This window comes from Canis lupus, chromosome 30 (genome assembly GCF_003254725.2).
Source record: "Canis lupus dingo isolate Sandy chromosome 30, ASM325472v2, whole genome shotgun sequence".
Lineage (NCBI taxonomy): Eukaryota > Metazoa > Chordata > Mammalia > Carnivora > Canidae > Canis > Canis lupus.
The window spans coordinates 38,096,796-38,154,175 of record NC_064272.1 but is presented as its reverse complement, the minus strand read 5'-3'; the positions used below and the strand labels follow the sequence as shown (position 1 = coordinate 38,154,175).

At 59.5% G+C, this 57,380-nt stretch overlaps 3 protein-coding genes across 12 annotated transcripts; all 3 read right to left on the bottom strand.

Moving 5' to 3' along the window:
* Positions 1-656: 656 nt before the first annotated feature.
* Positions 657-5,719, bottom strand: CPLX3 (complexin 3). Its single transcript, XM_025472161.3, has 3 exons — positions 4,781-5,719; positions 3,398-3,485; positions 657-1,762 (listed from the first exon to the last, which is right to left on the bottom strand). Exons 1-3 carry the CDS (start codon positions 4,942-4,944, stop codon positions 1,538-1,540), a joined length of 477 nt encoding a protein of 158 aa, XP_025327946.1. The 5' UTR covers positions 4,945-5,719; the 3' UTR covers positions 657-1,537.
* Positions 5,720-5,866: 147 nt separating this feature from the next.
* LMAN1L (lectin, mannose binding 1 like) lies at positions 5,867-18,344 on the bottom strand. Of its 8 annotated transcripts, none has more exons than XM_035708990.2 (13): positions 17,906-18,323; positions 14,403-14,557; positions 14,178-14,285; positions 14,031-14,089; positions 12,691-12,790; positions 12,179-12,299; positions 11,308-11,363; positions 10,547-10,679; positions 10,074-10,225; positions 8,906-8,961; positions 7,924-8,047; positions 7,175-7,302; positions 5,867-6,136 (listed from the first exon to the last, which is right to left on the bottom strand). In XM_035708990.2, exons 1-13 carry the CDS (start codon positions 18,084-18,086, stop codon positions 6,001-6,003), a joined length of 1,509 nt encoding a protein of 502 aa, XP_035564883.2. In that variant the 5' UTR covers positions 18,087-18,323; the 3' UTR covers positions 5,867-6,000. The 8 variants fall into 8 exon arrangements, with proteins under 8 accessions (XP_035564883.2, XP_025327939.3, XP_025327938.3 ...); XM_025472154.3 differs by having other exon boundaries at positions 8,906-8,973; positions 14,031-14,086; positions 17,906-18,307; XM_025472153.3 differs by having other exon boundaries at positions 8,906-8,973; positions 17,906-18,297.
* Positions 18,345-23,395: 5,051 nt separating this feature from the next.
* On the bottom strand, positions 23,396-41,978 carry CSK (C-terminal Src kinase). Of its 3 annotated transcripts, none has more exons than XM_025472162.3 (13): positions 41,845-41,978; positions 28,126-28,205; positions 27,667-27,780; positions 27,428-27,540; positions 26,907-27,126; positions 26,056-26,149; positions 25,832-25,897; positions 25,640-25,739; positions 25,458-25,548; positions 24,980-25,053; positions 24,699-24,894; positions 24,490-24,576; positions 23,396-24,274 (listed from the first exon to the last, which is right to left on the bottom strand). In XM_025472162.3, the coding sequence occupies exons 2-13, from the start codon at positions 28,138-28,140 to the stop codon at positions 24,092-24,094; spliced, it is 1,353 nt and encodes a 450-aa protein (XP_025327947.1). In that variant the 5' UTR covers positions 28,141-28,205; positions 41,845-41,978; the 3' UTR covers positions 23,396-24,091. The 3 variants fall into 3 exon arrangements, with proteins under 3 accessions (XP_025327947.1, XP_025327948.1, XP_025327949.1); XM_025472163.3 differs by lacking the exon at positions 41,845-41,978 and adding an exon at positions 40,909-41,201; XM_025472164.3 differs by lacking the exon at positions 41,845-41,978 and adding an exon at positions 36,754-36,822.
* Positions 41,979-57,380: the final 15,402 nt, after the last annotated feature.

The following is a 57,380-nucleotide window of genomic DNA, read 5'->3' as shown; positions in this document are numbered from 1 at the left end:
GGAGCCTGATGTGGGATTCGATCCCGGGTCTCCAGGATCACGCCCTGGGCCAAAGGCAGGCGCCAAACCGCTGCGCCACCCAGGGATCCCTGGTTTTGTTTGTTTTAAGGAGTCAGTTGTCATTTATTGATGGTTTACCATGTGCCAAAGGCTTTCCGAGCTGTCATCCTTTGAAACATTATTATTTAGGGAGGGGGTAGTTCTTCATTTCACAGCAGGAAAAAGAGGCTCTGAGAGGGAAAAGGAGCTGCTCAAAGTCACACAGCAGTGCCAGGACCCAAAGGTGCTTGCCTTGCCTTCTGTTTGTTATACCTCCCATCTCCAAGGTGAGAAGGGGACAGGTGCAGGTGCCACAGGCAGCTGTGATTGGCCAGAGACCCTCCTGGGGTTCCAAGGAATGGCCGGGAGGCCCAGCCTTCTCCACGTGCACCCCCACCCAGCTGGCTGCCACACCCTCCTCAAAGCCCAGACCTGTTCCATCCCGCCCCAGGCTGCACCTGGTACTTGGTCAGTGCCGGGACCCGCCCTTGCCCAGGGCCCCAAGAGGGTTGAGCTTGAGCATTTTATAGAGGCTGGCGTTGCTATGAAGCTATAGGTGAGGAGGGTGGTGAACCCCACAGTTCCTGGAGGTTTATAAGAAGTGGGAGGACGGTACATCATTTCAAATTTTTATTTTTCACGAAGCTCACAGAGGAGATCCAGCTATGGAATCCAGAGAGAGTTCTACGGGAACAGAACAGAAATTGCCTGGGCCTGGGTCCAGAGAAGGCCTGGAGCCACTTCAGTGCCAGCTTCATCCTTGGCACTCGGCCCCTCACACAGCACCGCTCAGCTCCCGCGAGCCAGAGCCCACGGCACAATGGCAGCCGCTGGTGGCTACGGCTGCAGCTGTTGTCGTGCCCAAGGAGGAGTGGGGGGTTGGCTCCAAGGGCCCAGAGGCCAAGCCAGAGTCTTAGAAATTAGCTAGTCCATTCCCATTTTTTAGAGATGATGCAGTGAAACCCAGAAAGAGCAGAGGCTTTCAAGGAGAGTGAATGTGGAGCCTCAGATCTGGGCCTCTTGTCTACTGAGGGTGTCTGCCTAAGGACCTCTCTAAGCATATCTGAGTGTTGGTGTCTAGAGGGGCTGGCCTGTGTGCGTGTGTCTGTGTGTGCCAGGATTCATCTGTGGCGCATGCTTCTGCACATGCTATGGTTTCCATGTCTGTGTCTCTCGATGGGTGTTCCTGTGTGCACCAACTTGGGGCCATGGGCAGAGGGAAAGGGGCCTATTCCTACAATCTTAGGAGGCCTCTCCAGGCTGAGTAGAGAGATTGGTTCCTGAGGGAAAGGGTGAGGAATGGGGACTTTGGCCCCAGTGGAAGGGATAGACCAGAAGGCAGGCTTGGGCCATGGAAGAGAAGGGTCCCAAGCTAGCAGGGGACAGGGGGAAATAAAACTGAGATGGGGTATGGGTCCCTGGACATTGAAACATGTTCTCAGCCCTCATGTGGGCCCAGCCCTGTGGTCACCCCAATGGGCAACCCCCAGGGAAGTAGTCACATGACGTGGCACTTCTCAGCTGATTGCTTGAGGTCTCCCAATGTGGTCTGGGCCTTGTCCTTGAGTGAGCTGATGTCCAAGCCAGGGAGACTGGCCAACTGCCCAAGGACGGAGGCCCTCTCCTCCTCCTCCTCTGTGTCCTCCTCAATCATCTTGGCCAGCTCCCGCGGCAGCTCCACGTCTCCACCTGCCATCTGAATCTGGCTCTCATCTGTCTCATTCTGAAGGGAAGAGGGGAAGAGGTGGAGTGGGGCTGGAGGTCCAGGAAGACCCAGAGTTGAAGGGACAGGGAGGAGGCCTGGACTGGGCTCCAGACCCCAGGATTCTTGAGCCACATGTTCCAGTGAGTTCAGTCCCCACCCCCACATCCCAGGGTCAAGCTTTTGACACTGGGACATGGACACCTTGCACTTTTATACTGCTTAACTTCACTCTAAGATACTGAAGACACTAGCATAGTGAATAAAGCAAAATGAAAATGCTTAGGAGTCAAACTGTCCCAGTCAGCTAAGTCATAGGGTATCATTACCTACACTGGAGGGTGTACTGGTCATAGTGATGGGTACCGTTTATCAAGTGCCTATCGTATGGCTGACATTCAAAATAACCCTGTGAGGTAGGTATTGTTATCGATTTTACAAACAAGGAAACTGAGGCCTTTTCCACTCATGCACTTTCTCTCTCAAATAAATAAAATCTTAAAAAAACAAAACAAAACAAAAAACCCTACATCATGGATTCCAATATCTGTGCTCTCTGCCCAACACCTACTGGTTGCCACTGCACTTCTCTATCCCTTTGGGGACCCTGGCACTTTCCACTTTATATCCTACTCAGTTACAGCCATGTCTTCCCTCTTCTATTAGACTCAGTTTCCTGATGGCAGGAGTTGTGTCTTTTAATATGCTCGGTGCAGGCATTTGAGCAATGCCTCCATTCCTAGCTGAGTTTTAACTCAGTAGCTTTCCAGGCTCTCTGGACTGTTTTTTGTTTTTTTCCCTCTCTGAGAGATTTTCAGAAGACTGGTGCCCTGTGGCGAGTCAGAGGCAGCCAGGGGATCAGGAAACACCTGCTGAATGAGTGAATGTGATGTTCAAATGTCTGGTCTTGCAATTCAGGTGGAAGCTTCTGGGCACTGGGAATAGCCTGTGCCTCAGTTTCCTCCTTAGGCAACACTTACATGCCCATCTAGTGCTGCACTGCCTATGGAAGATAGCCTCCTGGCTGCCTGGCCAACCAAGGGGCATCCTCCTCTCCGCAGACAGACTCCATGCCCTGGAAGGCAGCCACGGGTCCTGCAGTTAACTGAGGTTCAGCACTCACAAGCTTGAGCTCTGACCCCAGCTCCAACCCTAGCTGGCTGTGTGGTCTTTCCAGTCCCTTAATCTCTCTGAGCCTCAGTCTCCTGATTTGTAGTGTGAGCAACGGCTACCTGGAAGCGCTACTGAGGGGTTACACAAAGGCACGAAGGCCGAGTGCCTGGCACACAGAGGGTGCCGCAGTCTCTACGCCACCCCCCTCCCTGGGTATTCAGGAGCTTCGACTGTACTCACCCTTGTGGTAAAATCTACTGCCTTCCACTTCTGCCTGGGCCTGACTAGGGGTTGGGGGAGGGACACATGGGGGAGAGAAGGAGCGTGAACCAGCTCCAGAAACACAAACTGACCAGTCTTGGGAAGCCTGGGCTTCCCCCCTCAGCACCAAGCCCCAGCCTCTGGATCAGGGAAGGAAAGGTCCAACCAAGAACTCTGTGAGTTTCAGGAGCTGAGAGTTGTGGTGCCCAGAGTGGGGAGAAAGAGTGGGGAGCCCCATGCTCACGGTCCCCATGTGCCTACCAGCCCAGCTCCTAAGCTTACCTTGGGCAGCCGATATTTATCTCGGAAGTGGCTCCGCAGCGTGGCCCGCTCAGCCTTCCTCTGCGTGAACTGCGCGTCCCGCTCCATCCTGCGGGGGAGAGGGGGGGCACCGGGGCGCAGTCATCTCAAGGGCCTGGAGAATGGGTGGGGTCTGTGAGGGAAGGGACGCAGGGGTCTCTGCACACCCCGAGGTGGACCTCGGTTAGGCTTTGCTGCCTCTCCCCCCATCATCGCGGCCCTTTGTTATCTCTGCACCTGCCACACTGGGCTATGGGGGCGGGAGTGTCAGCCAGTGTGGCTCGCTCTGCAGACCCTAATATGTGTCCCTCGAGGCCTCCAACCCCGTCTGTCTTTTCCCTTCCTGACAGATTGTGTTGTGTGAGGGCAAGTACTCGGGACACGCTTGGGTTTGCGTCCTGGCTGCACTACCACTTTTGATATATCACTTATTTTCCTCCTTTGCCACTCACAAAACTATTATCAGGGGGATCTCTGGGTGGCTCAACGGTTTAGCGCCTGCCTTTGGCCCAGGTCGTGATCCTGGAGTCCCAGGATCAAGTCCCACATCAGGCTTCCTGCATGGAGCCTGCTTCTCCCTCTGCTTGTGTCTCTGCCTCTGTGTGTGTCTCTCATGAATAAATAAATAAAATCTTTTAAAAAAAACTATTATCAGGATTAAGCAAAATAATAGCTAATATTTAATGGTTTACCATGTGCCAGGCACTGTGCTATGTGGTTTATATGCGTTAAATAATTTAATCTTAAAAAATATATAGGGCATGTTTTATGGTTGCCATCCCCGTGTTACAGAGGAGGAAACTGAGGCACAGAAAGGTTTAGTTTAAGTAACTGGTCAAAAGTCACCCAGCTAAACAGAACAAAACAAAGCAAAACTGGATCTGAACTAAGCAGCCTCAAATGCCTCTCGGCCCCAGCACTGCCTGCACACAGTCGACGTTGAGTCTCAATATCTATGAGCGCCCCATCTCAAGACCTGTCTCCTTAACTCTGAGCCGCCTCAGCTGCATCGCTTTTCTCAGAATCTCAGACTCAGAGGAGCTCCAGTTGGAAGACGCAGACGGCTAGGACCAGATCGGATTAAGGGATTACTCGTTTCGTCAGAAATGCACGTGCCCCCACCCCATCCCAGGTCCCTACTGCCCCTGCCCCCATTCCCTCTGCCCAGAGTGCGAGGCTGGGACGGGGTCCCGGGTTTAAGATAGGGCAGCTGTGGGGACAGCCTAGAAAGCGCATCCCAGCCTCTTACCGCATCTAGAAAAGTAGGGTAAGGGGATTTGGTGTCTGAAACCGCCCTAGAGGTGGGTCAAGTGGCTGGAGGGGGTTCGGGGAAGGTCGTCGGTGCCAGGAAGGGATCCCACTCACTTCTCTTCCACCAGTTGCTTCTGATACTCCTCATACTCTTCTCGACTCATGCCCTGCGCTTCGGCGGCCGATTTGTCCCCGTCCCCCTTGTCCTCGCCGCCCCCCAGGCTCCCGGTGAGGTTCTTCAGCTGGCCGCCCACCATAGTCTTCACCATGAACGCCATGGTCCCCGCTGGCCCTGGCACGGGCGCCGGGAGCCGGGCACGTCCGCACCGACTTCAGCACTAGGGCTCGCGGACAGCTCCTGCCGCCGGCCCGGCGGGGCCCCGCGCTCCAGCCTCCAGCCCCCGCCTCCCCAAACCCCTCCTCACGGGGGGCGGGGGGCATGCACGGGGCTGAGGAGGCTGCACCACGTGCCCGCTCCGCACTCCCGCCTCCCCCACGTGCCTCCTTCCACGCCAAGCTCCGCCTGGGCATCGCTGACAGCGGATTAGGGCCGCGGGGGTGGGGTCTCCCGGGGACGGGGGCGCACCGAGGCGCACGGAGCTCTGCTCCCCTCTCTCCCCTCACTTCCCCCTCTGAGTCCCTGATAGCCAGGATCTCAGCTGGCTGATCCAAGTGGCAGCAAGGGGCAAAGATCCAGCCCTGGGCTCTGCCCCATTGTCCCCAACCTGCTGCCCCAGCAGCTGCCCAGAGAGGTGGACGCCGGGAAAGGGAGGGAGACCAGAGAGGGGGGAATCCCAATTATATCTCCATGGGTTGCCTCATTTTAGTGTGTGCTGCCAAAGCGAGTACCATGGGTTGCCTCCTTCCCATGCCAGCCCCGCTGACCCCTAGAGCTGCAGGAGGTGGCAGGCAGAAGGTTGTTCATGATGATGCTGGCTTGGCTAAGCCAGGAAGGACACCTGGAGGTACCACTCTTTGTGCTGGGTGAATTTGGGGATAGAATTATACCCGGTTGTGATTTCCTCTCCCCCCATTGTCCAGGGTTCAAGGCTCCTGGGGTATCTTGGTCTTTTGGCAATGAAGCCATTCCTTGACCTCCTTACCTGCTTGGAGCTCACTGTCCAGGTACCTGTCTGGAGAAAGTGGAAGCCTTCAGAAAGTAAGGTGAAGCCAGAAGGTCAATGAGCATGTCAAAGCATGGAGAGATGTAAATCACTTTTAATAAGATTAGAGCTCCCCCAAAGCTAAGGTGTGAGCAGGAGCTGGGCACCCAGAAGGAGAGGGTACTGGCCAAGTTGTCTCCCCCTAGACACCATCCACCTCCTTCTGGGCTTTCAGGTGAGTCGTGCACGCATACTGGGGGAGAGAGGCTCCCTCCTCAGAACCCCCAGGGCCCCAGGGACGTGTGGTGCAGGACACTGATGGCTGCCTGTGGACAAACAGTCCTGAAGGCTCTTGTCCAGCTCCCACCTATTGTCAAGGAAAAAAGAAGATTACTTGGATTTCTGCCTTTGGGGTTCTTGAGACCAGGCTCCAAACTCACCTCTCTAGCATCTCTCCACCCCTGTTCTAGGACCTTCCGTGGCTCCCTTGGCCTGCCCCATCAGGACCACATTCTTCCCCTGGCATTCAAGTTCTGTCCAGGTGGCTCCAGCCTTATGGCCACCATTATAAGCCTACCTAATGCATAAGGTTGTCATCATTTCCACTTTGTACCTTTGCTGTTCTCACCTGGAGGCTGTCTCTTCTCTGCTTTTTAAAGCTCAGCACACTTCACTTTTCCTCCAGGACCACCCCCAGACCACCCTGATTCTTCTTGTCTTGACATTCCATCAATAAGGACTGTCAGTCCCACTTCTGAGCACCTTAGCACCTTCTCCATCTCTAAATGTGTCATTCCTTCAACAAACACCCACCAAGCAGAATTAGTGACTTCCCCCCACCTTTTAAATCCTGTTCACTTGGCTTCACAAACTGGTCCCACCCTGCTTTGACAGTACTGAGCGAGTCACTTTTCCTCCAGGATATTGTGCTTTCTTTTTCATGCTTCCATGCTCTTCTCATGCTGTTCCTCTGCACTGATGCCTTTACTTATCTTGACAGGCTGGAAACCTTCTAGTCACCTTGACGACCCATATCCAACATCCCTTCCAGGTCAATTCCTCTATCTGCCCAAGCTGGGTCAAGGGCTTTATTCCTGTACTGTCATAGCCCCGAGCTTCCTGCCATCATGGCACCGACCACATAACTACCAGTTACTCATCAGTTTCTCACACCAGCAAGTGACTTCTGTGAGGGCGGGACTTAGATGGGGCCAGCAGTTGGGCAGGTGACCAGTAGAGCCTATCAGAAAAATGGGTCTTGGCCCAGGTGCTGCTCCTTGGCAGTTGTCAGGCCAGGCACATTCCCCCTGGGCCCCAGTGCCCCACCTCTCAAATCAGGTGGCTCTGACCCAGAATTAAGAGGTGCCAGGTAGGTGTAGGATGTCTTACCCGTAGGAAGACCCACCTGAAGTACTCGTAACAGAAGAAGCCTAGAGTCTGAATGAGGAGGAAGAGCAGAAAGATGCCAGGCTGCAGGCACGAGGAGGCCCCTGGGGCTTGGCGAGGTGAGCAGGGGGGCTTGGCTGCTGCTTTCTGAAAGGGGACATTTTAAAGTCCTGTATCAGCTTCTTACCCAAAAGGAAAGAGGGGACCTGGAATCTGGGCCATCTGTGTGGGCTCTACTTCCTTTCCCAGGCATGGGACACCCTGGCTGTCATCTCCAGAGAATTTGGAGAGGGTCAGGGTACAAAGCAGCTTCCCCCACCCAAGTTCCCATGGCCCATCTGTGGGAACAGCTGGGAAGGCCTAGGGCCTGGGATCATCGGGGCTCTGAAAGGCTCTAGAGATGAGAAAGAAGTAGAGAGCGAAAGACAGACGGTGAGGGCAAATGTAAAAGCAAGACAGGGCAGGGGCACCAGGAAGAGAGGGCTTCACCACCAAGCTCTGAGCACTCCCATTTCGCTTCTGGTCACTGAGGGGGTTGGACCAAATGGTCTCCAGGGTTCTGCTGGCATCAAGAGTCTCTGGAACCCTCCAGAGAGCAGAGAGGGCAGAGAGAAGGTAAGATCTCCATCACAGACACAGACAGACCCCAACACAGATGTGCTTGCCAGCAGTCCTAGGACGGGAGCACAAAGGCAGGAGGACCTGGGGATGCACAGGGGCTGGGCCACAAGGGCGGGGGCCTCATGGTATCCCTACATTCCCCCTCACCAGTGGGCCTTGAACGTCCTTCTGCAGGAGGCTCAGGATCTGGGCCAGCTCTAAGAAATGATGCTTGGTGCCCACGGGCAGATAGAAGAGCTGGGCTCTTGAGGCCACGCGGGCAGCTGCATCCCTGGGGAGGCGGGACCAGGGGAGGTGACTCATTATCCCTTCTGGTTGTACCCAAACCTCCTAACCCTTCCTCCCTGATTCCTCCCTAATCCCTGATTGCAGCACCTGGTGGGGAACAGGCACCATCTATAGGGCCCCTTCTCAGGGGCTGGTGTTCTTCCCCCAAACATTCCTGTGTCCTCAGACAGTTCTAGCTCCGAGAAAGTTCTCGGTAAAGTTGCCTCTCTCTAGGCTCCCTGGGCTCTGCTTTCCATCCCCAGCCCCCAGGGGACTTAGTTCCTCTCCCCTTTCCCATCCTCCCACCCTCAAGCGTCTAGATGTGAGTAAGGGACCCAGAATCCAGCATCCAGCCTGAAGCTTTCCTCCTCCGTGGCATCAAGGTGACCTCCCTGTCCACAGAGCTCTCTGGGGAGCCCTTGAGGCTTGGCCCAAAGTGGGATGTTGGGGGGCTGGTGGAGGCACAAAGAACACAGGGACTGCCCCCTCCTGCTGGGCCTGATCTTGGTTGTGGTTGCTCCAAGCATGTCATCAAAGCACGGCCTCCTTCCAGGCGCTGTCACTGAAGGAGGGCTCAGATTCAACCCTCCCTGGGGAGGTGGGGTGTCTGATAGGGGCTCTCATGAGGGCCCCTCCCAGGGAGAATTACTTTTAAACTAGGAATTTCAAGACTTTAAACTTGAGTCAATTAAGTTCAAGTCAACTCAACAAACCTAACGGTGCCCCAGCCCCTCCCTGTGCACCAGACTTTGTGCTGGGTGCTCAGGAAGTGAGGAGAGGACTAGGGAACCCGTGGAGGAACTTGAGGCTGAGCACGTGGGTGGAGCGGGACTTCTCTGCCCCTCCTCGCAGATGCCCTTACCTTATCTCTTGCAGGTCCTGGAGCAGAGTCCTCTGTCTGTGGAGCAGGGCGCAGACCTTGGCAGAGTCCTGCAGGAGTGCCACCCTGTTCTCTGGGGCCCAGGGCTCAGCCCCTCTCTCCTCAGAATCCCTCTTCCCCAGGGACACTGAAGCCCTCTTCCTTCTGGAAGGCCTTACCAGCTTTCCTGGCCCCTGCTCACTTTGGACATTATCTGACATACTGAGTTTATCCCCCGTCCGGCTGGGCTTCTGGACTTCCCTCCTCTCAAACCGCTTATCCCTGAGGGTCATAGGCTCTCTGCCCTCTGCAGAAGTGGTTCTGCCCCTGGAGGCAGCAAAGGCCCAGTCGAGTCCTCTCCTACCTACTCCCACTCGGGGCCCAGTCCAAGATGGGGCCAGTGCCCAACAGCCCTCAGTGCCTGCGCCTCTGTCTCGCTGAGAGGCCTGGAGAAGTGACCGCCCCTCTCCGGGGTGGGTAGAACCTGGCAGGAGGAGTTCTGGGCCTGGAAGTAGGGTCAGAGAGCGGCCTGGCCTTGGAGTGTGGCCCCGTCGCCACCCCGCCGCTCCAGCAGCCCAGCCTCAGCCGCTCTGGCCCGAGGACACAGATGAGAGCCCCGAGCTGTCAGAGCCCAGCAAAGCTCGCAGGAGCCCCTGGCCTCCCTGCCTGGCATCGAGCATCCAGCTCTCCGGCCCAGGCTGGGCATGCCACGGGGCATGACTGTTCCGAGGAGAAGCCAGGAGGGCAGTGGCGATGAAGCGAGGCTTCGGGTGCATCTGAGCACTAAGCCAGCCATCCGTACGTGACCCAAGTCACATGTGGAGCTACATGCAAATTAGCACCCGGTCTCTTTCTGGCACTTGTCCAGGGCCCCGGGTACCCGGCAGTGCCTCTCCCAGCCCCAGCCACGTGGATCCGGGGGCACCTGCTCACACAGGGCTAGCCCCCTGCATGCTCCCCGGCCTCGCAGATCCAGCCCATCCTGCCACCTGCGGCACTGCACCCCCCTCTCCTTTCCCCCCAGGCCTTGGGGGAGACTAGTTCCCAAGTACAGTGGTTGCTCCTCCTCCTGGACAGAGGGAGCCCCCCGGTGCCAGGGGCCCAGTGCCTGAGGGAGCTCACTCTTCCAGGCCTGCAGGCAGGGCCTTGGGTGCCCAAGGGGGCCACTCACCCAGGCTCCGACAGGCCTGGCATGGCCCAGGGACCCCAGCTGCATCTTCCATTGCCTCTCAGCCTGGGCCAACCGTTTGGATAGACCCTGGAGGGCCTGCAGGATCTGGCGATATCTGCCCAGCGTCTCCTCCAGGCCAAAGCGTCGCTCCCCTGGAGAATGGGGCAGAGCTGGGACAGGCAGCCGGCGGCACCGCGGTAGGAGGTCCTATCTTTGGGGGGCTTCTTGGAGAGGGTGGGCAGAAAGTCAGGCTTCTGCCTCCAAGACTCTCCCCTGAAAAGATGTGAACCCGTGGAGGAACCCCACCCGTGGGGTGGGAATAGGACCGAGTCCCAGGACCCGGGGTCTGCTAGATGGGGCCTCCTCAGGCCCTCCTCTCCCCACTACTTAAAGGACTCCTGGTTTGAAGGGAAGAGGGTCCTGTGATGCTCCAATGGGCCCCTGCCCCACCTGCCTGCTCCCTGGGTCCCTACCCTCTTCCTGGACTTTGGAGCTCAGCTTTGGCATCGCGTCCTCCCTGGTGCCAAGGGCCAGCCTCGCCCGAAGCCCTTCCAGCTGCCTTGCCAGCCGGCGCTCCTCCATCTCCAGAAGGGGCTGGCGGGGAGGCTGGACAAAGAAGAGAGAAGTCAGGCCTGAAACCCGTGGGAGGCCTGCGGTGAGGGGAGCTTTCCCCCAGGGCCCCAGCCCCCATCCTGGTGGACCAAACATCCATCCCAGCCAGGGAAGAAGCGCCCCAGCTGGGTCTCCCTCACTGGGCCACGAGGCCCTACAATTGCAGCCCGGCTCTGTGGCTGCCCCATCCCCACCCCTTCCCTCCTGCTGCCGCCTGACACCCCAGCAGCTCTCTCGGGACTCGGACTTTTGTCCGGGCGGCTCCCCACTCAGCCACCTCTCTCTGCTCTTCAAGCTCCTGTCTTCCAGGTGGCCTTCCCTGCTCCCCTTAGCTGGTCAGGACCCCTCTTTCATGTTCCCACAGTCCCCAGCCAGCTTGGGAGATGCTCCAGGACAGGGCCTGGTGCCAGGTCACCTCTGGCCCCCAGCACGGCCCGGAATAAAGCCTGGCCTGGGCAGAGCTGCAGAGCTCAGAGACACAGACAGCTCTCAGTAGAGATAAAGGCTGGAATGATGGTACGGAACACCGTGACGTGAGCAGAAGCTTCTGCGACGGGGAGGGGTCCCCGGGCTGTCTCTCCCCTAGCTCTCCCCTGAAGTGCCGGCCCAGGGCTGGCATCACCTTAGGACCCGGCTCACTCAGACTGAAGGTCAGGAAGGACAGGATGTCATGGTCATCTGGAAGGGGGGAGAGAAGGGAAGGTAAGACGCCCCCCTCGGCCCAGTGGCCTGTGTGCTCAGCCCTCACCCCCAGGCCCCATTACATTCTGGGCAGGCAGGAGATCTGGGCAGCTCTATCCTTCGTCTTGCTCACTTCATAGGAAACGTGTGGGGGGCAGACAAGCAGGGGGGTGGACAGTGAGGGTGGACCCACACACAGAGCCAAAGGTGGGTGCCCCACAGTGAGTGGGTAAACTGGACAGTCCTGGGTGAGAGCCAGGGCAGCAGACTGACACCCTCAGGCCCCAGAGCGTGGCCTCTACTGGCAGAAGCAAGCACGCAGCGGCCACCCCCTCAGCAGGGCTCTGATCATTTCACTCTCCTCCTCAGAAACCTTCCATGGCTCCCTAGGGCCTAGAGCCTAAAGACCAAAGTCCTGGCCTTCAAGAACTCCCACTCTCGGGTTCTATTCTGCTTTCCAGCTGTGGGTCTCTCTGTGGACTCTCCATGACATTACATCCTTTTGCTCCGGTTCCCTAAATGTCCCTCGTGGCTGCCCTCTTCTGCTTGCCCCACAGTCCCCAGCTGGGGGCACGTATGAGACCATCACCGGAATAAAGGCTTCTGGTGCTTATCCTATTCGAGACTCAGCAGCCCTGCAAGGCAGACGTGACCTCCCCCGGTGGCAGCAGAGGCCCAGAGACGGCTTGTGCATGACTTCCCAGGCCACATAGAGAGGAAGTGGCTAGCCCCACGCCCAGAGCCGTTTAGAAGGTGTGCGCAGGATGAGTCATTAGGTACCACTCTGCCCTCACTTGCCCAGAAGGCCTCACCTGCCAGGGTGCTGGTGGCTGCCGAGACCCCAAAGAAACCTCCAGGAGCCAAAAGCAGGGGCCCGGTGTCAACACAAACCTCATCTAGGTCACTGGGTGTGAGGCCACTGCTCAGGGACACCTGAGGGGTACAGAGGAGTGAGCCCCTTGCAGATAGAACCCTCTCCTCTCCCCTGACCCCAGCTGTGGGGCACTGTCCCCATCTCTGATTCACCAGCTCCCCTGGTTCTAAAGTAGAGCTTGCAGGTGGCTGCAGGGCTTGGCATCAGAATGGCACGGGGGTGGGGGGACACACGCTCACCTGGTCTCACTCCAGCCCACGTAAGTATGTGCTCTGGGAGTTAGCAGTGTGTGCAGGGAGGAGGAGCCCGCATGTGCCAGGAACCCCGTGCAGCGGCACGGGCACGACTCTGTTGGGGTCACGGGGCTCGCACAGCAGCTCTGTAGCTCTGGGCCCTCCAGCCCTCCAGCCCCCACCCAGAGAAGCTGCAGAAGCAGGAGGGGCCACTCACACGCAGCCTGTGCCCCCAGTACGTGATCCGTGCCGTGAAGGGTCGTGGCAGGTTGCGGAAGTCCCAGCGGCAGGAGCCCAGCTCGCCGCCGGCTCCGTCCCTGTGGGCGCAGGACCCAAGGTCTGGTCGCGGGGGTGGTCCCGGGGGCTGCTCTGCGCAGGCGTCCTGGGGACCCGGGACGGGACAGGTCCCCGTGGCCTAGCCGAGTCTGCTTCTCTAGCAGGAGGAGAGGCGCAGGAAAGCAGGCCTCGCCTGGCGGAGCTGGGAGTTGGAGTTTACAGAAAAGGCCAAGGCCTCCCTGTGCCCCGTCCCTGGGGGACAGAGCCTGACGGGCGTGGGTCCTGCCCTCAGGTCCCCGGGCCCTCCCTTGACCTCCACATCCGCCTGCGCCTGCGGGTAAGGCTTCTCCTCCCTCTCCTTTCTCCCGGCCTGACTCAGCAGGACTGAGTCGGGACAGTGGCACAGACAAGTTCTGGGGGCCCGAGGGGGCCGAGGCTCTGTGGGGCGGAGGCGCACAGCAGGTGCTCCCCAGCCGGGCGCAGGGCGGGGAGGGAGGCCAGCTCCGGGGGCAGCCTGCGTCACCTTGGCCGTGTGACCAGCCCTCCCAAACCTGAATTTCCTCACCTTCCAAATGAGGATAATAATTGGAACTACCTCATAACATTGTTATGAGGGTTTAACCAAGACCATGAATGTAAAGCGCTCGGCCCGGCGCCAGGCGCACAGGTAGTCTCTGCTCCATAAACATGAGCAATTACTCTAATTGTTATGAGCTGAGGGGTATTTGCTGAGCGACACTGACGGGCTGGCCCTGCTCCCGGTGGGACGGGAAGCCACGTCAGCTGGAAGGAGGGGTGGCGCAGGGCAGGGCACAGGCCACATGGCCTCCAATCTCGGCCCTGCGCACAGCCCTGTGACCTTGGGCAAGTCGCTCCACCTCTCTGGGCCTCCCCGGCCAGCCTGTGATTGGGGACTAAGACTCCCTCGCCGCCAGGGTGCTGCTGCTCAGAGGCGGTGTTGTGAGTGACCACACTCGGCACATGCTCCCCCTTGTGTCCTTTGACACCCCCCACCAGGGTGGGGGCGCTAGGCATTGAGGACTCAGTGGGGCCGTTCCTGGGAAGCCCGAACAAACTCGGGTCCCTGCCCTGGAGGAGGCCCCGCGGGGACCAAGGAGACAGGAGTTCCAGGGCAGCAGCTCAGATAAGAGGCCAGCGAGGAGGGCACAGCCGGGCAGTGTTGGGGGGGCGCCTCAGGACCCAGGCCGGGGCTCGGGTAGGCAGTGAGGGTACCGCGGAGGCCCCGGGAGTGGGCTGGGGTCAGTCCCGACAGGGGCTTACCCATGCGACTCGAGGCGAGTGTGCCCATCACTGGCCAGCACGCGGATGACAGGACTCTGCTGCGGGGGGGACAAGCGGCCTGAGCCATGGGTGCGGGCTGGAGTGCGACGGTGTGGACAGGAGGACGGCCCGGAGATCACCACTCACCTGGGTGTCCTCGGCCGAGGAGTCGAAGAGGATCCCGATGCCGTCCCACGAGGTCGGCCCCCCCGGGGCCAAGCCCACCTGGCCCTTGTCCCGGGTGTACCACACGGCCTGCGGGGCCCCAGCTGCTCAGCCCGGGGACCTCGGGACACCAGAGCCTCGGGATCGCCACCCGCCTCCCCGGCTCACCCCCCGTGCTCCCGCCGGGCCTCAACTGGGGCCACTCACCATGCCCTGGGCTCCCAGGCGCCCCGGCCCCGTCACCCTCATCTGCACCTCCACCTCCCAGGCCGAGAAGAGGACGGGAGCCCTGCTCCACACGGCACCACTGAGGCTCTGCGTGGACGGGGCCAGGCGCACTTCTTCCGGACCCAGTACAGCACCTGCGGACCGGGACAGCTCAGAGCCGGGGGCCCCCCCGTCCCCTGCCCTCCGTCATTCTCTGTCTGGCCTGGGCCGCGCTCTGGGGGAGCAAGGAGGTGACATCAGGGCCTGCCAGTAAATAACAGGCCAGCTGTCGCATGCGGGAACCCACCGGAGACGTGGGTGCTGGAGCCCAGCACAGAGCTGGAGCCCCCCACAGCTGGGGCGCCTCACCGGGTGGGGGCAACAGATGTCAGACCCACGGGGGGCGCTTCACCTGATTTCTCAAGGAAGCCTCACCACAAGTTTGTACAGCCTGCTTTTAAAAGACCCCATTAAAAAAAATAAAAATGAAAATAAAAATAAAAATAAAAATAAAAAAAATAAATAAATAAAAATAAAAATAAATAAGAGACCCCATTTTACACACGAGGCTCAGACAAGCTAAGGAACTAAGTGGATTGGAACTCAGCTCATCCGATTCCAAAGTATGGCTGACCCTCCAACAACACGGCTTTGGGCTGCGTGGGTCCATTTATATGCGCGTGATTGTTTTCATAAATGCCATATGATACTGTAAATGCGGTTTCCTGATGATTCTCTTTTTTCTTAAAAGTTATTTATTTTAGGGGGACCTGGGTGGCTCAGCGGTTGAGCGTCTGCCTTTGGCTCAGGGCGTGACCCCGGGGTCCTGGGATCGAGTCCTGCATCGGGTTCCCTGCATGGAGCCTGCTTCTCCCTCTGCCTGTGTCTCTGCCTCTGTGTGTCTCTCATGAATAAATAAATAAAACATTTTTTCTTTTTTTTTCTTAGATTTTATTTACTTATTCATGAGAGACACAGGCAGAGGGAGAAGCAGGCTCCATGCAGGGAGCCTGATGCAGGACTCGATCCCGGGTCTCCAGGATCAGGCCCCGGGCTGTAGGCGGCGCTAAACCGCTGAGCCACCTGGGCTGCCCTAAATAAAATATTTTTAAAGAATTTATTTATTTTAAGGAACGAGAATGAGTGTGAGCAGGGGGAGGAGCAGCGAGGAAGGAGGGGTTGGAGAAAGACTCTCCAGCAGACTCCGCACTGAGCCTGGAGCCTAGGCTCACGACCCTGAGACCACGACCTGAGCCAAAACCAAGAGTCGGAGGCTTAACGGACTGAGCCTCCCAGGCGCCCTCTTCCTTACGATTTTCTTAACACTTCCTTCTCTCTGGCTTACCTTATTGTAAGAATACGATATATAATACGTACAACGTACAAAACTGTGTTACTTGCCTCTGTGCATATTGGTAAGGCTTGGGGTCAAGCTATTAACAGTTAAGTCTTGGGGGCATCACAAGTGACATCCTGATTTTCCACACGTGTGGGGCCGGCGTCCCTAACCCCTGAGCTGTTCAAGTGTCAACCGTTCAAGCATCAGCCTTTTGCCCCGACAAGACAGATTTGTGCCTCTCTGAGTGTCAGGTGAGGAAACAGGACCCACGGAGGAAAAGGATGCGCGGGGGGCCCCGGGACACAGCAGAGTGCTTTGTGAGAACAACCACGTTGGGGTTCAGGATCCAGACTGCGGAAGCACGGAGAGACGGAGAGACGCCCCGTGTGGCCAAACGAGGCCCGGGGGCTTCCTGGTGGGGGCACCTGGGGGCATTCCAAGGTGAGGAAAGCATTTGAAAGCCAAAGTGGGACCTGGCTGGCAAGGCAGGTGGTGAGGAAAGGGTGGGGGATGGAGTGAGTGTGTGTGTGTGTGTGTGTGTGTGTGTGTGAATTCTCAGTGGCTGTGGCTAGGGGGAGACCTATCTGGGAGGAGGAGGGAAAGGGGAGAGAAACTGAGGCAGGCTCGGCAGGAATCGAGGGGAGGGTGATCAGAGGCCTCACCCAGCTGGCTCCCCACCCCTCTGGCCTGCCAGCCTGGAACCTGGCCCAAGGCCCAGGCCTTGCCAGGACTTTCCGGAGGCTACTAATCCCGGCTGTTTGCTCAGCAAGGCCAGGGCTGGGGGTGGGGAGGCTCAGAGGCTGCAAGGCCAGATCCTGGGGGCCCTTAGAAGCCACCACTGCCTCTGAAGTGGCTTGTAGGAGGCAAGGATTGTCCACTGAATACTACACGTGTGCAGTCAGCCTTAGGTGGGTTGTGCGTGAGACCTCACCCCAAACTGCCGGCTCCCCGAGTCCGACTCGGCCCTGCGTCTCTGGGCTCGGCACAGAGGGGCAGTGGTGGTGGCAGGTGAGTGAATGAATGAAGGGACAGGCCGCATCTGGCTGTGTGACCTCGGCAAAGCCTCTGCCCCTCTACTGGGTCTGAGCCACTCCGGGCCTGATGGGGCTCAGGGGCAGGGGGCGCCGCGCTCGGGCCTGAGGCAGGGCCTGGCTTGGTGCCGCGAGAACCGGCCCCTTCCTTTGTTTACCTCCGGTGCCTCCGTGAGGGAAGATTGACGGGGCCTGTCATGGTAAAGGGACACCTGTTCTGGCCTCAGTCAGGAATCACGCGCCGCTCAGAGCTTCCACCTCACACACACAGAAATACGTGATGGATCTGCTTTCTCTCTTTGCCCTGCCTGTTAGGGGGCTCTGAGCCAGCTCCATGGCCAAGTAGGGGGGCAGGCCACGCAGCACGCGCTGGTGACAAGCCGTGTTCCTAGACTCACCTCCTGCCTCAGCCTTACCCCCTAGTCTTGATCCTCTCGTTCATTTCTAACCTAAGCTCGTCTGTACTGCGTGGGTTTTCGTCAGTCCTCGGGGAGCCTTTCCTCGGGTGCCTGTCTGGGTTGAGCATCTGACCCCTGATTTCAGCTCGGGTCATGACCTCAGGGTTGTGGGACTGAGCCCCACAGTGGGGAGAAAGTTCCGTCTTCAACAAGAGCAAGTAGAAAGGAGACTCCGGAGGCCTGGTTGGGCAGTTCCCGAAGCTACTGTGCTCGTGCCCCCCGCCCCCAGCACACACAGGGCAGAGCTGCTGCTCCAGCTGCCAGGCAGCCCCCAGTTCTCCCGGACAGCCCGGCCCGTCGGGGAGCAGGGAGCGGGGAGGCTGGCGCGGCCCAAGCTGCCTTGGGCGGTGGGTCTGGGCCTCAGCAGGCGGGCGAGCGTGTGTACTTACAGGCGGGAGAAGCAGAGGAAGGAGAGGGTCCAGGAGAGGCAGAGGGAGAGAGAGAAGCCCTAGGCGGAGACAGAGGAAGGCAGGGAGAGAAACTGAGGCCGGGGGCGGGGTGGGCCGTGGTGGGCGGAGGAGGAGGTGGGTGACAGGGGCCCTGGGCCCTGGGCCCGCCAGCACCGAGTCACAGCTGCCTGGAGCTGGCCAGCCCCCCCCCCCACGCGGCTGATCCACCCCCCCTCATTGCTCCCCTCGGCCGATCCCCGCCCGTCCCCCCCTCCGGCCCGCTCACCTCCGTGATGACTCCAGAAGGGTATTGCAGCCCCGGGCGCCGCCAGCCTTGGTCCTTTGAAGCTGAGCTTATACTCAAACCTCCTCTGAAGAGAACTGGCCCCCTCAGGGCCGGGGGCGCCCAGGAGCAGGAGGAGGGCGAGGGCGAGGCGGAGCAGGGGCTCCCCGCTGGCCACCAGCATTGCAGCCGCAGGGGGAGGCCAGGGCGGGCGCCAGGGCGGCCGGGCGGGGAGGAGCTGCTGTCGCCGTCCTCTCCCTGTCCCCACAGAGGCCGGTTCCCCGGGGCGACCTCCTCGCCAGCCTGACCCCGACCTCTCGCGCACCTCGGGCCATCACCCGCCGTCCCTCGGGCGGCCTCTCCCCTGGCTCAGGATGGGCCCCGCCCCGCCTCCTGCCCGCAGATCAATGTCCCGGGCCACCCCCGTCCCGCCTTCTCTGTCCCAGGCGCTCCTCCCGCGTCCCCGGACACTCAGGCCTCCGAGCGCCTGTTTCCTCAACACAGAAGTTTCCTGCAGAGAAAGGGGGTCTCAACAGCAAATGAACGCCACGTGTGGCCTTGTCTGGAGCCTCGTTTTAACTAACCGACTGGGGGGAAACGAGACTATTGGGGGAAATCTGAACAATGAATACTTGATTTAAATAAGGAATTGCTGTTAAAGATTTTAAGAGTAATAATGGTACTGTGGTCACATTATTTTTTAAAAAAGTGTTGTCTTGGGTGCCTGGGGGGCTCAGCCGTTGAGCATCTGCCTTGGGCTCAGGGCCTGATCCTGGAGACCCAGGATCGAGTCCCGCGTCGGGCTCCCTGCATGGAGCCTGCTTCTCCCTCTGCCTGTGCCTCTGCCTCTCTCTCTCTCTCTCTCTGTCTTTCATGAATGAATAAATAAAATCTTTTTAAAAAATGTGTTTTGTCTTTTAGAGAAATGTAGGAAAGCTCTACCAATAAATTGATCAAATGCTTAGGATCTGCTTCCAAGTGTCCGGGAGCTCAGAGCTCAGAGGTGGGGGTGCTGGGCACAGGATTAGTCTGGAACTGCTGTTCACGCTGGATGGTGAGGATGTGGGTGTTTGTGACTTCTCTCTCCTGCATATGGTTATAGGATTATTTCCATTCTACAAACGTTTTAAAAAAAGAAATCCTATATTTCAAATATTTTCACTCAAATGCTCATTTTCCAGAGTGGCTCACTTGCCAAGAATCTGGCTAGCTGAAGTTTTACTGTACTTTCTAAGTTCCCAATGGGATTAAGTTACCGAAACCCTACAAATTAATTAAAATCAAGGCTGTAAATGGAAAAGCTTAGGACACGCTAAAAGGAAACCTTCATTTCTCAACAGTAAGTGCTCAGCCACCTGCACCCCGCTGTCCCCACCTCCACGGCCACGCTGTGCAACAGCAGGCCCCAGTGTGGCCCTGCTCCCTCACCTGCCACTCAGTTCTCACTCCTGCCCCTACTGCCCCATCACAACCGCTCCAGGGGCGCCTGGGTGGCTCAGTTGGTTAAGCGTCTGCCTTCGGCTCAGGTCACGATCCCAGAATCCTGGGATCCAACCCCAGATGGGGCTCCCTGCTCTGCGGGGAGTCTGCTTCTCCCTCTCCCTCTGCCCCTCCCCCCACTCATGCTTTCTCTCTCAAATAAATAAATAAAATCTTAAAAAAAAAAAAAAGGAAAGGAAACCACTCTGGGAGGGCCTGACAATGACCCCTGTCCTTTGCTTCCAGGGGACACTTGTCAACCGGTCTCTGCAGGGTGGACTGCCATGAGCATCCACTTCCTCGCCCCCTCCCCTACACTCTGAGAAGCCTTCTGGCTCCCCTGCAGGGCCCCCCTCATCCCCGCCCCTGCCGGCCTCCTCTGTGCGCCTTTGCCACCCACTGCCCTCCCTCCCGGCACCTCTGGGGTTCCTTGTGCTGGGGCCTGTCCTCGCTTTCCCTGAGTTCCCTGGCCAAGTTCACCCAAGCCCACGGCTTCCAGCACCATTGCGGTGCTCATGATCCCCAAAACTCTACTGTTAATGGGCTATGGGCCTGAATGTCTAACTCTGTGGTGACATCTCTACTTGGAGGTCCCCAGAGAACACGTCCACCTCAAACTGCTGTTGTCCAACGTCTGGCCTGCCCTTGTCAAGGCTAGGGGCTCGTGAATGGCAACCCCCACCCCTGCCCTGTCAAACCGGAGCAAGCTCTTCAATTTGCTCTCGCTACTCATAGGCCACCTTACCTGATCCTCTAACCTCCAAGCCTGTTTATCTGTAGGATGAGGTACTCACAGCACGTATCTTCAAGAGCTGACTGAGGGGTACGTGAGATGACACATCTCGTGTGTTGACAATAGGGCGTGGCACGTAGTGAGCACTCCGCTCAGTAAAGTGTCAGCTGTGCTCACCTTCCTCTGCACCTCCGATGGCCTCCGCAGCCCAGGCCACCGGCAGTCACCTCCTGGCTGGCCGCTGCAGCCTCCCCACTGTCTCTCTGTCTCCACTCTGGACACTCCCACCCCCAGGGCCAGATTGTAACCAGAATTATTCTCAAATGCAGATCTGACCACATGGCTCCTTGGTCCTAAACCCTTCAATTGCTCCTGGTCATTTGTAGCAAGTTAAACCCGTGGGATCTGCAGAGCCAGGTGGGGTCTGGGCCCTGCTTCCTCTCCAGCCTTGCTTGCTCCCAAAAGACCCCCACTGGCACCTGGGGCCCAGCCACACTTCAGGACCTCATCAGGCTGTGGCATCTCAGCACTTTGCCCAGGCAGTGCCCTTCCTTTGCCAGAAACGCCTCATTCTCTGTCCCTGTCCGAACTCCAGGTGTCTGAGAGGCCACCTAGCGTCTCCTGCCCCCTCCACTTCACCAGATTTCTGGGCACCAAGTTGAGATTGAGTGGGCTCTCTATGAGGGTGACATGCTCGTCTCCGCTAGGCCAGCGGCCAGCACAGGAACAAAACAGCCATAAGTCAAGTGAGAGACTGGAAGGAAGAACAGGGCGGACTCACATGTCAGCAGGTGGAAGGACTGGGAGCATCCAGCTCTCTGGGCCTGCATGCCCTGGCCCCAGCCCTTCTCTCCGGATCCCGTGGCCACGCACCAGTGCAGGTGTCTGAACCCGAGCCAGTTCTCAAAACTCCCCGGCCACCTGTGCCTTCAGCGAAGTCAGGTTGGTGGCTTGACACTGGCCATGGCGCGTACACCGTGGACGCCAGCAAGCTCCAGATCTGAGCCCCCTCCACGCCTCGGGGTCTGTTCCCAGCGACGGCGCGGCCCGCGGTTCCCTCCGAGTGCGGGCTCCATCGCGGCACACCTCGCGCTTGGCGGGTGTCCAGCCACCCCTCCTGCTCTAAGGAAGCCTCCCCCTTGGGTCACTACCATTCCCGCCTCTACCTTTTCCGCCCCCTCAGCGCGTGGATGCAGCCTGAAGGCAAACGTCCCTCCCTTTGGCATCAGATTTGCTCCCCCTCTGCTGCCTTCAAATCCCGTCACCCTCTCCTCTTCTTACAGCTGAATCTCCCAAGCCGGGGACCTTCCCGCAGGGCTCACCCCCCTCCCCCCAGCCAGGCCTAGAATCTGCACCCCCACGAACTCCGGTTTCACTAGAGGCCCAGCGGCCTCCTGGCTGACGCCAGTGGCAGGCTCTGCTCTTCTGGGAAGAAGGGACCTGCCGGCTTGTCCCCTGCCTCTGCCACAGGGCGGTCTGCTACCTCCCTCTCCATACCCTGCCTGGCCAGCCTCCTCTCCTTGACCTTTGAATGTCAAGAACTCCCCCAGGCATGGTCCCGGGCTCCTTCTGCACGTCCTCCCAAAGTGACCTCCTCCCTGGACGTGGCTTCAGATCCAAGCCGCACTCTGACCTCTCCGATTCCCTGCTCCAGCCTCTGGGCTCCAACAACTTGCTCAAGGCCTCTTGGCAGTCAAAGGCACACCTAAAACTCACCATGCCCTTACTAGAACGCCGGGTGCCTTCTCCTGGACAGGAGCCTCCTGGTGGCCGCCCCCTCACCCCGGCCACTCTGCCCACCCTGCACCTGCAGGAGGACTCCGCTGGCAAGTCCCCTGGGCTTCATCTCACATCCCTCTGGAGGTCGTCCCCTCCCGGCCCCTTCTCTTACACTCATCAGCCCCCCTCTGCTGCCTGGGGGGACTCCTCCACCAGCAGCCACAGTGTTTGTATCAACACCTTCCTGTTCAGAGCCTGTCACTGGCTCCCCGTGGCTTTCAGTGTGACAAAGGCCAACCTTTGCTCTGGCCTCCCCCCTCTGCCTCAAGGCTCGCCTGCCCTCTCTCCAGTCCAGGCTTCTCTTCCTGGGATGCTGCGGCCCACTCCTCACACCTCCTGGTCATCCTCATCTAGCTTGCCGTGCTGCCTCTTACGGGAAGTCCTCCCTGACCCACAGACAAGATCCGATCCCGTTACACATGGTTTTTGCCGTAGCACTTAGCAGCTTGTAGTCGTTGGTGTGATGGCCTCCCTAACTCCACGGCTCTGTCTTGCTCGTTGCCGAGCCCCAGTCCTAGCACAAAGCAGGTTTTCACATGTCTGTCGTTGAATGAACCAAGGGTCTGGCCTTGGAGAAATGAGCCTGTCATTGGTAGGGGAGGCGAGGAAGCTGCTGCTCCGGGCTGGAGGGCAGACGCTGGCGGCCGGGCTGCCGGGGGCTGAGACACAGGCACGAGACACACGGCCAAGTCCGAACCCCCTGGATTTCAGGTCCTGCTAGCTGGGCCGGGGTCAGCGTCGCCCCCGGACAAGGGAAACCACCCCCCACCCAGCGAGGTGCCCATCTCAATGATGAAAGGAGCCTCCCCCAATCTTTACAGCTTCTGCACTGACCACCACACCCGGGCAACCTGAGGGAGGGGGGACCATGCCCTGGTGGGTCCTCATCCTCTATCTGGGGCCCCCGAGGCAGAGTGGGGAAGGCCCCCCACCTTCATCCTCAGGCACGCGGCTGGGCACACGTGGGACAGGCCAGCGCCGTGTCATCTTGGGTCAACAGTGAGAACCACCAGTGGCTCAGAGGCTCCTCCTCCCTCACCCTCTGGGGTCAGCACTTTCTCTGAGGCAGGTGACATTTATCTTGCCTCCAACCAGGGGGACCCCGCTTCCACCTGGTCAGGCCTGGGCGCCTCCCCCATCCTTGGTGCCAGGCATCCTCGTGCTGTCGCCTTGAACCACACGGCGGGGGAGGCAGCTGGGACCCCCAGACGTTACCCTGTGCACAGGGTCCCGAGCTCGGGACGGCCCCAGGGCCAAGCCCCCGCCACAGCAGGATGGTGGGGGAGGGCGGGGGGTGAGGGCTCCCCCCACGGCAGACACAGGACACTCGCTCGTGCAGCTGACACAAAGCGCGGCTACATCTCCCGGCCGTGCTCCCCGCCCGACTCCACTCCCAGGGCAAGCACAGCCCCACTCACAGAGACAGGGGGATGGACAAGATGGCACAGGGACAGGGGGCCGGGGGGCCAGGCAGGCTCGGCGGAGGAAGCGCCGAGGCCGGCAGCGGTGTCCTCATGGAGTGGTTTATTACGGTTCCATCTCACAAGGCAGGTGGGTGGGCGGCAGCGGCACATGAATGAACTCCAAGCCCCTGACAGACGTCTGCCTCGGGCGCATGCAAACAGTGCAACATGGGCAAGCGCAAACACGGGCGACCGAGGCGACACGGGACACGGAACACGGAACGGGGAACGAGGCTGGGCTGACGGGTCCCTAGAGAGGGGCCTGCTCTCCCCAACCCTTACGGGCAGGACAGGAAAAATAAGATTCGTACTTCTTGTAAAATGCCCATTTGCTGGGTACTTTCTTTCTCCTTATCTTGAAAAATAATAAAAAATAAACACACGGGAAAAAAATCTCAAAAAAAGGAAAGGAATAAAACTCTAAGAAGGCGAGAGATGGGAGGCCAGGAGAAGCCTGACTGCGGCGGGGGGCATCTGCCTCACGCTCCTCAGCCTCCTCCCTCCTTGGCCCTTCGGTGGGGCTCCCGACACCCCGCGGGTGGGTCCATGAGAAGAGGTGCCAGGCCTAGGCGGGGTCTCTGCGGGGCCAGAGGGGGCGCAGGCTGGGGCAGAGGAAGGAGGCCCACTGGCCCGCTGGGCTCAGTTCAGGCTGGGGCCCAGCCAGTGGGGGCACCAGGCCCACAATCGCTCCAGGTTCAGTCCCGCAGCCCCACGACCTGGGGTAGGAGGCAGCGGTCACAGGTGCAACTCGTGGGTTTTGATGTGCTCGAGCTGCTCCCGGAGCTGCAGGAAGGAGGGCCTTGTGGCAGCATCCAGGTGCCAGCAGTTCTTCATGACCTCGTAGACCGCAGGTGGGCAGCCGTCGGGGGCGTCCATCTTGTAGCCCTTCTCCACCCGAGGGACGACGTCCTTCAGGGGCTGTGGCAGGCGGGTGGTGTGAGTGTGCAGGGCCGACCCCCCGGGGGACCCCGACTCAGCTCCGGGGATCCCCCTCAGACCTGGGCCTCAGAGCCAGCAGGCCCCGAAGGTCCCGAGGGCAGGCCTGCAGCTCAGAACACCGAGCAGGGCCCAGGAGGCTCCCTAGCCCCCTCCCCGCCCCGCCCAGCCCTGCCCAGGCCCGGCGCCCAACTTACAATTCTTGGGTAAGGCACTCGCCCAAAGGAGTAGATTTCCCAGAGAAGGATTCCGAAACTCCACACGTCAGACTTGGTGGAGAATTTCTGCCACGTGGATGGGAGAAGCAGGGTCAGACCCTGGGGATTCGGGATTTGGCGGAGGCGGGGGAGGGGAGCCCAGGCCCCCCACCCAGCAGCCCCCAGGCTCAGGGTTAGGCCCCCTCCACCTTCTCTCTCAGGGCCTCCGGGGCCGTCCACTTGACTGGCAGCTTGCCCGTGTCCTGGGTGCTGGAGGCCTCCTTGGTGAGGCCAAAGTCGCTGACCTTGGCCACGTTGTCTTCAGACACCAGCACGTTGCGGGCAGCCAGATCCCGGTGCACGAAGTTGTTGCCCTCCAGGTATTCCATGGCCTCACAGACATCTCTGGGAGAGAGCCAGCCACACAGCCCCTCAGACAGGGCACCCACGGCACGGCAGGGCCCCCCCGAATGGGTGCTGCTTCACTCACAGTGAGAACTTGAGGAGACAGTCTCCGCCCAGCACCGATCGACCCCTCGACCGCAGATAGTCCACCAGGCTTCCCTAAAGCAGGACAGACAGACCGACTGGCCCCACGGGTCAGACTCGCCCCCCCATCCTCTTGAACCGTGGGCTGGGTAAATACTTGAGGGGAACCCGCAGGGGAGGGCTCGGGGCATCACCGTGGAACGAGCAGTAGGTGCTGCAAGCTGGCCCCCGCGCCCGGCAGTTCCCTGAGCTCGGAGCTCACAAATCTCTAAGGCAAACCCTGGCACTACCTCCATCCCACAGGGGAGGAAACTGAGGCCTGATGAGGTCACAGGGAATGAAGGAGGAGTCAGGACAAAAGCTGAGCCCTGCCTGGTGACTACAAAGCTCAGCGGGGAGAGGGGCGCGGTGAGGGGCCCGGCGGGGAAGGCTGGAGTGTTCAGCCCAGGGCGAGGGCGGCTCTCCGGGCAGGGGCGCACCTTGGCCATGTACTCCGTGACAATGTACAGCCCGCCCTTCTCTTCCACGATCACACCCAGAAGCTGTACCAGGTTGCTATGCCGAAGTTGCCTGGGGCAGGATGGGGGTGGTCAGCGCTGCCAGGCCCCCCCATCCTTCCCCGCCCGGGGACACCTCCACACCCACTCGCAGCCCGACTCACGTCATCACAGAGGCTTCAGCCAGAAAGGCCTGGGCAGTGGCGTCATTTTTAATGCACTTGACAGCAACCTTGTTCCCTCGGTAATCGCCTAGCATCACGTCTGCGGGGCGAGGGCTGGAGGTTGTTCCCTGGACCCTCCACCGGCCCTCGGCCCTCCCGGCCCTCCCGCGGCCGCCACCCCCTCCCGCTCACCTCCAAACTCCCCCTTCCCAATGGTCTGCAGCAGCTTCAGGTCCTTCATGTTCAGTGCCCAGCCGCCTGGCGGGGGAGGGGGTGTCAGTGAGGGGTGGAGCCAGAGCAGGCGTCACAGTGTGTGGCGACCCGGGGAGGGCTCCTCCAGGGCTGGGGGCGGTGCCCGGAGCCCGGAGGGAGGAGGCGGGGAAGCAGGTGAGCACGGGGGCGGGGATGGCACTCACTGCGGAAGAACTCATCCTGGGCGGCCACCGTGCCCTCCATGACCTTTGGCTTGATGAGGCGAGTACAGAGTCCGTCCGCGTCCGAGGTGTAGTGCTGCGGGGGGCAGGGCGGGGGCAGGGCGGGGGCTCAGGGCCAGCGCCGCGCCCGCCGCCTACGCGCACTGCCCGGCTCCAACCACCAGAGGGCGGCCGAGGCGAGCCCACCGGCCGGAGCTCCCCGGGTCCCCCCAGGGAAGGATTAGGGAGGTCCCGACTCAGATCTGTGACCCTCACTTCCACTGGGGCCACGGGCCTCACCAGCATCCCGAGGCGGAAGGCGAGCCCTGGCCTCTGGCCAGACGCGAGGAGGCCTCCCCCCAGCCAGGGGCTAGCAGGAGCAAGGAGCTGAGAAGAGCGCAGGAGGCGTCTGGGAGGCCGCTGGGGCTCCGGGAAGCCAGGTGTGGCCTCAACAGGACCAGCAGAACTGGCCTTGGGAGTTGCAGGGACATGTGGCCACAGCCACGCAGGGTTGTGACCTGACCACCAAGGTGCAGCTCATGAGGGCAGGCTTATGTGCGCGGCTTGACATGTGGCTCTGAGGCCTGGAGGGAGGCCTAGTTCTGGGGCGAGACTCCGACTCTGGCCCTGGCGCCTCTAACTGACAGCTGTGTGACCTGAGGCAGGTCCCGAAACCGCTCTGAGCCTCTCTGTCCCCCACCTGTGGTGGGTGCGTGGGGCCAGAAGTCAACCCTGGCACGCAGCAGGTGCTTCGCCAAGGCGAGGGACGTGAGGAAACGCAGGCTCCGGAGGCGGCACGTGCCGAGGCCAGCCAGCAGTGGGGGGACACTGGGCCGGAAGCCGGGCCCGCTCACCTCCACCAGCTGCATGAGGTTCTCGAAGTACACCTCCTCGTCGATGCTGAGCTTGCTGGCGTGATACATGATGCGGTAGTGCTCCACCTTGCCGTCACAGCTCACGCACAGCGTGTAGTCCCCCGGGTAGTTGGTGCTCTCCCGCACCAGGAACAGGCCGGTCTCGGGCGGGCACAGCAGCCGCTCGGCCTGCTCCCGCGTGATCTTGCCATGGAACCAGCTGCGGGGAGGCCGGGCCAGGGCTCGCGGCGGCTCCAGGCACGGACCCCGGCCACCCGGGCCCACCGTCTGAGGCCCTCCCTCTGCGCCACCTCCCCATGGCCCCCACACGCTCCTCCTGCTTCGGGCCTCCCAGGCCCCGCGGACCTAGCACCCGCGCCTCGCCCTCCGCCTGAGAAGCCTTCACGCGCTGCAACCCCTACGCCCGCTCGCTGCTTTCCTGACTCCTCTAGGGAACCAGGGCTTCTTGTCCTCCCTCCTCCCCACGCTGCAGACCCCGAGCGCTCCTTAGCAGTACTCACGGCATGAGGCTGAGCTTGGTGCCGGCCTTCACGCCCTCCCGTTTCTGGACGTAGTTGGCTGGGATGATGCCCTCACGGCCCACCTTGTTCTTGGCTTTGTACCAGTTTGGGTCCTGGGGAGAGGGCATCCCAGACACACGCTCAGCCCTCCTTTGGCCCCCCTGCAGGGGAGCCCCCACCCAGCTAGAATGCCCAGAGGCGGGAGGGCATAGGTGTGGCCTCGTGAGGTCCCCGATTACCTTGGTGACCGCCACAATGGTGAGCACGTCTCCTTTGCAGAAGGGTAGGTCCTGCTCGGCAGTGCCATGGAAATTGTACTTGGCAATACATTCTGTACCGGATGGCCAGGCGGCCTGTAGGGCAGGCGACAGGTGGGCAGGTGGAGGGAGCCCGGGGCCCATCTCCACCCACTGCCCATCCGCCCTTCAGGACACAGACTCTCGTTGCTCTTTGTAAACCTCTTGCCCCGAGAACTCTGGGTGCCTTCCAGCTGAGATCCCCCCCACTGCCCCCAGGTCCGTACGCCCACCTTGAGGGCCCTGGGTCCAACAGTACACCCTAGAATTTTCCTTTGTCGAAGGCCAGGGTGGGGCCAAGGGGAGCAGACTGACGTGAGGCCTCGTTCTCTCTCCTCCACTGAGCACCCTTCCAGGGGTGGGGGGAGTACTCAACTGCCCCAGCCCCCGCCCCCACGGTACCTGGATTGCTGACATCTTCTCAGAAGATCTGGCGTCCTCCTGTCACAGGAAGGCCACCCCGTCACTTGGTACCATGAGAGCTGCAGGGAGAAAGGGAAGACCGAGGAGGGGTGTGAGAAGCTGGCTCCTCCCAGTCACTGAGCCCCCCATTCCTTCCCCACAGCAATGTGAACACGTACCGAAGGCCCCTAGAGCTGGGACTCTTGGCAGCCTGAGAGCGCTGGATAGGGGGAGGCAGGGGCATGAAGGCTGAGGGCCCCCAGGGACGGAGGGGTCACCAATCCTAAGCCCATGGGGGCCTCACAGCCCCACCAAATGGCCAACAGAGGCAAAAGAAGCTCTGGGGGTGAGAAGCCCCAGGCCCAGAGGTCAGTCACGTGGTCTGTGGAGGAAGGGAGCCCAGGGCGGCTCTGTGAGCCTAGGAAAGGTGCAACGCAACTTGGGAAAGTCACCTGTCCTCCGTGGGCCTCCTAGTCCCACAGCCTATAAAAAGGTGCCCAGGCAACATGTCTAAAGACAAAGGTACACCAACCTCGTGGCCCGGTCGCCCCACTTCTAGGTACACACCCAAGAGAACACAGGGCAGGTGTGAGCCCAGATGTGCAAGAGCAACGGCGAGGCAGGATCTGTACCTCATGCTGGGAGCCGCCCCGATACCCATCAAGGGTAAGATGGCTAAGCTGTGGTGTCTTCCAGAGCGGTACATGCTGCGCAGCAGCAAACACGAGTAGACCGAATAATGAAACCACGATGATGAATTTCTGAAACAGTATCAACCCGAAAGCCCGACAGAGAGCACAGGCTGGGTAATCCCACGTAGACCGTATAAAATTCAAAATCTGGCCGAGCCCACGGTGCGGGACGGCAGCTGCCCTCGGAGGGGTAGAGCCACTGGAAGAGCGGAGTTCTCCTGGCCGCACCTCACGGAGCTGTACCCTTACGCCTGGGGCACTCTGTGGTTTCCTTCGGTGCAGGTGACCCCTCCAGAAAACCTCCAGCCGACCCACGCTCCAAGGGCGGCAAGCCACAGACTCCGTGGCCCCAGGCTGGCACCCCCTTGACCGCTGCTGCCTTCCTGAAGCCCAGAGCCCCCCGAGCCCCCATCTCAGGAAGCAGTGGGGCTGGAGCCACTGTTCTCTGTTTCCAGGGGATAGAGGCTCAGACAGGCCAGTGACTCGTCCCTGCGTGTTAGGAGAGAAACCCCAGGAGTCCTGTTCCCAGGTGCATTTGACAGGACGGACAAGGTCTAGGGCCAGGCTGCAATGCCACCCCCTCCACCCAGGCTGGGCAGTGGGAGGAGACGCTTGAGTGCATGTGCCTGGCCTGTGAGCTGAACAAGGACCGCAGGGCCGAGGCCCGTTTCTCGGAGCGGGGAGCCCCAGGGCCACGCTCTGAAGAACAGAGAGCTTGGGGACAGAAGGCAAGCTGGAAAAGGTTCCACCGGGTGGGGTGCAGGCCGAGCCAGAAGGGCAGGTCGACAGGGACAGCCGAGAGGAAGGGACCCGGCCGCGAGCCCCGGGAGGGCGGTGGGACACAGCCCGGCCATCTGAGCACCCTACCCGGCTGCTGTCGGGACAGTCCGGAGGTGCCCGCCCAGCACCAACCCTGCAGCTCAGCGGGGGCTTCAGACAAGGAACCGGGGCCTCAGCAGTGAAGTGCGCGGCTGAGGGCAGCAACGGCCGGGACAACCACCACTCCCGGCCTCACTCCGGCTTCCAGTCAGGAGGACCTGGCTCCGTCGAGTGTGCAACTCGGAAGAATGACTCAACCGTTCTGAGCCTCGGCTCCTCACCCTGCCAGGCGGGGACAGGCGTGCCCTGCATGCAGGCTGCGAGGGAGTAGACCTCGGGCCTGAGAAGGCCTGGCGCGGGGCTGGGCATAGCCGCCCCCTTCCTCCGGACAGAAAGGCCTCCCTCCTCCGGCACGCGGGGCTTCGCGTCCCGAGGCCAACCTGCCGCCGTCTGCTGTCGGCACAGGAGCCCGGGGCCCACGAGGCCGAGCAGAGACATCGCCCCCACCGAACACACGGTCGCACGGCTGAGCTGCTGAGCCGGGGACAGGAACCGCCCGCCGGGCTCTCGTGGCCCACAAACCGTGGTGAGCCGCGAGCTGCTCTTGCCCCCGTTCCACAGGAGCGGAAACTGAGGCTCACGAGGCCGAACAACTTGTGTGAAGTCACACAGCTCGTTAGGGGTGACGGCCCAGAACCCAAATGAGGGTTCCACTGGGGCTGGCGGGGGCCCTGACCCTCAGGCCCTTCTGAACAGAGGCCCTGCCAGCTTTCCACACCCTCGGCCGGCCTCCCCTCCCTCCCCAGCTTGCCACCACTGGGCCACCACAGAGGGCATGGTGGCTGTGGCCCCGTTAGTCACCCTCCCCAAACACTCCCTTCCTGGCCTGCAGCTGCTGCCGCCGCCTCCCCACTGACATGACAATAATAATAAAAATAATAATAGGCCGTTTTCTGAGCACTTGTTCTGTGCCAGGCCCCGTCCTTGGCACGTAATGGCTCATCTCATCCTCTAACAACTGAGCCTGTTACTCCCCCCATATTGTAGACGAGGACCCTGAGCGAGGTCAAGAGGCAAAGTGGTCTTGCCAAGAGGCAAGGGGGCTTACACCTCCCGGGAGCACCCTGCCACGCTCGGGCCTCGACTGCCCAGCCCCGGCACCATGGGGCGCCCAGAGGACGGGCAAGCACCACTGGAGAGGCCAGGGTGGGCTAGCTCAAGGGGCCAGGCTCCGACAACCAGACATCTGGAAGGCAGGGGAAGGAGCTGAGCCCTCCCTTGGTCTATTGCCTAAAACTTCAGGACCTGGTTTCTCCACCTGTACAATGGGTTGGCGGTACCTCCACAGCAGCCAGGGCTGCTCTGCACGCAGCTGCCAGGCGCCTCGACCCGCCCCTGCCCAGGAATGCTGCAGGGCAGGCCGTGGGCTCTTGCACAGCTCCTCCCTGCTGGCGTCAAGCCCAGGCGGGCTCAGAGGTCTCCCTCCCGAGGGTCCTGAGGGGCCAGGGGCCAGCTCCCTCCAGGTTGGACACAAAGAGCCAGGATGGCTGGGAGGGGCCCCTGTGAACCTAGGGCTCTGGTCTGGACCCCTGGCACACAGGGGTCCCTTTGGAGTCACATGAACCTACTTTTAGGCCACTCTGTGGAGGCTGCTGGGACGCTGTCCTGGGAGTCAGGGGCTCTGAGTCCTATTCCTGGCTCTGCCACCAACTTGCTGCGTGTGACCTTGGGAAAGTCATTTGACTTTTCTGGGACCTGCTGGCTCTCTGGCACCTCAGACGGACCTGTGTCCCACCTGCTGTTCCCACCTCGCCTGGCATTCCCTCTCCACTCCCTCCCTCTTCTCTACCCAAGGAACTTCCTCTCAACCTCCGGGTCACAACTGAGGCATTGCTTCTGTTTCACGTGTGCCTACAAAGTCCCTGTGGTATTGTCTATGGTGGCAAGCGACTGGGAAGCGATCTTTATGTCCATCAGTGAGGGACCAGGCAAATAAACAGCCGGGTATCCCTAAGAGGGAACAACAGTCCCTGCGGTGACGGGGCCCCGACCTTCAGGTGCTGACACACAGCACCCGTATGATGCAGCAAGCCGGAAGGGCAAAAAGCCAGCTCAAGTCGCTCAAGGAAAAGCTGCTGGGGGGAACGAGACAGTGACATGGCTTCCAAAGACCACCCCACAGGTGAATCAGAAAGCAGAAAAGCATCTACACAACAGGTGGACCTGGCAGATAGACCTATCGATCTATCTCGTTAACCACGCGACCGAATCAAGCATCACCCACGATGAGAGCAACGACAGAGCGTCTCCCACCGGGACGCCCGGAGGAGGGCACAGCATCCCGGGGGTAGGATTCCCACGGAGCCCGTTAACCTGACTCAAATCAGGAAGATGCAATCAGGCACAGCCTCGACAACTGGCCCGGACTCTCGAAGTTAATGTCGTAAGAGACAAAACCAAGGAACATGCAGAGGCTGGGGAATGTTCTCGAATAAACAGGACGCTAGGGCATGTGACACAACAACAAAATGGTATTTCTGTGAGGTGAAGGAGGTGTCAACTAACCTTACCGTGGTAACTATTTAGCAACACACGTACATCAAATCACCACGCTGTACACCTTAAACTTACACAACCTTATATGGCAATTACATCTCCATAAAGCTGGGGGAAAAAAGGTGAAAGGAACAGGACAACAAGATTCAGTGAGAGATCCTGAACTGGATTCTGGCTCAGAGGGAAAAAGACAGTAGCTATAAAAATCATTGGATGACAGTTGGAAAAATGGAAATGTAAGGTAATATTATGGAATTTTAATGTTAATTTTCCTAAGGACGATCCTGGTGCTGTGATTACGTAAGAGGTGCACGCTCAAGTACTTAGAAATGAAGATGTAGGATGCCTGCAACTAACAAACACACCAGCAAAAAACTCCACAAATACGCATCTCGGTATATGAAAGAGGGAAACCAAATATGGCAAAATGTTAAGACCTGGTGAATCTGGGTAAGGGATGGTTGGGTATTTGTTACATTATTATTTCAGTTTCTTATTATTTTTATTACCTTTAAAGATTTTATTTATTTCAGAGAGAGAGAGAGCGTGCATGCACATGAGTACAGTGGGGGTACGGGGAGGGACAGAGTGCAGGGCCAGAAGCCGGGCTTGATCTCACAACCCCAAGACCACAACCTAAGTGGAAATCAGGAGTCAGACGCTCGACCAACTGCGTCACTCAGGCACCCCATTATTATTATTTTTTAAAAGTAATCTCTACATCAAGCGTGGAGCTCAAACTCATGATCCTGAGATCAAGAGTCACATACGCGGGACGCCTGGGTGGCTCAGCAGTTGAGCGCCTACCTTCAGCCCAGGGCGTGATCCTGGAGTCCCGGGATCGAGTCCCATGTCGGGCTCCCTGCATGGAGCCTGCTTCTCTAGAGCCTGTGTCTCTGCCTCTCTCTCTCTGTGTCTCTCATGAATAAATAAATAACATCTTTAAAAAAAAAAAAAAGTCACATATTCCATGCACTGAGTGGGCCAGGTGCCCTATTTCAGCTTTTAGTAGGTTTGAAATACTCCAAGTGAAAGGCCGTGAGAAAAGACAAGGTGAGGGACCTGATCCATGGTACGTGACACACAAGGCATCCCTAACTCCAATCCACGCAGATCATCCCTGAAAGACAGAAGAAACTGGCAACACGAGTTGTCTCTGGGATTGGGGGGGGGGGGGTGTCAAGTTTAAGGGAAGATTACTTTCCACTGTGAGTTTGCTATTTTGTCCTTTCTGACTTCTTTTTTTTTTTTTTTTTTTTTTTTTTTTTTTTTAATTTATGATAGTCACACACACACACACAGAGAGAGAGAGAGGCAGAGACACAGGCAGAGGGAGAAGCAGGCTCCATGCACCGGGAGCCCGATGTGGGATTCGATCCTGGGTCTCCAGGATTGCGCCCTGGGCCAAAGGCAGGCGCCAAACCACTGCGCCACCCAGGGATCCCTCTGACTTCTTTTTTTTAAACCACATGTATCTATTACTAACTTCCCCCTAAAAATAAGGTTGAAAATAAATCACTTTTGAAAACCGCCTCTGCCAGGAGCCTCCCTTGGTTCCCCGGCCATGCTCCAAGGCCTCCCCAGCCTCTCACACATCCCCAGGCTCCAGAGACAAGCTCCCTGCTCGTGGCCTGGGAGCTGGGGGGGGGGGGGGGGGGGGCTGGGAGCTGACTCATGTGCCCAGCATGGGCTGAGCCCAGAGTGGCTGCTCGGTGAGTGAGTGCTGAATGAATGAATGAACCAACAAAGGAGAGGAGGAAGCCAGGCCGGCTGCGCCACACCAAGGTCCCCTAACTGACAGGACTATATTTAACCCCAAAGGGACAGCAGCTGTCAGCACACCCGCCAAGGACCAGGGGGCAGGGGGCTTTGGAACTCTGTGAAGTCAGCGCTTCACTCTGATTTCCTGCCCCAAACCCGACTCCCAGCAGTCCTTGTGCTGGGGTCCCAGGAACAGGCTGGGCATTGTGCCCAAGCACTGAGGTCAGTGGCTGCAGCCTCAGGCAGGCCTTTCTTGGTAGCCCAGGCTGGCAGGGAGTCGGGGAAGCAAGGAGAACTGGGAGCCCCCAAACTCCCAGGCCACCCTCTCCCTGCCCACGGGGCAGCAGCAGACCCCCACAGCTATCACGTGCTGAAGGCCAGGGCAGGTCAAGAGGCTCCTGCCCTGCCCCCCTCACCAAAACTCCACTGCTTACTGGGGCGTGGGAGCCTTCAATAACTGTTTACACCCAGCTAAAAATACCCACTGAAAAGGGAAGTGCACAAGAGACCTGGGGGAACTCGGGGCCACGGCCCCCAGAGACTTTGGTTCTGCCACAGGACCCAGCTGGAGCGTGTTGGGGGCAGGGGCAGCTGCCGAGCGACAGGCAGGTTCTCCACGCCTTCTCACTCTTCGAGCCAGTGTTCCTGGAGCCTCCCTGTGCCACCAGCACCCTGCCTGGCCGGCCAGGACGGACAGGAGAAAAGGGCCCAGGAGACCCCGAGGGCCTAAGAACCTCGCTCATCCGTCCGTCTTCCCCTCTGCGCCCAGCCTAAGGCCGCCACCAAAACGCAGCCCTGCCTCTGTCCTCCTGGCTGCCAGTGCGTCGTGGCCAGGTGTGCTCGGTGCCCCGACAGACAGGACAGACACGGCAACCGGGAAAGCTTCCAAGGGGAGGGGAGCTGGAGCCCGGGGGATTTCAGTGGAAGCAACTGGGAGGGGGCTGTGCCAGACCGGGCCAGGATTTCGTGTCCAAGACCGTGGCATGGAAGTCACGGAGGGCAGAAGGCTCGGGCCGGGGTCCAGAGCGGCTCTGAACCGGCCCGGAAGTTCCGACAGGCCACAGGGAGATAACAGGCAAAACTGAGCTGCTGATTGAGGCCCGCGCCCCTGGAGGCAGGGCACCTGAGGGGGCGGGGCGCGCCAGCAGCTGGGCTGGTTTGGCAGCCGGGCCATCAGCCCCACCTCGGCTCTGGAGAGGACACTCAGGCTGAGGACAGGGTGATGCCCCGGCCGCGCAGCAGGCAGGGGGCTGGAGGGCCGGACCCTCAGCAGCCCCTGCACACACATCTCAGGGTCAGGCTGCGGAACTGCGCCCGAGACCCTTGGAGATGCCCACGCCTCCCTGGGGGTCGAGGAAGGCTGGGAGGATGGCCTCACCTTGGCTGCAGAGCCCCCACCCCGGGTCTCCTCAGTCTTCGGCACCCCTGCCCTAAGGGTAGGGGTGAGTCAATGGCTAAAAAATGTTTAAAACTAAATTACAGCAACTCACGGCCTCTTCCCTGCCCCCAATGGCTCGTGGGACCGGAAATCCCATCTAGTGGTTTGGGAGGCACGGGGGCTGGAGTTACAGAAGGCTAATGGGAAGGCACCGCTGGGGCTTGAGGCTGACACTCCTGGCCCAGAAAGGTTTCTAATTACCGCTCAGGAACCTAATTACCTACATGCACTGGGCAGGGGGGACTTGGGGCCTCCCCAAGGTCCTAACACAGGCCTCTGTCCCCTGCCCCCACCCCACCCTGCACAGGCTGTGGTCTTTGCATGGCCATTTGCCTACATTTACATATAGCCTCTCAGCACTGACCTCCAACGGACAGTTAAAAATCCCGAGTGTCCTTGTCCTGTACCTCAAGTCCCCTATGTACATAACAGGTGGGGGAACCGAGGCCCAGAGGCCCACGAATTGCCTTGAACTTTGGCCCCCAGATTCTCGGGTCTCCCCATTGCAGAACTGGGACCCTCAAACACAGAGCCCAACACAGAGGACTCACGGCCTTGCTACCCACCCGACGGAGGAGGACGCTGTCAACACTCTCCCCTAGCAGGATGGGCTATAAAAATGAAAGCATGGGAATGACAGCCCCCCAGCCCGGCCCCCTGGCAGGTACTTAAGTCTCAAAAACCCCCATGAGGTTTTACTGTTATGTCTGTTTGACAGAGGAGGGACCAGGCTGACAGGCCACCAGCTTCAAAGGGGCTAGAGCAGATATGTGAACTCAGATCTGTCTGAACTTGGTCAGGAGAAAAAGCCCCAGCCTTTCCTTGGGCAGGATGGAGGACACCCTGAAAACTGGCGGCCAGCTGAGAGCGGGGGCTGAAGGGAGGCCTGCCTAGAGCTCGGCCCTCCTGCTCTGGGGAGCAGAGGTCACACGTGGGCCCACTCCTCGCTCCATATCCTGCTTTGCACGGAGAGGCCAAGAGTCTGTCCATGGCCACACAGCAGCTAGAGGAGCCAGCAACCCTAGGAAGGGAGAAGCTCCAACCCTTGGTTTTCCTGGCATTTCCCCTCCAGGAAGTCCTCCTGGCTGCTCCAGCCTACGCAGATCCCCAGCTTCTGAGCTCCCACCAGCCCTGCCAGGAAGTGGAACCACAGGCCTCCCCTGACCCCTCGTGGAGTCTGGTCTCTGCTGGCCAGCAGGGGAGCTCTCCCTTCCAGGAGGCCTGCGGCCTGTGGCCGGGACAGCACAGGATGCCAGCGCAGGTCCCGGGGACCAGGGTGGAGACCTGGTGTGGGGCTGGGCAGGGCTGAGAAGCAGCAGCCCGGGAAGGCAGGCGTCAGAGGACACCCAGGTTTTCACCCACCTACAGGGCTTTGGGCTGTGAGGAGAGCAGCCGGGGCGCGGGGTGTCTCCCTCCTGCTTGTTCCTGCAGCTCTGGGCCCCGACCAGGAAGGGGCGGGGGTGGGGGGAGCAGGGGGACGGAGGGAAGCTGCGGTCGGAGGCCGCCGAGGCGTACAAAGCCAGGGTGTGATGAGAAGCTCCTCTCCTCGCAGTACCTCAAAACCAGGAAGAGAAACTGAGCAGGGAGAAAGAACACACTGGGCTGTGAGGGGCCCTCGGATCCCCGGGCACCTGCCAAGGGGAGCGCCTGGGCCTTCCGGGCCTCGGCCTCTCCTCTCCAGAGGAAGAATGGGATTCCCTCCCTCCTGCCAGGCGGCTGCATCTTGCTGGATAAACGAGCTCCCCCCAGCTGGCGGAGCACTCGCCATCCCCCTGCCATCCCCCTGCAGCTCCGGCCTCTCCCGGGAAGCGGGGGCTTGGCCCCCAAAGCTAGCCTCGCCCTGCTCGCTTCTCCCTCAGCCACGCAGGGAGCACACTAGCTCTTCCTTCACCAGCTCTTTATTTTTAGGTCTGAATTTGACTTTAATCATTACTTAGCGGATTCTATTTCCAGCCCTCGAATGAAGGGACCCACAGGAGAGGAGGAAGGGAGGCAGTGCTCCCTGCCTGGCATGGGGGGCAGCCTGCTCCTCCACCCATCCTGTCCCCAACTAAGGCCAGGGGACTGAGAAACAGCCGAAGGGCTTACCCCAGCCAGGCCAGCATCTTGGAGGGGACCCCACCCTGTGACCTCATCCCAGCCCAAGCTGTGGGACAGGAGGGCAGTTGTAATGCCCACTTCCCCTGCGCCAAGACCAGGGAGGAGGGAGACGCTCCACGGGCAAACATCTAGCAGCTAGAATCTGAGGTCACGTGCCTGGGAGACCTCTGCATCGGATGGGCCACCTAGGGGAGGACCTCCTGCCCAGGTTAGTCCCAGGCTACCGTTAGGTCATCTGGGGCTACGGTCTCTTAGGCCCCAGGAGTGCCAAGTGGAGAAGGATTCCCTCCCACTGCCCATGGCATGGCCCCAGGAGGGCACTCCCAGTTACTGTGGTCTCCACGGAGGCAGAACAAAAGGAAGCAAGGAGTGGCACAGCAGTCTGCACTCGGGTCAGACCCAGGGAACACCTGCCGAAGAGGAGGCCGCTAACACACAAGACTTCCCCAGTGATTTGTCTATGTTCCCTTCCAACTCCCATCCGGGGGGCTAGAAACCCTGCACCCCCCTCCCTCAGCCAATTTTCTTTCCTTTCACCCCCCACCCTCTGCCACCGGGAAAGGGTAGGGAGAAGAGGCTGGCATGCCATCCCTGGGTTGGGGCTCAGGATGCCTGCCTGGGCTCCTTGCCCAAGTTGTGGTTTTCCCAGGGAAAGTAGGCCTCTGTCTCCAGTAGGGAAATTTGGGGTGGCCCCGGAAGTAGCTGAAGCTAGCGGGGGTAGGAGGAGGCCAGGCTCTCAGGAGAGGCCTGGTCCAGTCAGCTCTGCTGCCAGGAGACCAAAGGGGGATCATGATCACGCGAGCTTTTGCCCTTCTGCTCCACGGGAGGTTTCTGTCCTCCCTGAGTTCGCCTTAGGACCTGCGTTACCGTTTGACAGGTGTTACCGCCCCAGTCAAACTCTCCAGAACCCAGCCAGTAACCCATCTTCCCAAGGCCAGGTCCAGTGTCCTGGACCAGCCAATCAGGTGGTGATGGGTGGGTGGGGTGGGACAGGGCACTGGCCAGGGCAGTCCAGGGGCCCAGGTGTCACCCCCACACACAGAGGCGGCCTGCAGGCTCTGAGCAACGCCAACCTCTTCTTACAAAGTGCATCCTGGAGGCGAGGGGCGGTGCCAGGTGCTTTCTAGTACCTTGGTTAGTTAGCCTGGACCCTGCTCACAGTCTCCACTGCCCCAGGTATGGCCATCCTGTGGTGCCCATAAAGGAAGCCCATCTCAGAGGGTGACGGCCTAGATGGCGTGGCTGGGCCTGGACCTGCAGCAGCTGCCCACTCCTTGCCATTCCCCAGGCTGCTCAGGGGGCCTGTGGTCACACCAGCTGTACGGGCAACAGCGGTGAAACGAGTTTAGTCAGGGGGCCCGGGTGAGGTCACTGCAGCCTAGAGCTTTGGAACACCGGGCAACTTCTCAGGGGTGAGGTTCCCGGGGCTGGGCAGCAACGTGAGGAAATGCTCAGAGACACAGAACGAAACGAAAAAAGGTACCGTGGTGCGCACCCTCCAATGACACAGTGAGGAAGGCGGAAAAAAAAAATCAGGAATAAGACAGGCAGGGAACTCCAAAAGGCAAACACTTCCTCCGCTAGTGAAACTGCAATTCTTGTTTTGTTTTCTAAGTTTTCTGTAATGCTGTGTTGTTACTCTCTGCATTAAGAAAGTAGCAGATAGGGGGATCCCTGGGTGGCGCAGCGGTTTGGCGCCTGCCTTTGGCCCAGGGCGCGATCCTGGAGACCCGGGATCGAATCCCACATCGGGCTCCCGGTGCATGGAGCCTGCTTCTCCCTCTGCCTGTGTCTCTGCCTCTCTCTCTCTCTCTGTGACTATCATAAATAAATTTTAAAAAAAATTTAAAAAAAAGAAAGAAAGAAACAAACAAACAAGCATATAGGGCAGCCCGGGTGGCCCACCGGTTTAGTGCTGCCTTAGGCCCAGGGTGCCATCCTGGAGACCCGGGATCGAGTCCCGCATCAGGCTCCCTGCATGGAGCCTGCTTCACCCTCTGCCTCTCTCTCTGTGTCTCTCATTAATAAATAAAATCTTTAAAAAAAAAAAAAAAAGGGAAAAAAGAAAGCATCACATAGTTTTCTCCTGAGCTCAGACTTGCTTCCCCTGGGACCTGACTGCCCCCCCCAGATCTGGCCCTGACGTCCGGGACGTCTTCCACGGAGGGACGGCCTTTCTGATTTGGAACAGCCCCTTGGGCACCTGCAGGGCCCTCCTTACATTCTCTATTTTTTTAAAGATATTTATTTATTCATGAGAGACACAGAGAGAGAGGCAGAGACACAGGCAGAGAGAGAAGCAGGCTCCCTGCAGGGAGGGACTTGATCCCGGGACTCTGGGATCACACCTGAGCCGAAGGTAGACGTCCAGCCACTAAGCCACCCAGCCGTCCCTCCCTACCTTCTCTTTCCTGGACCAAACTCTTTCTTTGGGAACTCTGTGTCGGGGCTTCAAGAGGCCTCAAAAAATAGAGCCCAGAACTGGACCCAGGCCGTTCTCCCCCATGAGGCCAGCTGGCAGCTTGTTCGGGCGGCTGCATCATGCACTGTGACCCCTGGGCCTTAGCCCCACCTGTACCCCGGTCTGCTCACGGTGGCTCAACCTCTTGGGCCCTGGTGCCCCCTGTAGCAGCCCCGGAGACTATCATGTGGTCCTTCCTTGCCCCTGACCCGACGCAGAAAGAAGAGCAGCCACTTCTGCAAGGGGGGAAGGCAACAAGCTCACCAGATAAGAAACACATCTCCACACGTGCGCTGGCCGGACGCCAGACCCTTTTCTGCCAAGGCCTGGGGACCCTGGGGCCGCATCCACATAGCTCACAGTTGGCATAAAAGTGCCCGATCTTCAGGCCTCAGTCCCAGGCCCTCAGGCCGGAAAGGAAGTTAGGGCCGGGTGTGGGGCGCCTCACAGGCCCACCACTTCTGGGTCCCCTTCGCTGTGCATGGCGGGGCAACTGGAAAAACACTACATCACGGGCAGAGTCTGGAGCAGGACAAAACTACCAACGGCCCCACGGGGGCCCAGACAGAGCTCAACAGCCTCCAGGGAACCTCCTACCCTCCAGGGAGCAAGAGGACCCTGCCACCCTCCCAGCCTTCCTTGTGCTGCCTCTGCCCCGTTACTGCTGGGGCCCCATCAAGAAAGATGCTGGAACCACCAAAGCGTGGGGAGCTTGGAACGGGCCCGCTGTGTGTGCCCACTGGCCACGCTGCTCCACCACGGCTGTGGAAGCGGGGCTCTCCCCTTCCCTGTCTGGACCCCATTCGTGTTCCGGACTTGGCTGCTCCTGGGGCAGCTGGGCCCAGTGTGTGGGAGGCCTGGGTCGGGACTGACTGCCAGGCTGTTTCCACTCTGCGCCGTGGCCACACCAGACAAGGTGCCCCCCTCCCGCCACATCCCCTGTCAGCAGCACCCACCTCAGGCACCAAGGGGAAATCCCGTGGGCAGTGCGACACGGCCTGAGCCCAGAGCCGGGCAGCGCTGGGGCCGGAAGCCCTCTGGAGGGAAGCACGTGCTCACCCACAAGGTCCCCCGGGTCAGGCTGGGGGCCTGGGTCCTTGGTGGGAGAAGGCACCTGCCTGCCTTCCCTCCATCTACAGCAGTCCTGCTCCGCGGAGCGGAGCCTGGAAGGACGGCCGGACCCTGGCGGAGACCTGGGGTGGCAACTTCCCACTTTGAGCCTCAGTTTCCTGGTCCACAAAACGCGAGGGGAGGTGAACCCCTAAGTTAACCACCAAGGATCTGGTGGCCGGACACGCCTCTTCCTGACACGGGGCCTGGGCCTCGAGGCGTCTGGGAGAATGAGATGACCGGGCTGCCGGGAGGGGGGGCACCGTCCCAGGGCCCGGTGTCACATCCCCACACACAGAGGATCTGCCCAGTGTCTCCACCCAAGGGTCACAGGTCTCTCGGCTGAGGCCTGGCCGTCTGGGAGGGGGACAGGCTGAACCTCCTGCAAGATCAAGGAGGTGCTCGGGCCCTGGGCCTCCTGAGCCTCGGCCCCGGCGGGGAGGGGGTTCGGAAGGAGGCAGGCCGGGCCCGCGCGGAGGGCCGGGCAGGTCCAGGGCCTGGGGGCTCCCGCCGACCCCCTCGGGGCTCCCTGGGGCTCCCTGGGGCTCCAGCCGGCCCTGCCAGGCGGGGCCAGGAGGGCAGGGGTCCGTGGGGCTCCCGGGCAGCACCTCCGCCCCCCCCCCCCCCCGTCGGGCTGACAGCGGCTCCCGGGAGAATTCAAACCGGGAAGGCGGGGGTCAGGGCGGGGGGACGCGAGCGCGGCGCCCCGGGCCGGGCGGGCGGGAGGCGCGACCTGCCCCGGCCCCCGGCCGCCCCCTCCCCCAGACCCCGCCCGCACTCACCTCTCGGGGCGCTGCGGTCCGGCCACCCCGCGGCGGGCAGCATCAGCGGGCTGCGGGGCGGCGCACGCGGCCGGGGCGCGGAGGGCGCGGGGTCCCCGGGGGCGCGGTACAAAGCGGCGGCGGCGGCGGCGGCGGCGGCCGGGGGGGCGGGGGCGGGGGCGGGGGCGGCGGGAGGAAACAATGTAGCCGCGCGGCCCCGCAGAGTTCCGCTTCCGAGCGCGGCCGGGCCGGGCCGGGGCCGGGGCCGGGCCGGGGCGGGGACGTGGCGGCCGGGCCGGGGCGGGGAGCCGGGGCCGGGGCGGGGAGCCGGGGCCGGGGCCGGGGCCGGGGTCGGGGCGGCGGGCTCCCGCGCTGCAGGGCCGGGCGGGGTCTGGCGGCCGCGGGCTGGCCGGGACGCGGCCCCGACGGCGGGGGCGCCCCGCTCGGACCCCTCCCCGCGGGCCCCCGGGCGGGCGGGCGCGGGCGGGGGGCGGCGGCGGACACGCTGGGCTCGCCCGGGGCTCCGCCGGGAGGAAGCTCGCAGGCCTGGCGAGAGGAAGCGCGGCCCGGATCCTCCGCCCGCCGCAGCGCGCCTGCGCGAGGGGCCTGCCCGGGGCGGCGGGGCGGGGGCGGGGCGGCGCCCCCTGCCGGGCGCCGGGGGCACTGCAGGGGGTGTGTCCGCGCCCTGCGCTGCGCTGCCCTGCCCTGCCCTGCCCTGCCCTGCCCTGCCCCCGCCGCGCCCCGCGCCCTCCCGGGGCAACCCCGCCGGCTCCCGGCTCGGGCCCCGCGCCGGAGCCACTGAGGCCGGGCCTCGGCCGCCCTCCCCCGACCCGGCCGCAGACACGGGGCCTCGCTGGCAGCCGCGAGCAGGCATCCGTTCGCTCACTCATTCATTCGCCGGCTCCTGGCCCTGCCGTGCAGCCTCCGGGAGCGGCCGGCCCTCCTCCCCGTCGCGGGCCTCGGCGGGATAACGGACGGGCCGGCAGCCCGGGGCAGAGACACCGAGAGCCGGGGGACGAGGTCCGGGAAGGCAGAAAAGAGGGGCCGGCGGATGGGAGGACTTAATAGAACTGGGACCCCAGGTGGGGGAACCGCGTGGACAAGGGTAGGGCATGGGGGGAACCCTCGAGGGCTCCGGGAAGCCTAAAGAGCTCAGTAGGGCTGCAGCTGGCAGTGGGGCTTCAGGACAGGTCTCTGCAAGCTGCGGGGACAAGAGATCCAAGCAAGGAACCTTGTGGGACTTCCTTGGACTTTATTTTCAGCCTGGAGGCAATGAGGTTGTGGTCGGCAGCTGTGGGACCTTGGGAAAGTTACCTAAACCCTCTGTGCTACGGTTTTTCCCATTTGGTAAAATGGGGGAAATAAGAGCACCCATTTCTTAAGGTTTTTGTGGTGAGGAAATGAGTTAAGTCATGTAAAGTGCTTAGTGTGCAGTAGTTGGCACGTGATCGGCGCTGGGTCAAGCACCGCCGTGACATGTCCTAGTCAATGAGGAGCAGGAACGTGGTCTGCTCTGAGCGACAGGAGCAGACAGTGTGTGTGGTTGTGTGTGTGTGTGTTGGGGAGGTGGTCAGTGACGGAGGGGAGACCAGACTCTGGTGTAGGTAGGAGGCATCGAGGCACTTCTTAGGGACTGGGCCCTGAAGGAAGAGCCAGGGTTGGGTGGGCAGAGAGGAGGGGCACAGGCTGGTGGGGGACATGACGTATCCTGGCAAGGTCTAGTATACCCAGACTGAAGGCCTGAGAGGGACAGTAATGGGCCTGTGGGAGAGTGAGCTGGAGAGACAGTGCGGCTGCAGTGTGCAAAGAACCTCAAATGCCAGGAGCCTGAGTTGGGTGTGCCTCCCTGGACAAACCACAGGCCGGCCCTGTGACCCAATGTACCCCTGGGCCAGCTTCCCGGGGAGGGGCTAGCCCTCTGAGGAGGGAAGCAAGGGCCCCTCAGTGGCACAGTCCCTTAAGTGTTCGACTTGATTTTGGTTCAGGTTATGACCTCGGCATCATGAAATCGAGCCCCGAGTTGGGCTCTGCACTGGGCAGTGGAGCCTGCCTAAGATCCTCTCTCTCCAGGGATCCCTGGGGGGGCTCAGCGGTTTAGCGCTGACTTTGGCTGGGGGCATGGTCCTGGAGTCCCGGGATCGAGTCCCGCATCGGGCTCCCTGCATGGAGCCCGCTTCTCCCTCTGCCTGTGTCTCTGCCTCTCTCTCTCTCTCTCTCTCTGTCTCTGTCTCTCATAAATAAATAAATAAATAAATAAATAAATAAATAAAGTCTTAAAAATAAAGATTCTCTCCCTCCCTTTGCCCCCACCCTCCACACATGTGCACACCCACTCACTCTCTCTAAATAAATAAGTAAATAAGTGACTTAAAAACAAGAAAGGGAGGGAATTAGTAGTCACACCTCTGCCCTTTGAGGAGACATCAAGTCTCAGAGATTGATATGGTGTAATGGGAAAAGAGCACGGATTGGGGCCTCAAATCTCAAAGTTGAATCTCAGCTGGGCCACTTACTAGCTGTGTGACCTTGGGCTAGCTACTTAAGGTCTCTGAGCTCAGTTTCCTCTTTTGTAAGATCAGGCTCAAAATATCCTTCTGCTCATGAGAGATGCTGCAGATTCAGCAAGATAACAGCCCTGGGTGTGGGGGTGAGGAGGGTGCTCAGCTCGGTTGGTTTCCCTTTCTTTCCTCTGAGGTCAAGATGGAATGATAAAGTAGTGCCATGTGGGGCAGATGTCAGCCTGCAGGAAAGCACTGCAGCAGCTTTGCAAAAGGCTTTTGAAAGGGAGAAGTTGACCTCTCTTCTCCCCAGATGGGCTCAGCTGGCGAAATGGGAAAGGACTGTGGGGATTTGGGGGAAATGCTCTAATTTGTGTTCCAGTTTTGTCACCAACCCATCTTCCTTTTCCCCCAACACACTTTATTTTCTCCCCTGGTTTGCTGTGGCCAGGAGTGAACTTTGGAGTCAAATAAAGTTGCGTTTGAAGCCTGGCTCCACCTCTCCACGGCAGAGTGAAATATATTTTTTAACTTCCCCAAACCCTAGGCCTAGGGGACATATCAATAAAGTGCCCTGGCCTGCTAGGTATCCTCTGGTGGGAGACCTAACTAATTTCCAACTTCTCCAGTCACTTCTCTTTTAGGCACTCACTCAACAAACACTGAGCACCTACTCAGTGCCAGCCACCGTCCTGGATGCTAGAGATGAAGGCATAAAGCAAGGTCACATGGTCCTTGCCCAGCAGGATAAACAAACAGGGTGATTAGACACTGTGGCAGGAAGGCAGTGAATGCTGGATGGAGTAGAACAGGCGAGGGGAGCCAGGCACAGAGGCTCAGCAGCTTGAGGGACAGTCAGAAGGCCAAGGTGATAAGGCCCATAAGTAGGGGAGAGAGATATTGGAGGAAGGGGCCAGGTCCTGGGGGTCCTTGTGGGCCAGACATTTTATTACACGAGTTTGGAGCTTATTATATGGCCAGTGGGGAGCCAGTGGTGATGGCCATGGGCCCCTGGGGACAAAGGTGAGTCACCTGATGGCTCTTGCTTAGGCACTATTTGTGCGGAATAAGGGCACATGAGAAAGTGGGCCTAATCCCTGGGTATGGCTGGAGCATCTGGGGAAATGGTGGTGCTCTTTGCTGAGGTGGGGAGGATTTGGGAGGGAGGATAATGCTCAAAAGCTGGATTCTGGACAAACTGGGCTTAAGACACCTGTGAGACCTGGAGATGTCACGTTGGCATTTGCAGCCAAGCTCTACAGACCAGGCCACCGAGGCTTGGATATAAAGACCTTTCCCAGAGACCCACCCCCAGGACTGGGATTCGGGTCTGAGAACTGCCAAAGCCTAGAGCACCAAACAGCCTCAAAACTCAGAAGACTTTAGGGAAAAAAAAAATCATCAGAGAAGGAAAGTCCTTGGGTTTTAGGACTGGGGAGTAAATTTAAGAGGAGCACACCCCACTTCCCCCAGGCCAAGTAGGCTCAGCACTCACTCTCCCAGGCCTGGGCTACTTGTCTCCACCCCGGGGGGAGTCAAAAAAAGAGAGGCTGGAAACTCCTGGATGTGGAGGATGATGCTCATTTAACATTCTGGCTACAGGGCAGCCTGGGTGGCTCAGTGGTTTGGTGCCTGCCTTTGGCCCAGGGCGTGATCCTGGAGACCCGGAATCGAGTCCCACGTCGGGCTCCCTGCATAGAGCCTGCTTCTCCCCTCTGCCTGTGTCTCTCATTAATAAATAAATATCTTTAAAAAAAAAAAAAAAAGACATTCTGGCTACATTTAACAGCATGAGCTAGGCTTGGATTGGTTGCTGGTGGCCAGAAGCCCAGGGCCAAGGCCAAGCACCTTTGTGGATGGTGTGTTGTCAGCCCCTTGGAAAGGGAAGGACCTCTCCTCTCTCCATCCTGCCTCCTCCCCTCCCCCAGTCTCTTTGCATCTGAGATGACAGTTTAGAGAAGCTGGTGTGAAATAGTTTGAAACTCAGACCTTCTGGGCGGTCCCCCAGGGCAGAAAACAGGAAGCCAAGATTAAAGGCAGATTTCCAGCAAAGTCCCCTTCTAACTTCCTGCAGAGCAGGTGCTCGGGCTGAGCTGTGAGTCTCTGCCCTTGCTTGACAGCACCTCAGCCGCCTGCCTTGGGAGCTGTTCTGTGGTCTTGCCATCACCATCCCCAGTGGGGAGCTCCTGCTAGGCTCTGGGGGAAGGTACCTCCTCCAGGAAGAGGCTATGGCAGATGGAAGGGGGGCTCACTGGGAAAGAGGCTAGTGGCACTGAGAGGAAATAGCACCTGGGGACACTGGGTGACGTGAGACCAAGTGGAAAGGGCATGGGCTCCTGGGTCACTCAGCCTGCTGTGAATGCCACTGCCCTGCTGCAGGCTCTCAATGACCCAAGGATGGTGGGGTTGGGGGGTGGGGGGTGTTGGGGAGTGGAAGCAGAGGAAAGAGGGGCTTGGGGGAAGGTGACCAGAGCAACCAGGCCAATGTCAAGGGCCAAGAGTCTCTAAGGAAAACAGGAACCAGGAAACAGCAAGAGGCCACAGTGGCCTCTGTCATCTCAAAGCCAGGGGCAGCTCAGCTAGAGGGCCAAGCTGATAAAATCCAGTGCTGCTAAAATCTCAGGGAAGCAGGGGCCTGTATGAGCCTCCCCTGGGACCTCTGTCCCTTCCTGACCTGTGGGCCAGCAGGCTTCCGCAGGCTCTGTCAAGTCAAGAGGCCGCACTGGCCCATGAAGGGGCACGGCCTTGGCCTTCCACATAAGCCCTTGTGCTTCGGCCTGAACGCCCACCCCTACAAAGCTGTCCTCGGGAGGGAGCGGTGCCTGCCTGGAATCCAGGGCTGTCACACATTGAAAAGTTCCCTCCTTGGGCTGGTGGGGTTTATCATGAGGATGAGGTGCTGGCCTGGGAAACTGAGGCTCTGGGAACAGACCTTGCTCCTGACTTTGGGCAAGGCCTCCCCGTCTAGGCCTCAGCCTCCACACCTGTGTGGTGAAGGCTCACACCTGGGGATCTCCTGCAGCTCTGGCTCCTTGTGCACAAGCATAGGTGGCTGCCGACTGCCTCCCAACTTCTGACTTCCCGGGACCAGGCAGCTGCCATTTGCTGAGCACCCACTGTGTGCCAGACGCCTCATTATTTTTTTTTTTTCCTGAAGACGCCTCATTATTATTATGGATGATGACGGCTAATATCTACTGAGCGCTTCCTATGCATGAGCGCATTTTTTTTTTTAGATTTTATTTATTAATGAGAGACACAGAGAGAGAGGCAGAGACACAGGCAGAGGGAGAAGCAGGCTCCCCGCGGGGGCTTGAGGTAGACCTCCATCCCAGGACCCCGGGATCACACCCTGAGCGGAAGGCAGATGCTCAACGGCTGGGCCGCCCAGGCGCCCCTGTGCACAGCATGTTTTTGTGTCAAGTTAAGGTCCGTTCTCTGCACTGCACCAGTTTGCTCCAGGGACATTTCCTAGGAACTTGGTCTTTCATTTTGATGCAACAGTGGTCAAAGGTGTCTTGATGGTGGTGGCTTGGTGGCTTTAGTGGTGTTAGTGATGGCGACCCAACTGCAAGGTCACTGGGGAGCTGGTGGCTCCCACTCTTGTGGCCTGAGGCTGTCCATACACAGGCCCTCCCCTACCACACAGGGGTTAACTGGCCGGTCCCCTGACCTCAAAGGTCATGGGTCCTGGGCGGGCTGATTTAGAATCTTCCAGAGGTGGGAGGCTGCAGAGGTAAGTCCATGGCATGAACTGGCCGAGGTACCTGTCATTCCTGCAAAGTGTCTCAGTGCCTCCCCTCATGGCATATATTTATCTCCTCCTCCACCCCTGTCTTCTTGGAATGTTCTGGCTACTGGGACATGGATGTTAAATGAGGTGATGAGAGTCACCCGGAGGGTGTGCAGGCGTGCTGTGGGTTCAGAGCAGAGGAGCCCTCCTCACCTCGGTGCTCAGACCCGGCCTAGGAGGCAGGCAGAGGGGAGCAGAGGCCGTGGAGCTGGAATGGGGAGGGAGGCCAGGATGGAGAGAGGGGCAGGGCAGGGGGGCAGAGGCCCGGAGCAGAGCCTCCCTTGCTGTGCAGAGTCTGTGCACCTCCTCCCCAGGCAGAGGGACCCTGCTCTTTGAAGTTTTTACCACAGTGCTGGCTGTGCATTTGCAGTTTTAAAGCTACTCCTCCCTACAGGTGGAGAACTGACTGCCTCTCTGTCCTCCAGGAAGCTGCTGCAATGATCGTCCCAAATCCCAAGGCTAGATTCCTCCTCTGTGCTGGATCCCTCAGCATCGGGGCACCGACTACCCCTTTGTGGGGGGTTCCTGATATGCCCTTAGGAGGCAAAATGCAGCACCCAGAGGTTGGCTGAAGGACCGAGTAATGTGAATTTCCGCTGACAATAATAATAATAACTAGGTAACACTCCTGAGGGGCTGACAATGTGCCGGACGCTGTCCTAAGCACTTCACCTGTCTTAATGGTCACTTTAGCCTCGCCATATACTCGCAAGGTAAGGACCATTGTTATCTCCATTTTGCAGATACAGAACCTTCAGAGGGATCCCGTCGGGGAGCTTGGTTGCCAGATCCTGGGTGGGGGAGGAAGGGCCCAGGACCCTGCTGCATCCCTATCACCCAGTTTATTGGGAGAGCTCTGGGTTAGAGTCCCGGCCTCACTCCTGCCCAGCTGTGTGACCTTAAGCAAAAGTCACTGAACCTTTCCGAGGCTCAGTTTCCTCCTCCCTAAAATGGACACGAGGGGCCCACCTCACGGGGTGCTTGTGATGCTGACCGGAGGCCGCGTGAAGTTAACCACTTAGCGCGGCGCTTCGGCACAAAGCACGCTTTCGCTCGCTGGCAGGCAGAAGAGGATTTTGCGCTGAGTGCCCACAGCCTCTGTGGTTCTGGCACCACCCCATTGCCCTCTCAGCACTGGGCACAGCTGCCTGAGGCCTGTCTGTGCCCGGCCCTGAGTGGGTTCCGTGGCTGCCCAGTTCAAACCCTCCTCCAGCCACGCACCAGATATCCAGGGCACGTTCACTACTCTCCGGGCTCCGGAGCCCCTGGGATTGGGCAGGGCGGAGCGTGCTCGGTTCTCCCCGGGAGTGCTGGGCTCCCAAACCCTCTTATGGGTTGACACCCCTCTCTCAGTGCTGCCCGGAGACTCTCACCTGTCAGGTGTCATCTTCGAGCTGAACCAACCTCCACCCAGAAGTGCCCAGGCCCTGCCTTGCAAATTGGAAACCCCGTTAGGGCTCTTTTGTCTTCTTCAGGGGAACTGATTTGGGGAAAGCAAGAAAAGAGGTCCTGGGGGGCCCCCAGGTGCAAAGGTTGGAAGTGTGCCCCAGGGCGGGGGCTGGCAAGGAAAAGGAGCAGGAGGTTTGCGGGGCTTGGGCTGTGCAAGCTGGAGTAACTGGGCTTTGGTGGGTCTCCGGTCAAGCCTTTGCAAATCACATGCAAATCCTCCCGCCCAGGTGTTGTACCCGTGAATAGCCTGGTGGCCAACACCTGTCCCCATGGGAGATTAGGGCAGCTTTGGAAAGACTCCTCCCTTGGTTGGGAGTGGAGTGGAGCTGGGCAGGGAGGGGACCCTCCCTGAGCTGAAGGAGGTTCCAGAAGCCACCTGAGTCAGGAATGAGGGCTGGAGGGCTTCCTCTGTGGGCTGCGGGGGGGGGGGGAGGGGGTACTGGGGAGAAGTGTTCCCTCCCTCTGGTTGTTAGGCCCCCCAAAGTGTAGTTCCGAGCTATGAGTGTCTGGACGGGCCTGAGGACAGGGCCTGGCTCCTTTTCCTCTGTCTGTCCGAGGGGTGGCACAGAGTCTGTGGCAGGGCTGGTCTAGTCAAAGAGATGGCCCCCTGTCCCCTAAGGACCCCCCCCGCCCGCAGGGACCTTGCAACTCCGATTCCTCAGCAGCTAGGGCTGTAGCTGGACCTCGCCCGCAACTCCACCGGCCAAGCAGCAGGGCGAAGGGCGGCTGCAGAGACCGGCCAGGCCTGCCAGGGGCTGGGAGCCCAGGGCCTCCTGCTTGGTTGGGTGAGCGAAGGATTAAGGTTGGGGTGACAGGACCAAAGCTTGGAAGGAGCTAGCCACGTCCCTGAGCTTGTAGTACGGAGAACAAGGCTTTGTGCAGCTAGGGTGACGGTGTGTGACAGGGGGACGCAGTGCCCCAAGCCCAGCGACCCTCGGAGATCATGTTTAGTGGCAGCGGCGGCTGAGGGCCAGGGCCAGCATCCTGTGCAAACCGCAGCGGAGCCTCATCTTAGCTGGCTTCTGTGGCCCTCCTCCTTGGGGGGCTGCCCTTTCCCCAGCCCGGGGCTCTGTCTTCTGCTTTTGGTAACAGTACGTTTATTTTTTGCTTCTGTGAGTCCAAGGTCGGTTTCCACTTGTCGTTTAGAAGCTTCCCCGGTGGCGCTGGCCCCACACCCACCGTGTGGCAAGAGCATGAGGTAAGGTCCTGCGTGGGAAGTGTCAGATTCATAACGGCGATTAGACAAAGGTCATCTTCTTCCCCTTGCACTCCTCGCGATGACTTCACTTCTGCTCTCTCTTTCAGAGTGAGCTTGGTCTCCACTGAGCTGCGGGCAGGGTGCGTCTGGCCAGGCCTGGGGGGGACCAGCGCCCCTTGGTGGCCAGAGCAGAGGGGAGGCAGCCGGGCTGCAGGCAGGGCAAAGCCTCAGGGCCCTGGCCGGCAGCCCCAGAGCCGTGTCCTGACAGCAGGTGTGTGTCTCTCTGGAAGCTGCCGGGAGCCTGGAGGGGACCCCGGCCCGACCTCAAGCAGGGCCAGGGCTGACCCTGTCCAGTGGGGAGGGCTGCAAAGCGTGCTCTGGGCAAGGCCGTTCTTGCAGATGAGGGCAGGGAACCAGAGATAAGGCCGCTTCCGGAGAGCGGGGGCCGCTCGGTCATCCCTTCACGCAGGCAGAAACCAGCCCCTCTGGGACCACCTCTGGGAGGGCTTTTTCCAGGCGGGGTGCTAGTGGGGGACAGCCAGGTCAGCCCCCGGCGCCCGCATTCTCCGGGTCCTCGGGCTTCTCTCTCATTCCAGCCACACACACACCCCCCCCCCCCCGCCCCCCGGCTCGCAGGGCACCTGGCCCGGCCTCGCTGACATCGCTGGCCTTCTCCTGAGTGACAGGAACAAGAGAAGGCGGGCGGGAAGGCACCCTCTGCGGACACCCCGCGTGCTGGGTGTTTGTCACTTGGTCTCATTTGCTCCTTGTCCTCCGGGAAACGTAGCAGCGTCTAAGCCTTATCTGTACGGCTGGACGGAGGCTCAGAGGTGGCCTGCGGAAGCATCCCGAAGCCTGGCCTTCCCGTCCTGCCCCACAGGAGGCTCTCAGGCAGGGGTCCGCAGGCGGGCCCGGGGCCTAGGTGTGCGTGGGGTGACGGGCCGCGAGCTGGGGTGTCTGCCGCCCGCCTGCCTGTCCTCCCTTGAGGAAAAGGTGAGCTGCAGAGCAGTGGTCCTGGGTGGCAGACAGTCCAGGTAGGAGGGTCGGGGGCAGGGTCTCAGAGCCCGGGGTGGGCAGCAGGGCTGGGAGGAGGGTGTGACGGGGCCGCCAAGGGTCAAACTTGTGGCCTCACTGGCTGCCCCGGGCTTTCCTGGCGAGCGCTCGGGGGTCACGCTTTGGCGCAGGGAATTCCGCATGAGCTGCAAGAGCTGCCTCTGCAGAGCACCAGTGATGTCATCCTTGGTGAGGGACCTCCCCTTCTGCACCCTGTCCCCGTCTGCCCAGTGGGCATGAGTCTGCTATCCTCACCCACAGAGTGTCCTGAGGGCCACGTAGGCAAAGTGGCAGGAGGGACCCGCAGAAAGCAGAGGCTCCGAGAACTCAGGCAGATTCTCAAGCAGAATCAGGGGAGCATCTGGATTCCAGACATCTTCCAGATTCCAACATTTAATTTCTTCAAATAGAAGACCCCTGAGAAGATGCCTGGGTGGCTCAGTGGTTTAGCACCTGCCTTCCGCCCAGGGTGTGATCCTGGAGACCCGGGATCGAGTCCCCATGTCGGGCTCCCTGCATGGAGCCTGCTGCTCCCTCTGCCTGTGTCTCTGCCTCTGTGTGTGTGTGTGTGTCTCATGAATAAATAAATAAAATCTTAAAAAAAAAAAAGAGAGAAGGAGAAGATCTCTGAGAAGAGCTAGGTAGGGGTGTAGATCCTTGTAGGATGGGCCACTCTCTCCTTCTGGGCCTGTCAGTGCACCTGTGACCCTCATTTGCTCACCTGTTGCTCCGGTGAGGAGCGGAGTGAGTCCCCGGAGGTCAGGAAGGGTGGCCGCCATCGGTGTTCCTGGTGGCCCCGGCACAGAGAAGGTAATGGGTCAGCCTGGTGGGTGATGATTCCTTGAAGGTGGAAGTAAGAGAACAGGGTTGAAGTCCTGGCAGGGAGTTGGACAAAGAGTTTCTACTTTGAGTGGGTCTATGGAGACCAGGTCAGGGAATGATGGGGGTGGGGGTGGGGGTGGAGGAAGAGCATTCTCTGGCCATTCTTTTTTTTTTTTTAAGGTTTTATTTATTTATTCATGAGAGACACAGAGAGAGAGCGAGAGAGAGAGGCCAAGACACAGGCAGGGGAGAAGCAGGCTCCATGCAACCATCTCGATGGGGGACTCGATCCGGGGACCCAACCCAAAGGCAGATGCCCAACCGCTGAGCCCCCAGGCGTCCACTTGCTCTCCGCATCCATGTCCTCTGGCCACTCCTAGTGGCGGCTACAGAATTTCTGAGTGAGAAAGACAGGAGACTTGTCCTGAAGCTGCATTTACAAAAGAAGTAAGTGTGTTGCCTGAGGTCGTGGGCTTGGGGCGGGGCGGCTGCGAGGCCTGCGCTTCTCCGGGTGGCCACGAGGGGGCGGCGCAGGCCGCATTGTCGCCGCTCCCGCTCCCGGGAGGAGCCGGGCAGGGGCGGGGCGGGGCGGGCGGATCCAGGCCTGCAGGGCGGGGGCGGGGGGTGGCTTCGGGGAAGGGCCGCTCTCCTGCCCACGGATCACAAGCCTGACTTTTTTGGCAGGGCCTTGCGTGGGCGGGTGGGAATAGTTCCTTTGAACAATGAGCCCTGCCACTGGGTGAAATTTATAAAATTACTGGAAAGTTTATGAAAAAGACTGCAGTTGTGCAAGCTTCAAGGCAGAATGCGTTACCCCTCCTGTGGGGGGGAGAGGGGAACGTGTGGCTCCTGGTGCACGGCAGCTGAACACTGCCTCCCACTCCCCTCCGCGGGCAGTGCCCACACCCAGGCGCCAGGTGTGGGCCTCCCTGGAGGGCCTCTCATCATCCTCTGGGTGGGCAGGCCCTGTTGCTGGCTTTCTAGAATCCTGGGTTTGCACACCACCCCGAGGAAGCAGGCCTTGCAGGGCCTGCGAGGGGGCACTGATGCACCTGAGGCAGGAGGTGGCAAGTGTGTGTGGGGGGGTGGCTAGCGGGGGGAGTAGCTTGGGGAGAAGGCAGCAGGTTCACCTTGCCAGGTTCCCTGGGTGCAGGGCACAGAGGCCCAGGACCTTCTTGGCGGCCGCAGGAGGGTAGGGCCGCTGCCGAGTCCAGCCAGAGCCCAGGATGGCCGAGCAGTGGGGGCCTGGCTGGAGCTGGACAAGCCGCAGCCCCGCATGTGGTGGCATCGCGGCAGGGGCCTGCCCGGGGAGAATAAAACTGCCCCTGCACCCATTTCCTGGGTGCCCGTGTACACCCCAGTTTCCTCATCTGTGCTCCAAGTACCGCTCACTAACTTATCCATTGCACATTTACCAGGTGCTGCTCTCCTGCATCCCTGGCCTGGAGTCTGTCCTGCGCCACTTCACTTGCTGGGCAAGCTCTGTGGTGTCCCCCGGGCCTCAGTTTCCTCATCGTGATAAAGGGTAAATAACAGTGTGTGCCTCGTGGCATTGCTGTGAGGATTAAAGCACCGTCGGGCAATGAGGTCAGTGGGGCCTCGTTGCTGTCCTTGGGGAGAGCTCAGAATAAACGGGCCTCTCCACCCCGGGAATGTGCATATATACGCCCTGGGAAGTGAGATTTGTACACAGAATAGGCAGCCTTTTAAGATTTTATTTATTTTTTTCGAAAAATTTTTATTTAAAGTCAATTTAGGTAACTTGGAGTGTATTATTAGTTTCAGGGGTAGAATTTAGTGATTTATCAGTTGCATGGAACACCCAGTGCTCATTCCATCACGTGCCCTCCTAGTGCCCACCCCCCCCAAGTACCCCTCAGTTTGTTTCCTATAGTTTCTAAAAGCGTCTCTTATGGACAATTTTATTTATTTTGAGAGAGAGAGAGAGAGAGAGAGAGAGAGTGGGTGCGAGACAGGGGGAACAGAGGGAGAGAGACAATCTCAAGCAGACTCATCTGCTGAGCACGGAGCCTGATGTGGGGCTTGATCCCACCACCTGTAAGATCCTGACTTGAGCCGAAAGCAAAAAGTCAGATGCTCAACTGACAGCCCCCCAGGCGCCCCTCGGCAGCATCTTGATAGAGGCACATTTTGGAGGCCGGTACCAGGTGGAAGAGGGTCCAACTCAGGCCCAAGATGACCACGGCAGGTCAGCAGCCTGGCTGCCTGTAAGCTGTGCTCGGTGCTCCTGGCACGTGTGTACACGCCTGTGTGTACGCGCCTCTGTTTTTCCCTCCCTCAGTCCCTGAGGTGGTCTGGGGTGGTGGGGGGAGGCAGGGCAGAGGCAAGGGAATGGCAAACTTTTTTCTCCCCTTCATCTCTGCCCTTGGGGGGGAATCCCTGGGTGGCTTAGTGGTTTGGCACCTGCCTTTGGCCCAGGGCATGATCCTGGAGACCCAGGATCGAGTCCCACGTCGGGCTCCCGGTGCATGGAGCCTGCTTCTCCCTCTGCCTGTGTCTCTGCCTCTGTGTGTGTGTGTGTTTCTCATGAATAAATAAATAAAATCATTAAAAAAAAATTCTTAAAAAAAAAAAATCTCTGCCCTTGGTCTCCGTGATCCTGCAAACAGTCCCAAAATACGCAGCCTGAATACCACTGAGTTATGGCCTCAGAACATCTAGGTGCCAGTTCTGCTCGCCAGCTTTGCTAGGGAAGCTGTTTCCCCTTCCCTGAGCCTCTGTCTCTCCATCTCTAAAGCGGGGTTAGGGGTTACTTAGTGGGTGGGGCTCTACCTTCCCAGAGACGAGGGGTACCGTAACTTGTCCATGAGAACACATAAACCCTTTCCTGCCTCAGGACCACATACTGGTCCCTCTGCCCGGAACTGCTCTCCTTAGCTCTTCCTGTCCAATTCTACGGACCTCTGCTGACAAGCCTGCCTTCATCAACCCATCTTAGGTCATCATCCCTATCTGTCTCTTCATAGCACCCTTACTTCTTCTTCTTATTATTCTTTTTTTAAGATTTACTTATTTTATTTTTTTAAGATTTTTAATTTATTTATTAGAGACACAGAGAGACACACATACAGAGAGAGGCAGAGACACAGGCAGAGGGAGAAGCAGGCTCCATGCAGGGAGCCTGATGCAGGACTCGATCCCGGGTCTCCAGGATCACGCCCTGGGCTGAAGGCGGCGCCAAAGCGCTGAGCCACCTGGGGCTGCCCAGTAGACTGCAAATTCCATGAAAGCAGAAGATAACCATCCTAATCTGGTTTGTTGCCATCTCTCCACCAGCTAGCACAGCACCTAGTACATAATAGTCGTTCAATCTGTAACATAAATTTTTTGTTTGAAATAGGAAATCTCTATACAAGGTACAAAGTCCAAAAGTCACAAAAGGATGAAATCTCTCTCAAGCCCATGTCCTCTAGATGTGCATTACCTTCTTTAGACAAGAGACATTTTTTCTTTCTTTTTTTTTTTGACATTTTTTCTTATACAACTTTGCAGGATGTTAACTGCAAATGTCAATGTACTTATTTATTTATTTATTTATTTATTTATATTTTATTTATTTATTTGACAGAGAGAGCACAAGCAGGCAGAGGGAGAGGGCGAAGCAGACTCCCCGCTGAGCAGGGAGCCCGATGTGGGGCTCTATCCCAGGACCCTGGATCATGACCTGAGCCGAAGGCAGACGCTCAACCCGTGAGCCACCCAGGTTCCTCCTTCTACGGTTTTATTACCAACATTTAAATTTTTGATGCATTCGAATTTATTTTGGCCTTAGGAGGGAGGTAAGTATCTGCATTTTTTCAACATTATTTATTCAAGAATATACCTTTCCCGCACTGATTGGAAATGATACTTTGTAGTAAGAACATGAATGAATGAATGAATGAACGAGTGACTTGGTAGCATTGCCGAGAACAAAAACTCATTGCTCTATCATTTGCTACACGGCACCAGACCTCACTGTTATCACTGGGGTTCACCTCCAAAGGCCTGCTCTAACCCTAGTGTCCTCTGAACCTCCAAGGTGGAGCTGGTGTGGAGTGCACAGATGTAGGTCCTGGGGTGCCCAAGTACATGAGTGGGCCAGTGGGGGGTAGTGGTAGGCGTGGGCATGCATTTCAAACGCCAGTCCTGGGAGTGTGGGTCGAAGGCTGTGGACAGGGCGAGAGGGTACTCAGTTTCGGGGGGCACATGCCCACGGGCAGGTGTGGGCCTGGAGCGGTCCGGTGTTACACGTGTGCGTGAGTTTGCCAGGTGTGCGTTCAGGTGCGGCAGCGTAGCGGCCAAGTATGTGCGTGCTTGCAGCCGGCATGTGTCTGCAGGTGTGCCTGCTATCTCCCTGCCCTCTGGGCCGCCGGAGCCACCTGCTTGCGTGCCTGAGAGTCCTTGTCCCGGAGCTGAGAGTCGTGAGAATGGAGGACTCTCTCAGTCCCCAGATCAGTGCTTCCTCTGCAGTGGGGGTGGCTGCGGGGAGGTGGCCTGCGTAATTAGGCAGGTCAAGGAGCCGTGTTATTGCTTCTCCTGCCCACAGCATGGTCACACCCCAGAACCTGGAGACCTGCACCTGGTGGCGCACCTACCTGGGCAGGGGGAGCCGAGCTGGGGGAGGGGTGGGAAAACAAGTGGCGGGGACAAGATCCAGCCGGACCTCAGCTTCCACCACACACGGGACAAGGCTGTGCTCTGGGCTGCAGCGCCCACCCACCAGGCCAGGAGTGCCCGGCCC

Bases quoted from the DNA above. Each gene is read 5' to 3' on its own strand.
- CPLX3 (XM_025472161.3), bottom strand. From the start codon at position 4,944: ATGGCGTTCATGGTGAAGACTATGGTGGGCGGCCAGCTGAAGAACCTC. The intron at 3,486-4,780 runs GTGAGTGGGATC...TCTCCCCCGCAG, and splicing joins AAGCAACTGGTGGAAGAGAA to GATGGAGCGGGACGCGCAGT. The intron at 1,763-3,397 runs GTAAGCTTAGGA...TCTTCCCTTCAG, and splicing joins ATAAATATCGGCTGCCCAAG to AATGAGACAGATGAGAGCCA.
- LMAN1L (XM_025472153.3), bottom strand. From the start codon at position 18,086: ATGCTGGTGGCCAGCGGGGAGCCCCTGCTCCGCCTCGCCCTCGCCCTC. The intron at 14,090-14,177 runs GTGAGTGGTGAT...TCCCCCCCGCAG, and splicing joins CCTCGGCCGAGGACACCCAG to CAGAGTCCTGTCATCCGCGT. The intron at 7,303-7,923 runs GTGAGGGGGAAT...GTCCCCTTTCAG, and splicing joins AGGACGTTCAAGGCCCACTG to AAAGCAGCAGCCAAGCCCCC.
- CSK (XM_025472162.3), bottom strand. The intron at 25,549-25,639 runs GTGAGTCGGGCT...ATCCTGCCCCAG, and splicing joins GCTGAAGCCTCTGTGATGAC to GCAACTTCGGCATAGCAACC. The intron at 25,054-25,457 runs GTGCGCCCCTGC...GTCCTGCTTTAG, and splicing joins TCACGGAGTACATGGCCAAG to GGAAGCCTGGTGGACTATCT.